Genomic DNA, 72,089 nt, shown 5'->3' on the forward strand with positions numbered 1-72,089 from the left:
TGACTCACTCCCAAATAAAATCCCCTAACAATGTAATATTATTTTTGATTGAAGGTAAAATGTATAAAACACTATATGATACATACTATATATTTTAATATTATTAATTATTATATTAGATTTATTATTCAAAATTCACTTTTTAGTCATTTGTTGAGGTTCAGATAAGCCTCCAGTGTGTAAAAACTAAAAACATAAATACTGTAAATGACCCAGTTAGTTGCTCGTCTTATTGTGACCTCATATAAGGTCCCCTCCCTGGCTTGTTGCTCAGCTCTGATGTTCCCTGGATGTTCCCTGGATGTTCCCTGGAGGGGCGTGGCTTAGCCACATTTGGATGAGGTGTGAAATAGAAGAAGTTTGAGGTATAAAAGGTGCATTATCTGAGGGGTATTAAAGCTGGAAAGTTAACATACGCTTTGGGGGAGTCCTGAGACCTGTGTTAACTTGTACAATATGGAACCTTTAAAAATGTTGACATTCATTAGAGCTGCTCGGTAAATGTATTAAACCCAATGTTAGACATAGTAAAATAACCAGAAAAATCTGACTGTGTTTTAAGAGTGTATAAATTACTGTGATCAATTTAATTCAGCAAAATAAAGCATTCTTACAGACAGCAGCTGCTTTAGAGATGTTTCCTATTTGGTGGTAGTTTGAAGCAAAAACAAACATTAAAATACTGTAATAAATAAATTATACACGTGGTTGTTTGTCCCTGCATCAGTTAACACATCTTTAAACAATCACACATACAGGATTTTAAAACTCTAAACTCATTTCTTAACCCTTGTCTGAAATGATAATCAACAACAATATATTCAGGCAATGCGCTTGAAAATCTCGGCATTTTTCTTTCGTATTAAATATAATGAATAAAAATATAATAAAAGAAGCTAATGCAGCATTTAAGGTTTACAGATGCATATTATCATAGTGCAGTTAGCGTAATACTGTTAAGCGAAAGGCAGCTTTCATTTTACAGATATTTTATTTGCCCTTCGGATTATTATTGAGAGACACATTTCTTTAGACTGGTCTCTCTTTGCAAATATCTACACATTGCGCCATTGCCCAAGTGCCTGATGAAACAGAATATTTTTTATTAATTCACACTTGTGTTTCAAAACAAAACACTTTTCTATCACTAGAAAGTGTAGGTCCAGATGTAGTTGAATGGAAAATCGTTGATTATTTTCCTTAATTACAGTGTATAGTGTCCACCTCCTCTTTCTTTATTCTACACAAAGATGGAGGAGTTTTAAGCCCAGTGCAGGCTGAAGCCTTTAGACAGCATGGCTGCCTCCAGGTCACTGTCCTCCTCTTTCTCCTTCAGTCTCTGCTCCTCCAGGAGAGCCACTAGGGAGTCCCTCTGTTCTACAACCTTCAGCATCTCACCCAGGATTCGCCTCTCCTCTGCCAGCTCTTCCTCGTCCTTCAGATGGTCTGATAGAGAGAGAGAGAGAGAGAGAGAGAGAGAGAGAGAGAGAAAAACCTACCTGGTTTAATTCTGCAAACAGGTGTGCATTATTTATCAAGTGTGATCATTTGAAAAATTAATGAGAATGCATAAAATTACATATAAGCAGACTGACTAATGTGAATCTGGGTTGTTTGAGGTAACTTAAATACAGTAGTATTGTTATCATTTATTTTTTTGTGGTTTTTTTTTTGCATTTTGCATTTTTTTTGCAAGATGAATCATAATTTAAGGTTAAGTGAGATTTAATGTCTATTCATTTCATATTTTACGTCATTTACATGTTTTTCTAAAAATATTTTTTCACAAGAACTCGCCTCCGGGAAACAGATTTAATTCGTATGTCGAGGTACCGCTGTAATGGATAGTTCAGAGAAGTATTTTATCTACCTGCTCCCTGGATGCCTTTTAAATGTCATTTAACTTTAAACAGAAATGTTTGTGTTTTATTTGGCTCTGACGACTGAAAAAGTTCCCCTCCCTTATCTAACAGTACAGTTTATGTGTTTTTCTATATTTGTGATTGTCTGCGTTTGTGCACTGACCGTCTACTGCCATGCGTTCCCTTAGCTTCTGCTGTAGATGACTCTGCCTGTCTTCCAGCTCCAGTTCTCGAGCACTATGAGCACAGGCACACATTCACCACACCAGAGGTCACAACCTCATTTCACATGCAATAAAGCACAACTAGAGCAATGCAAACCTCCCTGTGGAAACCATTCATTACACATATTTTTTGCAAAAAAATAAAAGTGTCTACAGCACTTATCCTCAACAGTGTACTAAAGCGCACTCACAATATCATGAGCTCAGATTCGTAGCGCACCAGTGCGTTCTTCTCCTGGACCAATTTAAACCACTGGTGCATTAGGCTGGGGTCCTCCTTCTTTCCCATTCCTGGTGGGACAGCGGAAAAGGGAGGCGTCAAAAATGAATAGAGGAGAACATGAGAGGAACATGCTACAGGACGGATGAGGAAAAGGTGATAAAAATATTTCCTAGATTGATATCAAGATCTAGGAAAGATTTGTGTCACCAAACTAATGGCTTGTTAGTGGGAGTTAATACAGAGAAGCATGCACACACTCTCACACATGCACACACACACACACACACACACAGAGCACTTCCTGTGTATATCAGAATAAGTCAGATATCATTCCACTAATTTACAGACCCGCATTATTCATCTGTACCATGCACATGCAACATGGTAAGAAAATAAAAACGAAAAAAAGGAAAAGAGAGAGAGAATGATATGAAGAAGGAAGTGAATGAGACGCACTTAGCTGGCGGAGTGGGGGCTCGTGGACTACGTAAAGGAAAAAGACCGTACAGACGTAAACAGAGTGGTCATGCTCCGTGCCTTTGGCTCTAGCTAATCACAACAGTTAAGCAAGAAATAGAGGGAAGAGGAAGAAAAGAGGTCTTTAGCCGGAATAGAATTCCACAGTGGTTCAAATGCCTCATTAAAGCTGCTGCTGTGTAAGATTTTTTTCATATTGAAAAGAAAAACAACAACAATCCTGCAATATGCCCTAGTGCTCAGATTACACTACTGCCATCATCATCATCATCATCATCATCATATTTCCTCATAGCCTGACATTACTGTACTTAGATAGCTATTTCATGTGAGCAAATAACAGATCATGTCATAAAAACTCAAACAGGAAGCAGCAGATATAAAACCCACACCCATTCCTCTACAACTCTAGCTTGTCTTTTATCCAGCTACTGTAGCTGATATTAGCCAGCTAGTTTGCTCGGTTAAAATCTCTGATAGAGCCTTTTGCCTCTGAGCCTCTGAGCCTTGTGCATTCTGTACACACATGTGACATACTGTAGGAAAGTGTCTGATATCTAATGTTCAAGATTAAATTCAAGATTCAAGAATTTGATTTGTTACGTACATGGCTGCAAAAGTACAACAGTAGTGAAATGCAACTGTGCCAAACTCCAGACTGTGCAGATTATCAAGAAATAAAATAAATAAATAAATGTACAAGATAAAATAAGAAAAAAAGAATAAGTATGTAATGTTTATGTTGCTAAGAAGATGATGCATTTATTTGTTACATGTACATATACAGCACAGTGAAATTGGTTTTGTTTGTTTATTTGTTTGTTCATTGTGCTGCACAATCAATTGTATTAAAATCTAAAATGCAATATGGACCATGTGATTATTTTAATTGCAGAGACAATGCTTAATAGTAATAATATACTGCGTAATAAAAGCACAAACTACTGTATTTTGTAAGTAGTAGGTCACTACATAGTGCCACTATATAGCGCAGTTACTGTTCCCTTGTCGATTGTTCACTCAGTGCTTAAACCATCAGCTACGTCATGCTGCAGGACACTGCACTTCTTTCTAACAGCAAGAGATGTATTATATCCCTCCTCATCCTACAGTACATCCAGCATCTTTTAATCTTCAAATACAGGATGTACCTGTCCTAGAAAGGTTTATACATACAGAAGTTAAAAGGAGGGAGGTTTAGTTACCTTCTTGGGAACAACAAGGACAGAGGGAGATGGGTCTCCTACTGGGGGAACTGAGAAAGGGCTCAACTAGCACCAGAGTGAGACAGAAAAAGAAAGACAGAAAAGAAAAAGGAGGGAAGTTTCAGGGACATCAGTAGGAGTACATAGGAAATAAGGAGGAGAATAAGATTGGGTGAAATGATTAGGAGATGAGATGAGATGAAGAGGGGCCGACGCAGCATTGACTGAACTGCTGAGAAAGATTTCAATGAACTTTTAGAAAAGACAAATACATAATTTTTTGACATAATCCCCTTGCTTTTCAATATACTTTGTCCATCTTTTAACAAGTTTTTATATTCCCTAATAAAAAAATGTTTTAGGCTGATCCGCGAGGTATGAATGCATCAATTTTTCAGCCGAAGGTTGACATTTGATTTTTTTCTTGGTCAGCGATTGAGGATGTTTTCGTTCTATATTTTGCTGTTTTTCCCCTTAAGCTCATAGTGATGAATCCATGTAACGTTACCAGTAAGGATTCTCTTTAAGAAACTTTCACCTTCCTTAGAGTATCGCTAAAAATTTGCAGATATCCAAACACTTCTGTTTAAGCTCTTTTATGAATTGTTTTGGCACCAGGTACACCCCAAGACCACGAAAAGAAAGCAATCTCTGCACGCTGCACACCTGCACCTGCACAACAGTGACGGAAAGTGCTGATGAAACAGTGCAGCTAACAGAAGTTTTAATTTAATAGTGCGGATAATTTTTGACCCACCATCATATGATTTACGTTAAAAAAAATAAATGTTTAAAAAAAAAACATTACACCAGTTGTAAATGTGCAATAATTCGGTGCATTTTTTTATTCTAGCCAAATTATATATGATGCAGTAAAATAATGAATCCAAACGAGTGGCTCAAATGATTCTTTGGCCCAGTCCTGTGACTCATACAGAACATCATGTACTGTGACCGTAGATTTATTTCATCCTGTCAAGTATACAAAGATTTTAAAGAGGCAAAAGCTTGTACAAAGCCTAGCATGTAACAAAAGTCATACTAATTAGTGTTTTATATGGCTCTCAAAGCATGTACATTTTGTCTACTTATCCGTTTCAGCAGGCCACGCCCACTAGATACAAAGTTATTGTTTACTACACGCTATGAGTGACAAGTCTGACTTGTTGCTTGCTAATTTGAAAGTATGATTAACTTCTGTCTAAGAATGACATGATGATCAAAGCTGTTATATATCTTCACAATACACACACACACACCACTCATCTTTGTGACTGAAAGCTAGCATAAGCGAATTATTTACAGTTAGCTATTTCAGATTAGCGAAAAAGCTAAGAAGCTGTTAAGAAATTCGAACTCTGACAGAGAACAAATAAGAGAAAAGAGCAAGATTTAAGCTGTATTAATTTATTTACTTATTTATTTAGTTTGAAAGATTGCCTTCTACATTTATTTCAGCACGAAACATTTCTCTGTAAGAAGGAAATCGTTTGGCTTGTTAGTTAGCATTGTTAGCCTGGTTCTGATTAGCTTCAGCTACATACCACCCAGGTGTATATCCAGGAGCTGTGAGGCACTAGAGTCCCCCCAGTAGTCTATAAAAAGGACACACTAATGAGCAATCAACCATTTAGGTGTATTCAAAAGCTTTCCTGAAACGTCACGTCATAATAAATAGCAATGCAGATGTCTTTTTTTTTTTTTTTTAAAGTGCGATGAAAAAAGATGTTTATGTAACTCATATTATTATGAAGAGACAAAGAAAGACAGAAGACTGTCCATACCTGCTTCTCCTCTAAGAGCCTTCTCTACAACAATGCCCTTCTCCTCCAACTGCCTCTGCTTCATCTCCACCTGCTCCAACTGCCGCTGGATTATCTATAAAAATACACATACTTTTAATACGCTTAAACGCTAAACTGTAATAAAAAGTGCGAATCAGTTACCGATTTGTAATTGTAGCCTAATAAAGGCTGCAATCTGACTGGCTCTTCACATTTCTATGTCTTAACTTTCAGCGGAAAAACCTTAGAATTTTGAGATATAATAAGTTGATTGTGTCACTGGATGAAAGAATTTTGTCTTCACGGTATTTTCGTTTCAACCCAATGATAACAGTGGGAAGTAAACAATAATCTAATTTGCTTCCCAGCATGCGGAGGCAAAATGTCTGTGGTTGTACATCTGCCATATCAGTCATATTACATCTTTCTGTTAACGTAGGTGGTTCTTGGCTATGTCACAGACTCTAGCAAAGCTGGCGCACATGTTGAATGGCAATTGTAGTGAGCAGGCTACACCGCCAGAACAAATGTTGACTGTTTGCAAAATTCTTTTCCCAGTTAAACTGAAAAATGGCAGAAACCTTCACTAATTTGAGTTCTGTGTCTGAACATAGGTAAAATATTCTCACATGCTCTTTTCCAAATAAAAAAGCTATCTATTTCAACAGAGTTGGCAGAATTTTGCTAGTTTATTAATATTCATACCATATCTATATTCAGACTACCAAAAATCTCTAACACACACAGACCTGTGCACGATGGAGCCTTTTCAGCTCTTCCTGCTTAGCTTGTCTGCGTGCCGCTCTTTGTATTTTGCGGGTCAGCTTGGCGTCAAGCTCCTCCTCGGTTACTGCTTTCTGAAAGAGTGTGGAAGATAAGCTTATACTCGAAGGGTCAGGAAACACCACCCACACCCCTACCACCTCGGTGGAACGTGATGATTTTGGGGTCACCACCTTTTCGGGCCTTTGTGACTTCTTGCAATGTGTCTGTTGGGTAACAGGATCAAAAGGCAGGCTAAATGTTACTTGCTGAAGTGTAACTTTCTTCAACAATTGAAATGTAAGCAGGCTGTGTAAAAGGCAATGTTGGCTCTACCTTAACGACGTAAGCTCTCTTGAATGCCAATGCATGAGGCACGTAAACAGACTTGGGAGAGAAAAATGTGGGAACTTAATTACTAATATTAGAAACAAACCACCCTGCTCAGAACTCCCAACACTTAACGCTAGAATTAAGTTTACAACTATCTACTAAACACAATGAGGGAAAGTATCTACCCTTCTACACTCATAAAAGGATTCACTTTAGACAGTTTTTAACTTCTTAAGGAGAATGAAGAGATAGGAACTTGGAAAAAAAAAAACTCTGCCGTACAGTTCTACAGTATACAGACACAACAGTACTCGCTATACAAAAGATCTAGCACATACCTCTAAAAAAACCTAATCTCCCCAACAATGTCAACAATCTGCTGACACAGTTGTATTTTATACCTTGTCTTGCTCCTCCACTCTATCTTCCTCCTCCTTGATTGTCTCTTTCGGAATATCCAACCTAATAAGGTCGGACACCTCCTGACTCAGCTGGAAATACGGTCACAAGGCAGTTCAGACCCCAGTGTAATAACATTCCCATTAGTTCTATCCTACTCCACCAGATGGAATGTAACCAATCAGGAGTTCCAACAAACACAAGTTAATTTCTTGTTATTTCTGGGCATTGTGCCTGCTTTCCTCAATCTAAAGTGCTTCAATGAACTTTAAATTAATAAAGCAATTTCCAAGGAATTTGAAAGGAAGGAAGGAAAGAAAGTACAAAGGTGAGACAAAGAAGTAAAGGAGAGACAAAAGAAAGGGTTTTTGTCCTGACCTGAGCTCTAAGTGGAGATCTGTCTAGCACAACACTGCAGCACAGGTCTGTTTCTTCAGAGAAACTCAGGTCCTTCATTGAGCTCAGGTCTGATAAAAAGAAATGATTGCAATTCACTCATTTTCTTCTCACTGTGTATGTTTTCAGTCTTTGAACCCTCTCCACCACCATGTTCACATTTGTGTTGCACAATGCAACAAGTGCAAATTTTTACCTGAGGTTCTTCTAAAAGCAGGAAATCTCTTCTTGCTTTCCATGCTGGTAGCGCTTGGCAGAGTCCTGGAATATCCTTCAACCTCTTTCCTCTTCTTCTCTTTCTTATACCCAGAGAAGACAGTCCTCCACAGGGATTTGTGTTTCCCCAGCTCCTGCTGTGTTTCCCCTGACAAGTTTGCACTTTTTCGGTTCTTCCTTGGTGAGAACAGCGAGCTCCGCTTCTTCACCTTCTCCTCCTCCAATGGCTCGATCTCTGACCTCCGTTGCCATGCCTCAGCCCTTCCTGCTTGCAAAGGGACTTCTGATAGTGCCCTCCTTCCCTCAAGTGCACTTTTATCCCTCATAGAGGTTCGGGTTGGGGCACTGGACATGGGAACTTCTGTGACACTGGTGTAGGAGGGAAGAGCCCGGCAAGGATGCAAGTCATCTGCGTCTCCCGCATATACAACCTTCACCTCAGTAGGAGGTAGACTCTGAGCCCTATTCAGGGAAGATTTTAGTTTATCATTCTCTGCAAGGTCCTGTCGAACAGGGACAGTGTTGGAAGTCAACAAGATTTCTTTGTTTAAAGTTGGATCCGAGCGATTCAAGTCAAGGTTCTGCCTAGCTACTACAGGACTCCTTGGAAGAGGCCAAAATCTAAGATCTGGGGCTGAAACTCTTTGGACTGCACCGGTGTTAGAGGACGAGATATTGGACAAGCCCCTTGTCTCTTCTGCTACCTGACCCTGCAAAGTAATGTCAAGACGATGAACAATTGAAGAATGGTCTACTACCTCCTCTGGTTCATTCCCTACCTTCAGAGACACATTCTCAATCCTTGTTCCTGGAGGGTATGAGCTGCTACATGATAATATACCATCTTGGAAATGTGCGTATGCACTTTGTAGGTCAGTCATTGAAGGTGTCTGTGTGTTGTGAGTACCAGCACTCTGAGTCAGTGTACCTGAGGTTTGGTTGATTAAGTCACTTTTATATGGAGTGTCTAAAGGCAAGTTGGAATCAGATGTTTGTAGAGTGTGTGTAGAGGCGTAAAATATATCTCCACTGCTCGAGGATTGGGTGGTTAGATCACAGGTCACTGAATGCCCCAAACTTTTCCTGATTTCTGCACTCTTCACCCAGAATTTCTCAATGACCCCAGATCTCTTGGTGACTGGGTCCTGTGGTGTCACAGGAGAGCTGGAGGTGGGTGTATAAGTGTGTGTAGGATCTACAACAAGTGTGTGTGGGGTTTGTGAAGCTTGTGAGGAAATGAGGTTCAATGGCTCAGAGACATTTGATTCAGTCTTTCTGTCTGGAAGTGGTTTCACCTCCTGATCTTTGGAGTGTTCCTCTTTAGACTCTGAAAAAAAGATTTGAAAAAAGATCAGAAATCTTTAAACAAACAATAATTTGATAGAGAAAGGAGCATAATGTAACACTGAAGCCAGGAAGCAGAAAAGAATGAAGTGTGGATGTGAACTCAAGCATGCTCTACTACCAAGGGTAAAATGTGCAAACAGTATCAAGCCTAAATCCATTCGAATATCAATTTCTTTAAGTTTCATTTAAGTCCAGTAATTATTTCAGGATGTTAACATGAGATGAGATGAGCTGCAGCATATAGTCATATAGTAATATAGTCAGAAACTGGCCAAAATTAAATAGTTACAGTATCTGTAGATTGTGCTTTTGATAGAATGGAAAATTGAGCCAAATAAATAAATAAAAAAAAAAAAAAAAAAAAATGAGATATGCAAGTATGTTCTCAATAGCATGCCCCAGAAATATTGCAAATATTACTAAAAATAAAAAAAATAAAATAATAAACTATGCTGCATTATCAGGCAACTCATACAACAAGATGCTGTGCAGGTACATGTCTGATCATGCATAGCATCTCCAGTTGCTGAGTGAGTGCGGGAAAAGAAATAACATAGGTGGTTCAGCATGATCATGGCGCAATGCTACCTTTAATACCACCTGCCTCCTCTTCCTTTAGCCACACCCCTAAATGCAACTCCTTTTCCCAAGGGCAGTATTCGCCCTCTATTCATACACACAAGACACACAAACACAACTGTATAAGAAACACACCTCCACATACACAATAATCACTGAAGAACCATGCAAAGAACACAACCATTCAGTTTTCAATGTGTGTAAAGTTCACAGACATACGGGACAATATCACGGCATTAAAAAGAGACAGAAATGAAAGATACAGTAAATAACTGTACTGTATTTAAACAATGGATCTCCATATTAGTATAAAACTTCAAAGGTACCACTTTCTGTGGAGGCCATAAACGTAATGACTTAGGAATCTATTTAAATTTTATGTAACCTTAATTATAATAAATATAACATTCATGAAAAAACAATATTATGCTTATTATAATTAAACATTATTACACTAGACGGAGTGCTGTTGTACTGAATAACAGCATGGCTGTGATGCGGTCATTGGAAGCTAAAACAGCAGTGCTGATATTCAGCATAACAGCACATTCTCTGTGGTGATATTGCTTTTATACAAATGTTTAAAAAAATGTATTTATTGTCAAACAGATTATGATTTGTTTGTTTATTTAACCAGTTATTTTTCTCTGCCAACACATATCCTCTGTGACTGGAAGTGACCTACAATTAGTGTAATTAACAGAGATTTTAAATAGGACTGGTAATAATAATGTGTTAACTCATGTGATTAATCTATAAATTGTTTTTGACACAAACTAATCATATGACCAAGTTTGACCTTAATAACCTTCCATAATCGTATCGTGGTAATTTAAAAAGTGTCTAGATGGAAATTTGGATAAAAATTAGGTTGTGTGCTTGAGCCACATTCAAGGGGAAATATTTTTACAAGAATTCATCAAATGTAAGCTGTGGAAGTGGTGGTTTAGGTGGCTAAGGCACTACAGTAGGTTGTTCGCTTTTGGATTTGAGGATCAGGGTTTGAGCCTAATGGACGATGGGTTGCCATATCCCCTGCTATCCAACCATGGCATGCAGTGCCAGTCCCATTTGATATTCCCATCCCCACAAGTGTTGTATCCTTTACTGAATGTTCATGATACGGATGTGTTCATTGTTCATATGATCTTTACAGAAACTGTTTCACTTTTCACATAAAAACAAAGGAAGTTTTAAAAGTTCACCAAAAGTTGCGAGAACTCCTACCATCACTAGAGTCTCCTTCCTCCTCTTCTTCTTCAGAAACAACTCTTTGTTCTCCTCCCTCTGTCTCATCCTTTCCTTTCTCTTCTTCCTTTCTTTGGTCTGTCCCCGCGTTTAACTCTGTCTCTCCATCTACCCTGTCTTGTGGCTCTGTCCCCCTCCTCCAAGGCTCCTCCTCTTCTTCCTCCAGCTCTGACTCTGAACTACTGCCAAGGGAAAAAGAGGGGGGAGAACATTGCAACATTACAAATGCCTGGGAAATGATAACAAGGTTTATGTTTATGGAAGTGAATGCGTTTAAGACAGCTAGAGTGTGTTTCAAGTATGTTTGACGGTGTGTGTGTTTGAGAGAGAGAGAACGATACCTGGACTGCTCCTCACTCCCTTTCTCCTTCAGGCTCTGACTAAGGTTGTGCTGAGCCAGTGTCTCCTCCGCTACCTCCTGCAATGAGCTGTCCTCCTCCTGTAAGCCTGGCCTGTAGTTTTCCAGTGCGATGCGCTCCGGAGTTTCACACAGCTGCTTAACCAGTCTGCTGAGAGCGTCGGGAGGAGTGCTGGAGGAAACGCTTTCAGGGGGAGGGATCAGGTCTACTGATCCAGAGGAGGGATAAGGAGGAGGAGAAGGAGGTGCCTGTACGGTGGTACAGAGTGTCTGTGAGATCGCCATAAACAGAGATTCCCATAAATAGGGAGTATGTTGTGATACGATGCAAACTGAAGTGCAGGCAGCGTTTAGCGATTACAACAACATGATCTGAACCATGCTCATATTTTTAACTCTTTTAATAATTATTTTAAACTTTTTACAATTTTACATGCATTCTGTATGGTAAGGGTATAAAATACATTATTGTGTATTATACATTGATCAGTTTAAACATTAAAACCACTATTTGGCATTGATTATCTCACTACAGAGTCACCTGTCAAGAAGTGGGATACATTAGGGATCATTTAAACAGTCTGGTGAGTCGAGCTGATGTGTTAAAAGCAGAAAAAAATGGGCAAGTGTAAGGATCTGAGTGACTTGGTCAAGGGCCAAATTGTGATGGCTAGACAACGGGGTCAGAGCAACTCCAAAACAGCAGGTGTTGTAGGGTGCAGGGGTTAATACCTACCAAAAGTTGTCCTGGAAAGGACAACCAGTGATCTAGCAACAGTGTCATGGGTGGCTAAGGCACAATAATATGGCTAAACAGCGGATCCATTCCCACAGAAGACCTACTGTAGCCCAAATTGCTGTAAAGTTAATGCTGGCTCTAATAGAAAGGTTAGCTGTGTATGTGGTTGCATAGCTGCAGACGAGTCAGGTTGCCCATGCTGACCCATGTACATCTTTAAAAGCATCAACAAAGGGCACATTAGCATCAGAACTGGACCATGAAGATGATCTAACAAATGTTCTGATGAATCATGTTTTCTTTGACATTATGTTTAGTACATCCTATAACCTGGGGAAGAGGTAGCACCAGGATGAACTATAGGAAGAAGGCAAGCCGACGGAGGCAGTGTGAGGGTCTGGGCAATGTTCTGCGGGGAAATCTTGTGTTCTGGCATTTACATGGATGTTACTTTACCACCTTCCTAAATATTGTTGCAGACCACTGTTGGAGGTGTCCTCTTTCAGCAGGATAATGCACCCTGACCCACTGAAAAAACATTGTCCAGGAATGGTTTAAAAACCGTGACAAAGAGTTCAAGGTGTTGACTTTCCTTTCAAATTCCTCAGATTTCAATCTGAGTGAGCGCCTCTGGGATGTACTGAATAAACAAGTCTGATCCACTGAGGCCCCACCTCATGACTTACTGGACTTAAAGGATCAAAAATACTAAATTAAGAAATGCGGCATTGTCCATGACTGTAGTGAGAGATGTATGAGAGACAGCAGTACCTGTGTAGACTGAGGAGGAGCTGTGATCGGAGGTGGTCTCTTCCTCTGAGCCGCTCCCACCAGCCTGTGTCCGTAGTGCTGTTTGCAATAAAACCTCCCTAGAAAAACAGAAAAAATATATACGAAACGAAATTAAGATTAAGCGACAGATTTAATGAACTTTTTTTATTATATTGTTGTCATGTGACTGAGAAGAATCCAATAGTTGAACGGTTTTATGATATTCCGAGTTTAATTTTCATAGATACACAAACCAGGGTTTTAACCAAAGGCTCTGTTTCTACAGTACTAATGTGGTTTTGATATAAATCATATTATTGTCATTTGTTCTGTGACTTTAACTCTTAAACTGCTAACCATAACTTAACAGTGGACCATTCCCAAATATTTAAAGGGTTCCCCTTTGTTTTTGCTGGATCACATACACACCTTGGTGATCATCGTAGGCGTAGTTGGACAGGCGTAGTGTAGAGCTGCAGTGGGAACACTGGAAGCAGCTCCTGTGGAAGAACTTGCCCTCGGCACTCAGTCTCTCCATCACGTAGACGCGCCGGGAGCAGAAGTAACACACGTCGCTTCCGCCGACATTCGCTGGGAACTCTTTCCTCTGAGAAGCCTGCACGTCAGGGAGTAAACAGCAGTCACTTCAGGGTTTCGACAACTTTTAATGTGCCTCAGAGTAAAGAGCACTGGTTGAAATCGGCATGTGTTAATTGAATATTTCCCCTTTTTCGTGTTAAAGATGAAAGATTAGGAGCATGATGAGGTTTAAAGGAAGTATATCTACTGTGGATATAATATATTCTAATTTAGCAATGAAGGACTAGAGATTATAATTAATTTCTTTTTTTTCTTTACTTAATTTATTCAGTTTTAGTGCAAAAGTTTGCAACACCCTGTTGGTTTGGTTTCCAGTTGGAAAAAAAAAATCTTTACATCTATTTTACAGTATTTCTACAAACAGAATTTCAATGTTGAAATTATTGTTAGTTTATACTAATATGTTTAATTAGACATCTACAGTAAGTTTACATGTATCACAAATAAAAAAAAAAAAAAAAACATACATGTAAAACACATGAAAGAAACATACATACATCTAATTTTTTTTTTTGCCAAATCAGATTAAGTTTTATGCCGCATACCTGTCCTGTCACAGACTGCCACTGCATGAGGTGGCTGGGTTGTATGGGGTCATATTTCACATTTTATAATAAAGAAGCGATATCTACATTCACTACAGATTGTTTAAATAAAGGGTGTGCGACTTTTGCACTTAACTGTAAACTAAAATGCACAACATTGTTCTCTATATACACAACTACAATAGAATAACTGGTCACAAACCACACACACACACACACACACAGTCTGGAGCACAATCTGAAAAGGTGTTGGTTACTGGTCCTGACAGATGGACTAGACATATTAGATAAGGATTAGTTGAATTATAAAACCAGCTCTACAGGGAAGAGCTTACCAGCTCCTTTTTGTCAAGAAGTGGTTTGGGTTCATGTTGGTGACTCTGTAGCTGATTGGCTATCTGCTCAGCCAATGAGCTCACTCCCCCTGTGTACATCTTAATGTACTTCTACCGGTGACAGACACACAGAGGGAAAATTGAGATGAAAATAAAACAAGATTAAATAATTCTCAAAATAAAATTATTCTCAATTCATGCAAAAAAAGGTAAAAAAGGGATGTACAATGGATACGATTCTGAACAGAACAACACAGACGGTTAAGAGGCAATTACAAAATGTACTTTAAGATAATTAACATTATTAGGTTTTTCTTTTCTTTTCTTTCGTTTTGTTTTGCAGAAAGTGCTTCCCTGATTGTCTCTGCTTTGGCAGGTAGCTGCTCTCTCCTCCTTCCAGTACTGCAGAGTGATAAATAATTAAACATCACAGTGCAGTTGTGCTCTATTATCACCACTCATGGATCATGATGTATGTAAAACATTCAGAATTCACAGTACAGTAAGGAGTATTTAGCTGTTTTCTCCATACAGGATAACAGTCTGTGGCATTCACACATACAGTTCGCTTACAGAGGTGTTAGACAGATATTTGTTTAGAAAACACTGACGTATTCTTCAACATATTTATTATAACCCAGGAATCACGGTCTGTGATATTTATAACAATTTATACAGTATGAAACGATATAAACGCACACACATACACACATACGCACAACATGCCTGTTCATAAACCAAGGTGCAAGACCACACAAATAGAATCTACTGTCAGTTTAACAGTGCTACAACACTACAGCACTAGTGTCATCACCTGATCACTCTTCCCAGTGTGCACTCTGATCATCTCTTTATAACGGAAACTCATCAGCTCCTGCTGCTGCGTGCGTTTTTTCTACACAGAGCACACACAATTAAAAAAGAAAGCAGACCCTATAGCAGGGTTATGGCCTGAACCAGTATCCTGGAGTCAACTATTTTACTGGAGTTATTAAATTGGCAAACCATTCACACACACACATACAAAAAAGCCACATTAATGTAGCTATGCTAGGCTCTCCTTCTTATCAGTGATCTAACAGATTAAAAATGCACTAACTGACAATGTTTTGCAGGGGGAGGCGATTACCCACAATTCCACAGCGCAAGAGAGAGAAAAACCATTGGCTCAGTTGTGATCACGTGATGCTCAGCTTCAAAAAAGCAAGAAGCGCATGCGTGATATATGATACTCAGTACTCATAAACCAGGACTTGTTTGTTTTTCAAGTTAAAATTTCTTACAAATCTCTGCTCATCTTGCGGAACGCTCGCAAACCGTGTTACTCGCAATCCGAGGTTTCACTGTATTTTTATTAGTGAACACGTTTTACTTGTACTCCATTACATCCTACAACAAATAAATGTAACATGTACTTCATTATACCACATGCTCACTATTATGCATAATTGCATTTTCTTACTATGTATTATTTATCTAGTACCATCCCCATTCAAATCAGAATGCTTTCAATTTCTCTAAGTAAATTTGAAGGTGAGTACTTTCTATTTTTTTCTCAAATACAATTATAAATAAATGATTTTTACTTTTAATTACTTTTACTTAACGTAAAACTTTATCTGCGGTATCTCTCCTTTTACTCAAGTCAAGGATTTGTGTACTTTGCCCACCTCTGGCAGTAACATCGAATCAACATAAGAAAATGGTAAGACGCATTGCTTGGGTAAATTATTAAAAATATTGCTGGATTAACCCATTCTTTCATGCTTGATATTCAATTTGTTCAAATTGTAAGAGCCATTTGTCTAACATTTATTCGCTGGTTGCATAGTTTGTAGAATAGTTTTATACGAAACCTGTTCGAAACATAACACAGGTGAATGCTTTAACATGGCTAACATCATCTAGGTAAATATCAGTGTTAGCAGGTTCAAAATTAATGTCAAGCCTATCAGTGTTAGATTGCGGGAAGGTATTTTTCAGGCAACACTGCTACCATATAGTAATCATTTATAAGAACATTTCCCATTTCTAAGGAGCTTATAATCACAGCACTGATTTTCACTAGCTATGGTCTAGTTACAGTGTGGTCCACAATTCTGGTGATGAAGAGGTAGAGTCCACTAGTACACTCTGCCAGACTCATTTCTTCCACGACCAGAATTGGGGAACCCCAGTCTTCAGCGTGTACCTGTCTCCATGCAGGAACAGAAGCTGTGGTTTGCTCCAGATTGGGCATGGAGCCACTCTGACATCAACAAACCAAATAGACAAAAATACAAGGATATGAGCTACAGAGTTAAGCATAACATTAATGTGTGTGTATGTGTATTATTTGTCGGTTGGCAATAGGCTCCAGTCTTGTCAGGACAGCCTCTAAATCCATGCTTATACTGACCAGGATAAAACACTTACTGAAGATGAAGGATCGATGGCTTATGAATTATTAATGCATTTATTTGAAGCCCCCTATATTCAGCATCTATTCTCCATACATTCCTGATGAGGTGCCAGCCTTTTCAGACATGTTTCATTTTTCTTGGCAGTAACATTTGTTTTTTAATAAAGATTAAAATAACATGATTCCTGGCAGTCCACAGTATCACCATGGGTTTTTCCCCTGTACCTCTAGTTTTCTTTGCACTACAGACAATCCCTACATCTTCTCAATCAATATTTCCTTCCACATTTATATCTTATACGAGCCAGGGGTAGCTCAGTGGTTAAGGCATTGGACTACAGTTCGGAAGATCCCAGGTTCAAACCCCACAACCACCAAGTTGCCACTGTTGGGCCCTTGAGCAAGGCCCTTAACCCTCAACTGCTCAGATGTGTAATAGGATAAAAAAAAAAAAAAAATGTAAGTCGCTCTGGATAAGAGCGTCTGCCAAATGCCTAAATGTTATACCTTATAGCTCCTTGACATCCAGCTTTTGTTGGACTAGTTCATCAGAATCAGTTCATAAGTCTCAGATCCTCCCTTTTGTCCATATTTTACCCTAAAATAGCTAGATCTGCTTGTCCAAAAAGCAAGAATATCATAGCCACAGAGCACACACACGCACACACACACACACACACACACACACACACACCTGTCTCCGTATCGCAGTGGCTGAAGGTGGACAGGCATTTTCTTCAAATTTAGCCAACAGCCGGGACGCCATTGATTTGACTCGGCTTTGGTTGCCACCAGCTACCGTCGGCGTGCTCGATTCCAATCCGTTGCTCTCCACTGTGACGTGGTCTTCATGCTGATCTGGTGAAACCTCCTCCTGTTGTAATGACATGTTTTAATTCACCATCAAAACAACAACAAGCTATTAATGCAGAAACGGTGCAATAATAAAAGAGCGCACGTCTTCTGACTGTCCAGCTTGACTTGTCCTTCTTCTCTTTCCAACTCCATCAGCAGCCTGCTCTTTCTTCTCCTGAATGATATGTACATTTGGGTTAAATGGGTTTTTGCTCATTAGTTGGTCCGCGTGTGTATTTACTGTATGCGTGTGTGTGTATAATCAACCTTAGGGCTACGTTTGCGGGACAGACTCTGTCCAAGCCTGTTGAGTAAAGACAGTGGAGACTTGGTGTTCGACATCAAAGCTGCTCTCTCCTCATCGCTCAGACTCTCTGGAAACAGTTTATAGACATGAACCATGATTTCACATATAAAAATCTAAATATGAGGCACGATGACTCAATTGTTCCATTTAAAGAATTGCCAAAAGACATAAATTCATAAATATTGGCACCCTTTATGCAAAACTTAATTTCGAACATGCTCAAGTTCTGAGCCTCTTCGAAATTAAGTTTTGCATAAAGGGTGCCAATATTTATGAATTTAGCTTCACAGGTTAATTTTTCTGTTATCTTTTTAAGGACGACTGAAGGACAAGCATACTACTATGTTTTGTCCCTCTGACTAGTCAGTGTAGTGTTGATTCTCCTCACCACTGGGGGGCACTGCGTCTTTGAGGAGATCGTGAAGTTGGCTGAGGTACATGACCATGCAGAGCGAGTCGCTCTCCTCTAACACACTCATCTCCAGGCCAGTCATGATGGGGAAGATCCCAAGCTCCCGCTCGGCTAGGTCCAGGGCCAACTGGTTGTTCAGCTCAGCCTCGCTCTCATCCAGAGACTCGAAATCACTAGAAGAGCCAAACCAAAGCCATCTCAATCTGGAAGTCCAACACGCTATAGAAAGGTTTCTCGACATGAACATAAGGACCAACCCACATGAGGTCAGGTCTGTATCTGTGTAGGAGAGCGCAGAGTGCCAGGCCGCTCCTCCAGGACGTGGTGAGGTCCGTCACGCTCACACTCCTGTAGCCTTGTGTCTGCTCTTGGCACCAAGTTAGCAGCTTATTCGAACGAGCTGTGGAGTCTGTGTGAACATCAGGGGTGTTAAAAAACAGGTCAAGCTAAAAACAACACGTCCTGTAAAAGAGTCAAATTCTAATTTTATTTGTCACATACACAGTCATACACAGTACGATATGCAGTGAAATGCTTAGACAACTGCTCGTGACCTAAGAATAAAAGAATAAAAGAATAGGAATTGGAATAGGAAATAAATATGAAAATTAAAATAAAGGGTAAGTTTAACTAGGGAAGAATAAAATAAAAATATACAAATAAAAGTTATTTACACAATACACAATATAGAAAATATATGGAGAATATATGAAAAAATGTAAAACAATAAGAGCAGCCGAATAAATGGTAATAAAAGAACAGTAATGTCCAGGGTTGTGCAATCCACATATTAAAAGTGACTTATGCAGTGCAAATATGCTTAAAGTGATTTATTTAAAGTGACTTGTGATAGAGTGATTTGATGTGATTTGATGACCACGAAGTGTAGTTGTGATAATCTCAACAGCTACACTTCGTGGTAGTCAAATCACATCAAATCACTCCATCACAATTTCATCAAAAATTACCTCTTACACCAAAGCAATTTGACAATAATTATATCTTTTATCTAATAATGAATGGTACAGCATTATCTTCATGGGATTAGCATTTTATTATGTCTATTTTACTATACTGTAAGATAAAAACAAACAAACGAATATTAATAATAAATGTTACAGAAAATTCTGATTTCCCTATGATGTAAAACTCTTACAATGGACTGACGCTGGAGTCTCCTTCCAGAAAAAATTAAATAAATATTTCCCCATGGAAAACATCACTATATCAACGATTACGCATTATTATATAAGTCCTTCTCAATATCTCTGCTGTTACTATAGAAACTGTTATGTATTCAAAGGTGCATTAATATTAATCTGTGATTTGTCTCCTAAAGAGAAAGGCAAACAGCGCTGCACACACTCACTTACTCATCATCCACACCGATTTATCCTGTACACAGGATCGCAGCCTGCCTGGAGCCTATCCCAGGAGACTTAGGGCACGTGGCGGGTACACCCTATAGAGTGCCAATCCATCTCAGGGCACACAAACATATACACTCACACGCTCATTCACACATGGGCAGTTTGGGAACGCCAATCAGCCTAATCTGCACGTCTTTGGACTGTGGGAGGAAACCGGAGAACCTGAAGGAAACCCACCAAGCACGGGGAGAACAGGCAAACTCCATGCAGACAGACCCGAGGCGGGAATCGAGCCCGGACCATGGAGGTGCAAGGAGATGATGTTAGCGACTAAGCCTTGCAATTATAAAAAAATAATCAAAACTGTCTGACAGTTTAGTCCGGTAGGTCCCGGTATCACTATGGTCCCGGATATACTAAAATTTTGATGATGAAAAAGATGAAAAGAGAATGAGGCTTGTAACATACAAACCACAGATGCAAAGTAAAAAAGGAAAATAATGCAAAAAAAATCTATATACACAGACATGTATTTAAAAAAAAAACATATTTGTGTGTGTGTCTATTGCGCACCTTGGTGTGTAAGTCTTGATGTCGGAGAAGGTCCCATGACGACTCCCAAAAGTGGCCCTTCATCCGTGTCCATGAGGTGGCAAACCTACATAATGGCATCATCATCATCATCATCATCATATGAACAGCACCATCAAAGACAACCTTTTCATGTCCCTGTTCACACTGTACAAGAATCGACTCAAAATGTCCTCTGATTTCACCCCATGCATGTGTGTGCAGTAAAACAACATCCTGTCTCACATCCAGGTCTCATCTTGCTCTCCAGTCTCTCCGCTGACATCGTGGGCAGAAAAAGTCATACTCTCATGTTACACAAAAGAAGAAAATCTATAATGTTTGAAATCAATACATGCCCCTTTATTATAAAGGGCGGATATTTTAGACTGCGGTTTTCTTGCTATTTTTACACGTCATTAATTATATAACGAGATGAAAAAACATGAGCATTAGAGAGGCAGGAAATAACAGATGGTCTAAATCAGGAGAATAGATAAACAACCCATACAGTCCACGCCTCAAAGAATTCAAACCGGCAGAAAAGCTCAGCGAGGAACAACAATGCACTAATTGTGATTTTGTTGTTGTTTTTGTAACAGATTTATTTCTTGACCTTGATCTGGGGAAAAACATGCAATTAATTAAAACTTTTAAATGTGATTATCTTGAGATATATTCCATGCAGCCAGAATTTTCAGCTACTAAATAAAATTTTGGACAGAGGATATAAAACTCCAATGTTTACCATGTTGATTTTAAAACAGACCACCAGAGGGCGCCCTCAGTCTTTCCCCCCTTGCTTTGTGGCTAAGCATTAAAACTGTTGAATCTGCAGTTTTTGTTTTCATGTTCAATGTCTCTTGCTTTACCTTGCTCTAATCTAGGGCGTTATTTATGTTCTTTTTTTTTGTTTGTTTATTCATGTTCTTTTTTTTATTATACATCACCCCTAGAGAAGACAGGGTTAAGAGCCTTGCTCAAGGGCCCAACAGCGGAAACCTGGCTGAGCTGGGGCTCGAACCTCCGACCTTCCGATCAGTAACTCAGAGCCTTTAACACACTTTATCACCACCATCAGTCACCACCATCCCCAAGCTGCAACTAGTGTGGGTGGATGTATTTGTAAGTGCTAGTGTGTGTATTTGCACATGTGCATACAGTATAAATGCATGTGTGCATGTGTGTGTAACCCACCTGAGATGCATTAATAACCTGTGTGTTCAGGTTTGGGTAGCGTGTACTGGGGTCCAGACTGTACTGACTGTAGTTCTTACTGACGTTCTCCGGCGTGGTCTGTGGAAGCAGGCGATACACACTCTCCCTAACAGAGCAAACAGAAAAGTCATAAGTAATTACACTGCCTACTGTATATACTGTATACAGTACATCTGAGCAAAAGTCAGATTCAAGTAGATTCAAAACCTCTCAGCCAGGACGTCTAAAGGGTCAAGCCTCAGTCCCCAACTCCGAACCATCCACGCTGTGTCCATAGCAGCGAGGAAACCACGGGCAATGCCAGTCCCCATTGGCCAGAACGGCTGCACGCAGATAAAACAGGATACGCTTACAGGATATACTTTAAAAATGCAGAAAATTGGTAAATATTTGTAACATATTAAAACATTTCATCATTTGGAACTACTTCATAACTTTTAACATCTTAAGTGAGATACAAAGAAAAAATTGCCTTCCATTGGCGATAAAAAAGAAAAAACATCCTTTGTCATCCACATGCCTTATCATTAAGTATATTAGGCATGATTTATTTGTACCTTGCCTACTGTAGGTACGATTGAGTGGAGTGTTTGCTCCTGTTACCTCCAGCAGACTGTCTCCAACCAGCGCCACCATCAGGCGATGTCCCCTTCTCTGCCGTAAGAGGGCTGCGTTTTCCGTCGCATACATGCATGTGAAGTCGAACATAGCCACATCCGGCTGCCCGTAGTGGTTCATGGCAAAGTCAAGAGTCGGCAGCTGGTGATTGGTCGAGAAGTCCGCTGCCTCCCGGGCGTACTCCAGCAGGGCATTCTGATCTACATTGTCCCTGGAGAGCAAAACCTCGGTGTCTGTATAATCCTGAAGGTAAATAAATAAATAGCACAGGTGTAGACACTCCTGACTGCACTCCCACAAACACTCCCACAATTAGATGAGAACTCACACGCAGGATGACTCCTTTCTCCAGCAGACTCTGCTTCTTAGCCGTCATGACAAAATAATGCGTGTCATCCTTATAGTAGACGATGTTCTCCAGGTCAATACCTGTGAGAGAAACATAACTAACCTTTAGGAACACACGGCACAGATTATAATTATAGGAAAAAAGGTTCAAAAACAGTCCTGTGTAGCTAAAACTGAAAAAAACTAAACTCTTAGACCAAGGGTTCATCATATAGCACAGTATGTCCAAGCTCTGTGCTTTCTGAAAGGGCTTAGCTTCTTAAGAAAGACATCGGTTTTAGGGTCCTACATAGCTATTGAGTGGGTTTCTCCAGAGGAAAACAAGGGGTTTATATGGGAGTTTATTCATTCATTCATCTGTCTTCTATACCCCTGAGGCGGGAAATGTACTGTACGCTTGACCCTTAAGTTGCCAGGCCACAGTGCTAACCAATGTGTCACAGTCCTATGGTTTTCTACGTTTTAAAGAATATACTTTCAGACAAAACGTTTAATCACAAGGTCTCAGTCTCAGCACGGTTAAGGATTCTTGGCTTCTTTGGCTACGGTCCGGTACTACTGCACATAGTGCTGAAAGATTCAGTGGTGGGCCGCAGTAATGGAAAGTGAAGAGAGCAGCTGCCTGCCAAAACCCGCATTCAAAACCAGTCTCAGAAGCAATTCCAGCAAGAAAGACACATCTTAAACGACACCTTCTCTCATTAGTAATTGGTTCAAAGTCATTCCTTATCGCCTCTGACCTGTCCATGTTGTGTTTTGAACATTACTAGTTAATGCGACTGTGGATAAGTCAGACGCTCGTTCTAAAAACATGGTCAGCTAGCCGTAATGAGTGAAGCTTTTACATGGGTAATAGCGCCAAAACTGGACAAAAAGACCTTCCAGGAGCAACACAAAATGATTCAGTTTAACTTAGACTCAGGTTTCCGCCAACACTTTCGCTTCCAAATAAAAGGTGTAGCGGAACTTTACTTTTGTGTAAAATGTGTACAAGAAATTTACTTCTTTCTTTATGAATTCCCACAAAGAGCAGATAAGATTAATCTTTCAAATAAAAATGTTTTTTACTCACTCATTCACTCACTTTACTATACCGCTTTATCCTGTCACAGGGGCCTGGAGCCTATCCCAGGAGACTTGGGCATGAGGCTGGGTACACCCTGGATGGGGTGCCAATCCATCGCAGGGCACACACACATGCTCATTCACACACTACGGGCAATTTGGGAAACGCCACTTATGCACACAGACCCAAGGTGGGAATTGAACCCAGACCCTGGAGTATTAACCACTTAACCACCATGCTGCCTAAAATGTTTTCTAAACAAGTTTATTTGCTCTGTAACATGCCCTGCCAAGGAATTCCTTTATTTTAAGGTTCTACATACATTGGAGTTTTAGGGTTTACGGGTTGGTTCCAGAAAGTGACAAACTAAAGAATGTCAGTAAATAGCAGAAACATCAGACCTAGAGTTTATAAGTTAGGGGTTCTAAACTTCCTACAATAATTCAACTTGCGATTAATTCTGATAGGAAACCCTTTCTCATTAAGCTATAGGTATATCCTTTAATTGTTCCTTAAAAAATGGAAGACCAAAAAACTATGCCAAGATTCTACGAGCATATTTTAGATTAACAATTCTTCTTTGCTTTCTAACGGGATTTTATTTGTAACCAACTCTACTATAGTAAGGTTTTCCAAAGCATTATAAGAGGTTTGATAGAAACACAAATTAGAACCTTAAAGGTTCTAGGTGTATGCTTGTCTACTCTTTAATCACGTTCTGTTCACCATTATACAGTACTGGATGTAAGTAAATGTTTAAATCTTACACTTTTCTTACACAATATCTTAAATATTCTGACACAAATAACCCTTAGCTGAGAAGACTATTTTGCTTAATATTATGTTAAATATGTTATGTTGCATTACCGGTGGCATTGCGCAGCTCCTGGAAGAACCTCTGGTTGAAAATAAAGGCTACGCCGCTGATCTCCTCCACCTTGGCCTCTGCTGTGGTGTTACGGTTGATGAAGTTTGCAGTAATGGCGATGGCCAGCTTTCCCCGGAACTCCTTCCTGCGAAATCCTGATAGACAAACAGCAAGACGGAGCTTTTCCTTCACCAAATAAACAAGAGACAAAACTAAATACCGAATGCCACCCAAAAGATCAGTATGATTTTTTTTTTTACGATCTTCTGTTTAATAGAACAGCAGAATAAAAAGAAGTCAGAATTGAGGAACTGTAATTTCAACCTTGGATTGTGAAATGCAGCTGAATGTGCGAAAAACATATTTCGTCATAGAGTCACGGCTTAGCGATGCCACAGATGTGACAAAGTTGAAACCTTATGACGCTTGTTAGGTACATGTAGGCCTTTGTACACATCAGCGTGACCAGAAAAAATTCCATCTTCATGTCATGTTGATACGTGGTAAAAGATTTTGGTGATCCTGTTTTAAAGACTTAGTTATATTTTGGTATATTTTGGTATTTACCAAAAAAACAAAACAAAAAAAAACATGCTACTGCCATTTACTTATCTCACAGGTATAAGATTGTACTTATACAACTGTAGACCCTCACTCTCTCATCGTCAAACCTGGCCAGGAATCAAACCCGGACTTTGGAGATGCAAAGCGACCGTGCTAACCACTAAGCCACTGTGCCAAGCCAACTGTGGACCACTATGGACTAAAGGTACTTTGCTGTACTAAGAAGCGTTATGGAGGTTGTTTATACCTGCAGCCATTAGGCTCTTTCATGAGTCCCTGCAGGGCTGAGGTATTGTCGACCTCCTTGTTGCTGATGAGGCGTGAATTGCCCATGTATACATGTTTATTCTTAAAGGCTATTAGGCAATCTTACACACAGTATGTGCAATATTTGTACAGATGTCTTTTTAACTACCTTTTTTTCCCATGAGGACTTGTGGATGTTTTACGTAGGCTGTGTTTTAGTCTGTGTTGCTGAAGATGTATGTGTTCCCCTGGGATTAATGAAGATCGTATTTTATCTTATCTTATCTTATCTTATCTTATTTTATCTTATCTTATCTTATCTTATCATATATAAAGCAGAATTTTAGAGGGAGGGACATAAACAATGGTCTTAGAAAAGAAATTGTTGTTCATATACGAACAAAGGTCAATGCAAGGTATCACCTGGTAAGGTGTTCCTCCTGCCATCCGCTCCAACAACCACATTAAACTGCAGCTCATTCACTGTATGTGCAGGGGGATGAACTTCAGCACTCCAGCCAATACCTGTATGAAACACAAACACAACATCCTGTCAGTTAGGGAATGAGCTTATTATACGAAATTTAATTCCAATCGAGTAATCTGATTGGTAGAGAGGCATTCCATAAGTGGGGATATAGAGCATAGCAGCACTGGGATGTGTAACTCCAGTATAAGTAGATCTGTACGGTCCACAGTACTGGAGGAGAGAGCAACTGCCTGCCAAAACCCACATTTAAATCCAATCATGGCAGGTCTTCGAACAAACAAAACCAACAACAAAAAAAAAAAAAACACCTAATAACGTTGTCATCTTAAACAACACTTTATCTCCTTAGCAACTGCTTGTTCTGAATTGCCGTCTGTGTTGTTGTGGTCATGGCTAATACAGTAGGAGCTACCAAGATATCCAACTTCTAACACAAGACTGAATCCCAAGTGAACAAGGGCACAATTTGATGTGTAAAACAAGCGATTGTACACCACTATTTGGCTACACACTATAGTGCCAGTAGGAAATTAAAACTACTTTTACCGCAGTTGATTACACTGACTGTCGGTCGCTAGCTCAACGCTAGTTCTCCCAGTCGTTAAAGGATATGTGTTGAATATGAGCAAAATAACTGGTTAAATAAACAAACAAATCATAACCCATTGTTAATAAATGGTGTTTGTGGGCCTGTTGTATAATCAGTACTACAGCACTCCCTCGTGTGTACAACCTCTTTTCCAGGACTCTTCAAAAAGGGTCCTATTATTCGCTGGAGAGTTCCAGGGATGCGCTGGTTTATCCCTCTGGAGGGTTTTAAATAGAATCTTTCAACAGCGCTTTGTTAAGAAAATCAGTCTGTTAACTCTTTTATGGTCGAATGGTTGCCACATCATGCCTGTACAGACTTAAAGTAAATGATTAATGCTTCTTTTTCCAAACGTGTTTGTGCTAAATGAGGACTAGGAAGTGTCTAAGAAAAGCCACAATGACAAGCGTAAGTCATACAGAGAGTCAGTGACGTCAATCTGGTCCAATGCTTGTGAAAACTGCGCAGTCGTTCAAGCCTTAGCTTCCTTTTTTCCCCGCGAGCACTTTTTAAGGATTTGAAGCACATGTTGAGGAAATGCAGCTTCAGTTCCATTTATGGTTGCATTACTTTATAGCATTGCCATGCAGAAGACATAAAACACAGTTCACTGCATTGCTGGACAGCTCTGATGTACTACTTCTGATATGTTACTGCGTTACAGCACAACTTCAGCAAGTGGAACGCAGTGCTACAACATGAATTAGATTAATTTTTTAACATAAATCAGTCATTTTGCAGACACTCCAGAACAGATTCAAAGTCACTGCTTTCTGTCACAGACACAACCTGATGATCATCAGGTGATCTCTGGGCAGGGTGTCTGAGACTGAGAATAACGCCCAAGCTAAGAGTGTGTAAAAAAAAAGAGGAAGGAAAAGGCACTGGGTGATGTAAATGCAAAATGGGATGAAACTTAACATTAGTTTTGTTGCATTAAGTAGTGGTTAAGTAACTGAGCTGCGGAGGCCATAGCGCACACAGCTGCTGTGATAAACTGTATGGAAGTGGAGTTGCACAGTTAATGTAGCGTTCCAAGCACGAGAAAACCATCTATGCACAAAATCTATGCACATAGAGGCAGGATTAGAACCTGGCCAGGAATCGAACCCGTACCCTAGAGATGCAAGGCGACACTGCTAACCACTAAGTCAATGTGCCGCCATCTCAATACACAACATAGTGAATTTTTCCTCCAACCTGGTGAGTATGTCTTGTTTAGAGTAAATGTGCACTCTACAATAAAAACAAGTCCAAAACATTATTTATGATCTTGGATCATAAATCCGATCTTACTTTGGTTCTCTTGGTTCTCCGGAGGCTCCCTCAGACTCCTGAACTCCACATTCACATGAACCTCCACACCTAGGAGCAGAGCCACTTTCAGGAGGATCAGCTGCAGTTGACGAATACCTTCACACATAAACTGTATTCAGGCTTGTGCAGAGCAACACAGGCAAAAGTATAGTATACACGAGGAGTGTTCGAGTCAATCCGGGACTTTTGATTGCGCAGAGGAACTGAAATAAAAACTCTGTTTATTTTTCTATATAACTACACTAAGGCATTTATCAATGTGTTTGCCAGTAAGAGTCTTATCATTGTACTTTCTTTACGCCTTCATTCACATGGCCACGGTTTGAGATGAATGCCCTGTATACTTGTTTCTTCTGAACCTTTTACTCATCTTTTTTAAAAGAAAGATGGCTATATTTACTATAACACAATATCACAAAACATTGTGAAAAAAATGTTAAGAGAGAGAGTGTTCCTTGTGTTGCTTTCTCTACCATTAAACTCTGTAGCTTTATAGACTTACAGTATACCATGATCTGCATGTTTTATAAGAAATACGTGATTTTGTTATACTTACAAAAAAAAAAAAATGTAAGTGATTTTCTGTGATAGACTGCCCTTACTTTCAGGCTGTATTAGATCTCAGTTTTTAAACAAATATTGAATGTTTGAGTTTTATATATTTCTTAGTTCATGCTTTAATGCCTCCTTTATTGGCAGATTATTTTGCTTTAATTAAGCATTTATTGATTGAAAGAAATACATTTTCAGTTTATAGGTTAAGAAGTTTCAGCCTGAAATATACTGCATACATTTATCTAGAACTAGGCTTATATTTATTCTATAATATATCTAAAATACTTTATATAACAGTTATACTTTATTTAAAGTACTGTTTCTTGCTCTTACATCAAGACGAGATCTACTTTCTTTTGCGTAGTGGATGATCCCCTCCAGTTGGTTTGAATACCTGATATTTAAACATTTTTTTAGTAACCTTGAAATCTACTGCTATAAAAACCCCAAATGTTCTTACATAAATCTGGGGTTTATTGATCCAGTTTATACTGAGACAGCAAGGTATTAGATGGCAAAAAAATATAGATCTTGGCAAGTCAGTGTGTCTTGAATGTTAAGCAGGTTTGTCTATTTTCTTGTATAAAGGGACAGATAAGGTTTACTTCTATATCTTGTTATTAATTCCAGCCTACTTAACAGCAGATGAATTTGCGTCTTTTTAGAGCTATGTAAATCCTTGAAATTAGCAAAAGCATCAGCTAATAGAAACTGATTAGAAAATGTCATGAGTAATGCAATGAACCTCTAACGACCTCATATGTGCAGAGTTTATTAAAACTTTTATTGTAAAGATTGATTCAAAAACAATCATTAATAAAATAATAACAAAATAATACAATTATGAATGACAAAATGTATCAACAAACCAAACATAAGATTATTGAGCTTATCTTTAATAAAATTAGAATTTATAAAATTTTAAGAAAAAAAATATTGTTCTATTGCCAAAGAATTTGCTGATTTTAGCAATTTATTTCTTGAAAAAAGCAAAAATATTAAAATTTATTGTTCTCTTACTTTTGAAGTTACATTTGATAAGAAATAAGCTTTAATTTGGTTTGTTGTAAACTTATATTAAGAAATTACAAACAGGTTTGGCTAGATATAATATAAAGCATTTCATTTGATCAAACGTGTCCAAATGCATCCTCGAGCTATTTGATGTGAAGAGCCATTACAAATACACCTTTGCCTTGCTTTTTAGGCGTAGGACATTTCCTTTGTAAATGTACTCATTTGGCATCATTACCAATTTGGGTATTTTGAAAAACTAGGCTATATATAAAACAGCAACAGATCTAACAATAGATCTGTTGCTGTTTTAACTCAATCCATGTCAGGAAATGAATCAGGAAATCTTCAAACACAGTAATGGTACTAACCATCAGAACACTGATGGCCTGAAGGGTAGGGAAAAACACGAGACGACCATTTGATCTGCAGATTTGGAAATATGTGGCCAATACAGCCGCTTTGTATTGGTGTCTATGGTAAGGGTTACAAATACAGATACAGTGTCTTCTGTTGGAAGAACGCGGTACTGCCGTGATCTACTGTGGTATTTAAAATGTGAAGAAACCTGTTAAAAATGTCAATAGTAAAAATATTTGTACAAGGGGTGTTCAAATCAAAACAGGACTTTTGATTGTGCAGAACCAGAACACAGTTATGAGAGGAAAAACTCTCTTTATTTCTCTATATAATCCCCTGCTACACTAATGCACTCATCCCAGTGAAAAGTTTTCTCAGTACACCAGAGCCATCATCAGACTGCCTGCTTCACGTCTGAAACACTGGCCTCCCAGGAACTCCTTTAATGGCCTGAACATGTGGAAATGGCTTGGAGTGGGGTATAGGGGACTGTATAGGGGATGTAGTAAGAACTCCCAGCTGAGCTCCTGTAAAGTGCAAGTGGTGTTGATGAATGATTGGTGTACAGTTCCCACAGACAGATGCATGTCTTCCCTACGTCGGCAACAAGTTATCTGTTGATTTTCAAGTATCAGCAAGTGAAACAACGACTACAGCGGGCTCCGAGCCACCCCGGCCAGGTCATCAATGAACATACGGCCTTCTCTAAAACTTTGCACAATTCAAATGTTTTACTAAGAGCCTCATCACCGTACTTGATGATTGATGTCTTCTATAAATATCAATCAGTTTAATGCCTTCCATCACAAGAGATTTTATTACAAGTCCCGGTTTGACTTGAACATCCCTTGTATTTTCACACAAGTGGAATGATCTTAGCCTTGCTTTGAAATACTTCCTGTTTACTTAAGTAAGTAATCTGGATTTGATCTCACAATGAAACATACGAGAATAATCGTAAACACACACAAGGCAAAAATGAAGCGGCAAATAGTGTTAGCTTTACTCACTAATGTGATCGATGGCTCCGGCGCAGAACTTTCCGTAAAACTTCTTGGCCCCGAGGCCACGCAGATCCTGAATGGTGAAAGGCCACAGATGGAGGACGTTGTTCCGGGAGAACGTGTCCCTCTTTTCCACCAGCACCACCCTCGCGCCCAGAAAACTAAGCTCGATAGCTGTGCGGAGCCCACATGGTCCTGCACCTATTATCAGACACTGACAATCACAGAAAACATGCATCTTAATGATTTGGCTTAAATTTTTGTTTGTTTGTTTTTTAGCATTTTGTCCAATCCTGGATGTGCGTGTGTCATTATTTACGGTTGTGTTGGAACAAGCATGGCCTCTCTGGTACTCCTTCAGGCTAGCTCGCTTGTCTAGTTTGGCCCACAGAGCTTTGGCTTTCCAGTAGTTGAGTCTGGACCTCAGGGTCTTGTAGAACAGTGGATTGTCTCCTGGCCGCAGGTTGAGCTCAGTGCAGAGCTCCTGAAACGCCCGCAGCGTCTCCCTGCACGTCGACGCCTGCACAAAACTGTCAAAGAGGGCGTAGGGGCGGCACCCCTCCGCCACCACCTGTCCATCACCCATCTCATCTCAACGTGATCCCAACACACCTGAGGGAGAGAGAGAAAGACAGAGGGGAAGGATGGAGGAAGTGAGAGAGGCGTGGAGATGTCTACATTGGGAGAAACTGATTCATCAGGACGGAATGGACGGGTAAGGAGGAGATTTTTAACTCTGTAATAAAGCCAAAAAGGAACAAAACACTTCAAGGTATTCGGTCATAGGAAAATAATCAGCGATGTGGTGGTGAGGTTTTGTTACAAATCTGATTACTTTCATGTACAGTAAGATCAAAGCCAAATGTGTACTTTTATTAAATGTCACAGCAATTTGTCTTTATAACAAATTTAACTATTACAAAAGAACAGTGCAACATATTTTGTGTTTTTATATTTACAATTAATGATAAAAAATTGTATAAATATTTGTTCTTTAAATAACATATTTAAGCAGAATAAAAATTCTGCCCTTAATATAGCTATGAATCATTTTTCTTTTTTTGGGTGCAGTTATAATTTAGTTCGGGTTTTCTGATGTCAGCACAGAGTCACAATTATACGAGGGGCGTTCAAGGCAAACCGGGACCTCTGATGAAATTTATGGTGAATGAAGGAGTAAAACCAATTCCTGGTCATTCACATGAACATTCTGAATGTTCCAAAAGTTTTAAAGGAGGCATTACGTCTGTGAATAATAATCCTGGTCATTCAAATGAACATTCAGCCAAGTGGAACGCCTGATCCTTCAAAATTGATAGATCATTTGTCACCAACTTACAGAAAAGACACATCTGTCTGTGGGAACTGTACACCAAACTTTCACCAACACCACTGGCTGGGAGTTATTGCCACATCCCCATACAGTCCTGAACTCACTCCAAGCCATTTCCATATGTTTGGGGTCATTAATGGAGTTCCTTGGAGGCCAGCGTTTCAGAGGTGATGCAGGGAGTCTGATTATGGCTCAGGCGAACTGAAAAAACTTTCTAACTTGATGGTAATCAAGCACTAGTCAAAACTGGGCTAAGTACATTACTGTAGAAGGGAAATACATAAAGAAATAAGGTAGTTTTTATTATCATAACTGCGTCCTGTCATTCTGCACAATCAAAAGTCCCGGTTTGACTTGAACATCATCTTGAACATATTGAAATTCCCCAAAAGTCACTTTACTTGCCAAGCCCAATTAAATGCATCTTAAATCCTGTTAATGATGACAACTAATTGATGAATAATTTATGAACTAATTGATGAATAATTAATGAACTAATTGATGAGCTGATAACCCTATTTGTGCCAAAACAATGTGTTTGACAGCACACAATAGATTGACAACCCGAAAGCACAATGGGGAAGTCCAAGGAGCTCTGTGTCGATTTCAGAAAGAGGATGTTAGATGTACACATTTAGTTTTTTTGCCGGTCCTCGCGGAAGCTTGCGGACCTTGCAGAACTTTGCGGAACGTAGCTCACCTGCTATGAACTGGAAGCTTCTGGAAAGCTAGTGTGACTTCCTACAGTCAAGTGAGTTTTACATCACCGTGGACTCAATGGCTGTAAAACAAAGAAAGAACCCCTGCTCCAACATCAACACCTTCATGCTCAACTAAAGTTTGCAGCTGATAACATGGTAAAAGAAATAAACATTCTGGAGGAAAGTTTGGACCAGAGGTGTATTAGGAGGAGTGAAGGTGAGGCATTCATCCCTGTGACCACTGGCAGCTGTTCAGCATGGTGGTGGTAGCATCACAACCACCATGTGGCTGAACTATGATGTGGAACTGGTGCGTTGTACAAAGTGGATGAAATTATGAAGAAGGAGGTCTACCTGAGAATTATTTAGCATAAGCTTCTGGTGAAACTTCAATTAAAATAAAATCGGGTATATATGTTTTACCACCACAAACACAGATCAGAGCTGGTTGTTGAATGGATAAAGCAGGATAACGTTAAGATTTTAGTTCCTCAACCCAACCAAACATTTGTGGACTGTGTTAATAAATTGTGTGTGTTCCAGGAAACCAATTAATTTAATGAACTATATAAATTCTGCCAGGAGAAGTGGCCAAATATCCAACCAGAACTTCAGCCAGAAGCTTGATGATGTGACTAAAAACATCTGCTGAAGGTGAAACTTGCTAGGGGACGTAAAACCTAATATCAGAGCACTTTTGCCATTCTTTTATTTTTTTTGGAACAACCAAAAAGGTCAAACTTTCTTCAGAAAATAAGAGCTTGTGATTTGTTTTCATAGCCTAGCCTGTTAGCTTCCTGCATGATAAGCTTTCCTCAGATTAAAGGGTTTTAAATGCACACTTTCTGTAATATCTTTAAGTTTCAGACTGTACAGTACATTGGAGCACTCAAAACCAGTTTCAGAAAAATTTCTGTCTGATTGTCTGTGTGTCTGTCCAGCCAAATGTATGCTTTGTGCCAGATTACAATCCACTTTGATTTAATCGTCTTAAACCAACCGCTGGACAGAATTCAATGAAACTTTAGCAGTCCTTAGATATCTGCCTGAAGTTTAACCTGCACCATAAGTGAAATCAAACTGTTAAGTAACAGCGATGTTATGAACAGCCGGATTTAATAATCTACTTTAAAATAATACTAATGCGCTACTTGCTTAATGTAAACACACACCTGCACCAATAGATATTAATTAGAAAAGCTAAACTGAATATTTTGGCTAGGACTATGGTTCATATTTTCACTTTCGCTGAAATAACCGAGCTGAAGTGGTAAAAGGGAATTTTAACGCGCTGGAGTCGTTTTAAGATAAAAAATAATCATCTTTATCTGATCTACATCTGTGATTCACTCTCTGATTACAGAACAGAAAGTGTATTTGGCTGACGACAAAAGCATATACAGTACAAGGTGTGACATAGTCAACCTTACAAAATTATATTTCTTTGTATTAATAAGTTAGATGGAGAGTTACAGTTCTGGGTTACAGACAGACGGACAGACATGCTAACATAACATGCATGCTAGTTACTGCGTCCATGCTATGACGTAATGCTCTACGAAACTAGAAGTCTAACATAGATCAGTTCTATCTGACTCACGTGTGTACACCTTCACGAAGAGTGTGTGCACTGCCCTCGAACCCTAACCGTCATAGCAGATCATACAGTGCAAAAGTATTTACGTACAGTAAATGTACTTTATTGGGATTTTATGTGACAGATCAACACAAGGCAGCACATGCAGTAGTTGTGAAGTGGAAAGAACATGATATAAATGGTTAAAAATATTTTTTTTTTGTTCTAACAAATAGAGAAACACAGAGAAACACACAACAACAGTACAACCAGGCATTAATATACAACTACACACACACACACAGGAACACACACACACACACACACGTAGACAGACATACAGATGCAGATACATAGTCACACACACGTATAGAGGTATGCACAGACTCAGATACACACAAACAGACACAGGAAAACACAGAGACAGGTGCACACACACACACACACACACACACACACACACATGGGATTACCTGAACAGACCTGAGCAGAGGTTAAAGCTACAGAGTGTCTGAGCTAAAAATACTGCAGTGTGAGTTAAAGTGCAGATCAACAGCGAAGTCAGGAAAGATTCATAACCAGAATCTGTCACTCCACTCGTCCTCTGTCCTTTAAGTGTGTGTGTGTGTGTGTGTGTGTGTGTGTGTGTGTGTGTGTGGGAGAGAGAGAGAGAGAGAGAGTGACAGCATGCTGGGTTTAAAGCAGTGCTGCAGAACAGATCAATCACTGACTTGGCAGATATCTCCATGGACTGGATACTACTCAAAGGATGAGCTCAACCACACACACACACACACACACACACACACACACACACACACACACAGCTCATGTTATTACAGAATGTACGGATGCTCACAGACTCAAAAATCACATCATTCCCTATCAACCTTTTATACAGAATCTACGTGTGTGTGTGTGTGTGTGTGTGTGTGTGTGTGTGTGTGTGTGTGTGTGTACATTCCCATCGAGGACAGATTTAAAACCGAGCTATTTCCAGATTTATCACAGAACCATAAAGAACCTTGTTTAAAACACTTCAGTGAAACAGAACAACTCACACACACACACACACACACACACACAGTTCAGTACATATATGACACACATACACTGTATGCCCGCCTTAAAGCAGAGATGACTGGATCAGAATAGAAAGAATACTCACAGTGCCGGGTCACTGCAGCATACACACACACACACACATGCCCACACACACTCCCACACACACACTCACACACTCACACACACTCCTGACATCCGATCTCGCTTTGAATTTGCTTTACTTCTGTCTCACTGCTTCCTTTCTGTCTTACTCCCTCTGGCGCCGAGCCAGAACCCTTCACTCTGCTCACACTGCTGTTGCAGCTTCATTTCCATCAGGACGGAGCTGCAGTGCAGAAACTGGGACTGCTCTGTTACTGCCTCACTCACGTGCACTCACACACACACACACACACACACACACACACACACACACACACACACACAGAGCAGCTCTGTCCTCTTTCTCTCTCACTGGCAAGGTCAGGAGAAGGATCTGCCAGGCACTTACTGACTCCTACAGCAGCCAGCACCTGCTGACATCAGCGTCACACACACACACACACACACACAATTACAGTATTAATGCAGCTATTTAATGATATTCCTAAATTTTACTCTAACCTTAATCTCAGTAAAAAAAAAAAAAAAAAAAGGAAATCTTTTGACTTATTACATTTGATATAAAATCTATTCTTTTATCATCTAACACATATTTCGGATTTCCTTAATATTAATTCTGACTTTATTAATAACACCATACGATGACTGTGTGTTGTGTTGTGTTGTGGGATGGTGTTGTGTGAAAGTGGGTTAGACGTAGACTTGGTGTACAGTAGATCCTAATCCCCTCATTACACCTGCAGTGAGACTGCGTAATACAGTGTAATAAGATTAAAAGTGTGTGTGTGTGTGTGTGTGTGTGTGTGAGAGAGTAAGAGAGAGCAGATTTGCAAGTTAAGAGGCGCGCTGGTGTTTACAAAAAGCAGTGTGATGTCTCCATCTAGTGTCAACTGATTCAACTAGACACGAGCTGGCAAAACTCATTACTATTTCTTCATTACTTTTCTCATCATTAAAATATTCTAATTCTAGTAGTAGAATATGGGTGGCCTGGTTTGATTCGAACGCCCGTCAAAGTATAAACTTTACTTTCTTCGATATTCAAAACATGACCGCACAATATTTTAGCGAGCTCTACAGTAACTTACCGCTCTTTGATGTGAAACAGTTTGTGAAAAGAAGTTGGGTATATAGATATATATTTTAAGTACTATAACACAACATTGATTTAAAGCCAAATATTTGCATTTGACATAACTAATACAATTGTATCATATTTAAGTATAGTACACACATTCCTTAGTATATTTACAGCATGATTACTTACTAATACTTACTTTTATATTTATGAATTAAGTAACATATTGATGCAAAGTCAGACATTTATATAAGAAATTTGTGTCAGAAGTAATTAATACTTATTTATAATTGTTTATCGTAATTTATAAAAATATCAATATGTTGATCTATGTGGATCTATGCACATTTAATTTTCTACTAATGTACCTTATAAAGTGTTGGGATAAATTATTTATTTAAATATTTATTTTTAAAGAAAGACATAATTGTACACAATGACTTTGTGATTCAAGTTTAATCAATTTACAAAAAAAAAAAAAAATCCATAGTTACAAAAATAATTTTTCTTTTCTTCATGTATAACTCTAAATCCATCTGTGTTGTTCTGTACAGGGTTGCAGGAGGACTGGAGCCTGTCCCCGGGGACTCTGGGCACTACACACACAGCCTGAACAGGGGGCCAGTCCATCGCACACCCCACACTATGGGCAATTTAGAAACACCAATTAGCTTACTCTGCATGTCTTTGGGAGGAAACCGGAGTCCTCGGAGGAAACCCACAGAGCACGGGGAGAACATGTAAACTCCACACACAGAGACCTAAACCGGGAATCGAGCCCTCGACCCTGGAGGTGCGATTCCACAGTGGTAACAAATACGCCACAGTGCCGCCTGTAGATTATTCATTTTGCTGTAAATAAAAAAAATTAAAAGATTAAGACATTTTATTGAAGTTTACATACTTGAACATGACATTTTAAATCACTGACAATATCTGTAAAATTAAATAGTCTAAATATACAATATGTGATATACAGATATGATAGTAGATAAGTAGATAGATAGATGCTACAATACATGGATACTACAAATACTATAGATTTATAATATCCACTATAGACACTATAGACATAGGATTATATAGACATAAGATGAATAATATATAATAAAATATATATATTTCATATATATAATTTATCTAAGTTAAATAGCTGGTTACTTTCTGGTAAACTTCTGGTCATTTCAATAACATTAACTAAGATAGCTAGCCAGCTACTATAACCATGTGCAAATAACAATATATTGTAGAAGAATGCAGGAGAATCCAAACCACACACTATGATAAAACTACTAAAGCTTTAAAACATTACCAGTAACGCCCGTCCTCTGGTCTCGATGGGTAACAGGGCGGTCCCGATCGCGCACAGAGAGCACACCAGAGCAAACGGAGACAGCGCTAACAGCACAGACCTAGACATCAACACCTAAGACACACAACACACAATCACACCTCCTAAAGCAAACCTGAAATAAACAACACAGGGGCTGGGACAAAAAAAGACACTTTAAAAGAAGTTTGATAAAAGTAAAAAATGTCTGTTTCTTCAGAAAGAAGCACAATAAGCTTTAATGTGCGTTAGAGCCTGGAGAAGTCTGTCACATGATTTGATATATATTGTATAAACAGCTCAGAATTTGTTTACTTTCTCAACATCAAGTGAAAATAAAAGGGGCGTTCAAGTCTTACTGGGACTTGTGATGCAATTTCTGGTGAATGAAGGCGATAGACTTCAAGCACAGTACAGTAATGAGACTCTTAGTCGCTGTAAAGCATTTGAATGGTACAAACATTTTAAAGGAGGCTGAACATCCGTGAATGATGATCCTGGCTGTGGTGGGTCAGACCCTGTTACCGTCGGTTCCTTGAATATAAAGCGAATGTCAATGGATACCTTATCCAACTTGTTTAGCAGACGCCCTTATCCAAAGCGACTTAAATTTGTATCTTATTTTTTACATCTTAGCAATTGATCAAAGGCCCAACCCGGGCAACTTAATGGTGCTGGGGTTTGAACCTGGGACATTCCAATCAGTAGACCAACACTTAACCAATGAGCTATCGCTGACACCTACCTGTCTCAACTGGTGGAAGAGATTCGTCTGTTTGTGGTAACTTTACCCACAGTAATTAAAAACCACACCATTACAGGAATAGACTATATTGCGACATTCCCCATACAGTCCAGACCTCACTCCAAGCCACTTCCACATGTTTGGGCCATTAAAGGAGTTCCTGGGAGGCCAAAGTTTCAGACAGGGAGCAGGTAGTCTAATTATTGTGTACTGAGAAAATATTCTACCTCGATGGTATTCGAGCACTAGTGAAACACTGGGATAAGTGCATTAGTGTAGCAGGGGATTATATGAAAAAATAAGGGGAGTTTTTACTCTCATAACTGTGTTCTGTAATTCTGTACCATAAAAAAAATCCAGTTTAACTTTAACCAAATGTCAAAAGAGAGAGAAACTGCATTCTGCTCTAAACTCAGCCACAGTGACATTTAATGTTTTTTTCCAAACCACAACACAGATATAAATAAATATTAATCAGCATAAACACACACACACTTAAGCTTACCTGTGCTATAAAGGGAGCGATCATTCCTCCTATTCGACTGAATGAAGTACAGAAGCCCATTCCTATAGAGCGCACTGCTGTAGGGTAAACCTACGGGAACATACCATTACTTCAGTATACTCTAATTACATCTCAGTCAATTTATTCTTCATATTACTGTAACTTTATTCATACAAATAAAAACAACGGTTCCCAGACTCACGGCTGATGTACTGTAAAAGAATCTCACCTCTGCAGTATAAATATAAACCACATTAAAATTCATCGAGACCAGTGAGCGCAGCAGGAAGAGCAACACCGTGAATCCAAACCTGCAGGGGGGAAAGACATCACCATCACCCTCTAACTATTACTCTGATTAGTTTCCACCTGGCTTGTGCTGTAATATGATTATCATGATCTTACTCTGCCATAGTGAATCCAGTGATGCTAATGGCTGATTTTATTTTATTATTAGACCTCTCATTCTTTATGCTAGTACGAGTTACCACACACAGAATTAGGCAGACATAGTGATCTTTTATGCTGCCCAGGCGAACAGCAGGCAGTCAAATCATCATGTCATTGAATCTTTATACTAATGCTACTGTATATTAGCCAATGCATCCAGGAAGCCCATCCCCATTTAATGTTTGGCAAGTATATATTTAACACCCGTAACCTATATTTAATTAGTACTGAAAAATATGAACAAAAAAATTGGACAAAGACAAAAACATTAATTTAGATATACAACAAAGCTAACATGTTCAGGTGAAATACAGTCACATAACTAGTGAAATAATAAAAATGTTTTTTTCTTTGGCTTGTAAAATATATTGTATAATAAATATATTGTAATATATTAAAATGGAAAAATCATGTTCAGGGAATAATCCATTATCACACAAGGATAGTGTGCACTGGGGGCTAACCTTTCTGTCTAAGTTAATACTGAATCAATATATATTATCTTATTATATTATTGTATTTACATTATTAGAAAAAAAGAAAGAAAGAAAGAAAGAAAGAAAGAAAGAAAGAATAATAAAAAATCAATAGAGGCTAAAGAAAGAAAGAATAACATATATAAAGGTTTAAAGTAAAAGAAAGAAAAAAAGAAAGGTAGGTTAAAAAGGAAGAATGAAAGAAATGGACAAATGAAGGAAAGAAAAAAATAAAGAAAAAAGGTTGTAAAGAAAGAAAGAACAAATAAAAAATAAATGAATAAATAAAGGAAGATTTAAAAAATAATGAAGATGTTAATTAAAGAAAGAAAGAAAGAAAGAAAGAAAGAAAGAAAGAAAGAAAGAAAGAAAGAAAAAAATAAAGGAAAGAAATTATAAAAATAAATTAAGGTTAAAGAAAGAAAGAAAGAAAGAAAGTAAGAAAGAAAGAAAGAAAAAAAAGAAAGAAAGAAAGACAGAAACAAACAAATAAAAAAAATGATAGAAGAAAAATAGAAAGGGAAAAAAAGGAAGAGAGAAAGAAAAAGACAAATAAAGGAAAGAAATAAAAATAAAGAAAGAAAGGTTAAAAAGAAAGAAAGAATAAATAATAAATGTAATAAGAATAAAAATAAATAAACAAATGAAAAAAGAAATAAAAAGAAAAAAAGAAAAAGATTTTAGTTTAAAAGAGAAAAAAAAGAAAGAAAGCAAGAAAGAAAGAATAAAAAGAAATGAACAAATGAAGGAAAGTAAGAAAAAAAGAATATACACATGCACTGTAGATGTTGGCAAATTGCTAGATTATAACAATAATAAATGAATGAATCTCCTGACCAATCAGAGCTGAGATTCAGCAGTGCTGTGGTGTAAACTACTGTATAAACACTCTATTATAATTGAATTCATATTAAAGGTTAAATTATTCCAGCTGTGGTGTTGTGCAGTGGGACGTGAGAGGGGAACTCACATGGTGGTGCAGACGTTGATCAGCATGAAGAAGACGGCTGAGAGGAGCTGCAGGATGATCATGCTGCACTTTCGCCCCACGACATGCAATAAACCGATGTTCAGAGGGATCACTGCGAACAAAACCAGCCGTCATGACTGCTCATCATCTACACACACATTCCACAAACTTCACGGTGTAGGAGTCACGTAAGAAACTCACGTGCCACTTCGCCCAGGCAGCTGATCAGGAGGGTCTGGTAGTCGGCCATGTTGAAGGGGATGCAGTAACACAAGGCCTCTTCCTGGTTGTGTTTGATGTCGTGCTCGGCATCGGCGTCGGTCACACACAGCAGGTTCTTCTCCAGAAGCTCGGAGCTGCTGAGCACAGAGCCGTAGTACGAGAAGGACGCCACAAACCTGCAGGCACCACGCCAGACATGTGTATAAGTAGAGTCTGCTCACAGACTTGTAGCTCTAAACAATACTCACAAATGAAATGAGTGTATAAAATACATTACCATGAATACCACAGCAGTAGAGATGTTCTCAAAAACGCCCGACTAACCAGAGTAGCAGCATTTCCTCTCTCCGTCTGTAAGTACACAACACAACCATGCGCCTGTGTGTAATTGTGTGTGAGCACATGTGTGTGTGTTTATGTGAGAGAGAAAGAGTAACACACCAGTATGGGTTCCCGTAGTTCCCCCTCAGGCAGACTGGCTCCATTCATCTTAGCGATCCATTTTAAAGTTGCCACAGCTCCGTCTATGTTCCCTGCGGAGACCTGGAACCTCGCAGACTCGGGGATAAACTGGAGGAACCAAAGGAAGTAAAAGAGGAAAAGTTCAGTGAAGTTGTATATATGTTATGAATATAACAAAAATGAATCAACATGCACAATGTAAATAAAAGTAAAATACAATTAAAGATTGACCCAGACCATACATGCTTCTCAAAATGTATATTACATGTTAAAATTAAGAGAAATAAAAACTAAAAAAAGTCACTAAAGCAAACACAATGTGTTGTTTAAACATTTTAATAATTTAACACAGGCAAGGCTGATCCTTGGTACACGCCCATCTCTGGTAGACACTGATGAATATTAATGAGTATGCAAATGATCTAGTCACATAAGAAGGTGTTAAAACAAACAAGTGAAGTAATTTTTCTTGGCAGATTTCGTAAATCTTCTTGTATAGTCTAAATCAATCTTTAAAGAAAGACAGGGACAAACATCAAGGTCAAATAAACAAATAAAACATTAAATTGTAAATAATCCATTACATTTAAACAAACAACTAAACAAAAGATAAAACAAAAAATAAAAAATAGGAGCAAAATGAATAAACATAAATAAATAAAAAACAAATACAGGGGAAATGATAGGTAAAATAAACAGGTATATGGTAAATAAATACATTGCAAATAAATACAAACAAAAACAAAAGAGAAAAAAACTTAATGAAAAAAAGGAAGAAAGAAAAGAGGAAAGAAAGGAAAAAAACATACAACCAAATTAATAAACAAGCAGGTCAAATAAATGTATAAAGACATTAATTTAAAAAGTAAAAAAAAAGACAAAACAAAAACAAAATAACAAACAAAAGAAAAAAAGACATATACTGTATAAATAAATAAAAAATAAAACAGTTGTAAAATCAGTTGTAAAAATAAAAAAAGAGGGTAAAATGAATTGGGTTAATTATAAATAAACTAATACATATAAACAATCTAAAGAAAAACAATAAAGAAAGAAAGAAAGAAAGAAAGAAAGAAAGAAAGATGAATAAAGGAAGGATAAATAAATAAATGAATGAATAAATAAATGTGTATATATATGCAAAAACAAAAAAAATTTAAGTACTAAAAAGTGTTTTAGTAATTAAAAGTACATTTCTTCAATTGCAAATAACATTTTCAAATAATAAAACAAGAAAAAAAAAAACAGAAAAACAGGAAAAATAATAAATTAACATTAAAAAAAGAAAAAAAAAATAATAATATATATATATATATATATATATATATATATATATATATATATGTATACCCTGTGAGGATCCTGAGGCATCCAAATAAGGACCAGCTCCAGCTGGATTCTACCTTATTATGATTGGAGCTACACATCCTGCTCCTGTGCTCCCAGTGATCCAGACCCCATCTGCCCTCTGCACCTACTGACTCATCCCTATGCTGAACTGGACTTCATGTTAATTTAAAGAATTTCTGTTATATTGTACTTTCAGCTGCATTACACACATGGTGTTATATCATCTCTATCTGTTATTACCCAGATGAGGATGGGTTCCCTGTTGAGACTGGTTCCTCTCAAGGTTTCTTCCTATTGCCATCTCAGGGAGTTTTTCCTTGGCACTGTCGCTGTCACCCTTGGCTTGCTTATCAGAGACATTTCATTCATTCATCTCATTATTATCTAGACATATTTTTCTCACACATACACTATTATTATTATTTTTAAAAATATATTTTTTATTATATATATATATATATATACAGTATATATATATATATATATATATATATATATATATATATATATATATATATATATTATTTATTAATGAATTTCTTTCATTTTTGTGAAGCTGCTTTTGACCATTGTTAAAAGCGCTATACTGTATAAATAAAATTGAATTGAATTGAATATAGAGAGACAGAGGTGAGTGATCAGTGTCTGTGTATTGTGTGAGACGTGGCCCTGAGTTTCACCTGGAACAGGATGATGAGGAGAACACCGGGGATGACGGAAAAGCGGATCATCCAGCGCCAGCCCATCGTGGGCACCACCGTCATGCCCAGAATAATGATCAGCAAAGACCCCAACATCCAGAAGATCTGACAACACGGGAACATGGGACATCATCAAAAGAACATCATCATCAACATCAATATTATTATTATCATCATTAATGCAAGTGTCTTACAGAGGCCAGGGGCAGCAGAGAGCCTCGATATTTAGCAGGAATGAACTCCGTCTTCAGGACAAACCTTTAACAGAAAGACTGATGAGTCACAGCGGACTGTCAACATCAATGACACACAGGCTTAATATGTTGACTAAAAGTGTGTGTGTGTTTGTGTGTGAGCGTGCGTGTGTACCCTTGTGACGTGGCTGCTACTCCACAGCCCACCATGCTGCGCAGGAAAATAAACCAGCCATAAGACGGTGCAAATGACGTGAGCATGGAGAAATAAGCCGCCCACATGAAGCCCCCAAACACCACCTGCATGTGATAACACACACACACACACACACACACACACAGAAATCAGACACCATCATCAGGCTGTAAAGTAAACATCATGATGTTTTTTTATGTAACTGATGTTAACTGACCTTCCACCGGCCATATTTATCCGCCAAATATCCACACAGAACCCCGCATACCATGAAGCCCAGGAACACCATCTGTACACACACACAGAACAGAGCTCCTGGTTAAGGTTATTGAACACAGTGATGATTTCTGATTGTTTAGAAGATATTGCCTCGTTGTTTGTAATGTTCTTGTTATAATCAATTCGATAAAAAGAACTTAAGGTAGAGATTATAAATGTGCAGAATAGCCGACATGATAAAGTACCTGTTAAGAGATGGTTATTTAGCATTTTTTTAAAACATTAATTTTACATAAACAAGTCCAACAATGTCAACAAACAATCACAACATAAAAAAGAAAGAAAGAAAGTAGAAAGAAAGAAAAACAAACACATAATTGAATAAATATATACAATATTGTGCAAATGTCTTGACACCCCCCCCCCATTTTTTTTTATTTTAAATTAAATTATGTAGCTTAAAATAAAGAAATGAGAACAAATGTTTTACTGTAAAACGCTGTGAAATGCCTAAAGATACGGTTTAAAAATTGGTTGTTTATGTAACAACCTCAGCAGCAGCCTCATTTCCCCTCTTGTCTGTTCCAACCACTCAGCATTCAGCATCACCAGTATACTAATCACCGGTCTGATCTGTCAATATCTGCACTTGTTTCTTACTTATGCATGCCTTTAGTTAGATGTATTTTAAATCTTGAATGGTTTATGGGTCACAGTGTGGCTTAAAAAACAAAAAACATTCCTCAAGATGTCAAGATTTTTGCACAGTACTGTAAATTATATAAATGTAATAAATATGCATTTTTTATTCCAACATTGAACATTTATAATACAAATAGTATCTTTAAATTGTGATTAATTGCCTAATACTGTGATTAACTAGATTGAATATTTTAATCAATTGACAGCACTACTAAAAAAACCTCACCGTGGAGACCAGGGCCACCTGCCAATCCTGTAGATGCCACTCACAACGGATCTCAGGAGACACGACAGCCAACAGCATGATCTCCATCGCCTCTACGATCTACAGCACACCCCATGGAGAGACACAGAATTACTGACACCGTACAGACACGGATCAGATACAGAAGTGTGTCATTGAGAAACGCACAAAGCTCTTACATTGGCGCTGCCCATAATAATGAAGAGCATGATGTGAAAGCGCCCGAAGCCGATGCCTTCCACAGCCTCCTCCACGCTGTAATATTTCTGATCTGTGAGAGCAAACACAGGGATGAGCAGGTCAGAGAGCTAAACCAGGAAGAATAAAAAAATTACATCAGGATCAATACAACAATCATCCTTTAGAAGAAAAATAATTTAAGGTGAAATCTGGAGAAGAATAAAAACAAAGAAACAATAACAGATGATATCGCTATTAGATAATAAACCTTTTTTTATTTTTCTTAGCAATCCTAAATTAAATAGATTTCCTAATCCAAAACAGTGTCTGTTCATGTGGTGTGTACAAAAGAAATAATAAGAAGAAAAACAAGAAGAATTAATTAAAAGCACCAATCTACCTTAGTGAGTGATTTGATGATATAGAGGAATAAACTCCCTTCATTTCTCTATATAATCCCCTGCTACACTAATGCACTTATCCCAGTGTTTCACTAGTGCTTGGATACCATCAAGGTAGAAAGTTTCCTCAGTACGCTGGAGCCCCGATCGGACTGCCTGCTTCATGTCTGAAACTCTGACTTCACAGGAACTCCTTCAGTTGTCCAAAAATACGGAAATGTCTTAGAGCGAGGTCAGGACTGTACCGTGGATGTGGCAATAATTCCCAGGAATGTGTGTACAGTTTCCACTGACATGATGCATCTGTTCCGCAAGTTGGCAACAAATTATTCTTTAATTTCTAAAGATCAGACATTCCACTTAAAGAATGTTCACAGGAACGACTGCAGTGGGCTCTGAGACAAATTGGCTGGAATCGTCATTCACAGATGTACAATCTTCTTTAAAACGTTAGCAACATTTAGATGTTTCAGCTGCATCAAGTCTTCTATAAAGGCAATTGGATTTATGCTTTCAATAATGACAAATTTCCACATTGTGAAATCCCTGTTTGACTTGAACGCACCTTATATTTTAGAATTATGCACAAAAAGTTCTATCTTGATCTCATCAGACCATGCACACATTGCCTTGTAGTTTAGGGTAATTTAGGTGTCCTGAGTAGTTTTTTCAGGTCTAGCCACGTTATCACACACATGAAGCGACCGGTACTCGTCCTATGTATCTACAGCTCTTAATGCTGCCATAGGGCTTAACTTAACAATTCATCTTGTGCTTTTGTTTATTGTGGAGTTACATTCTTTAGAATTTATATAGTGTCTTATTACAGAATAAGCTTGTGCAACCAAGTTGTTGTAAGTTTTACCACCAAAAAAATTACATTGGTTTATATCACAAGAACCTGAAATTTTAACAGGGATAGGTAGACTCTTTATTTCCACTGTACTAAAGTTTTGAATGTAAGGTTATAATTCTCAGTGTGAGATATAGATGGCAACAATCATAAGCACAACAGACATTTCAAATAAGAAAAATGCCTTGGGAATGTGTAACACTGTGAATGAATTTGTAAACAGTGGAAATTAAATCCAGCTAAACATGAAATTTTGGTTATGTCATGCCATCTGATCACTGCAGGCATCAATTCTCCAGATACTTGCATATTACATATGGTAGGCACTAAGCAGGCCATTTTTTTTTATTTGTGCTACAGTTGCTCTTCTGTGCTAGTGCTCCCCACCTGTCTCCGGTTCACTGGTTTTCCTTCAATCACAGGTCCTGCTTCCTAAACATCAACTTTGAGAACTGCCTGTTCAGTTTCTGCCTCCTATACATAACCTGTCACAAGGTCTCTACATTGTAAAACAATACTGAAGGCGACCAAAATATGCAATGATCTCATTTGAACAGTTGATTTCTGAGGCTGGTACTGTAACTCGAAATGAACAAAATTCAAACTTTTTTTTTATTGGTACTGTATTTTATCTAGTGTATATTGTGCATATTGTAATGGGATAATTAATGTTAATCAATTCACCTAGTCGTTAATTTTAATGTTATGGCTGATCAGGGTATAATGTGAAACATTAAATTTTCTGTTCAAAGAAGAAAATGTATAATATTCAACTATTAAAATCCCTAAAACTCGAGCGGCACACATCTGTGCCAGCAACGCAGCATTGGTTAATAAACTTTTTTTTTTTAAATACCTGCTTTACTGAGTTTATTGCTTTACTACAGAGGTTCCTAGATGGATAGAGAGAGACCCCTAAACCCACACTGTACACTGATCAGCTATAACATTATGACCACCTGCGTAATATTGAGTAAGTTCCCCCCTTTGCCACCAAAAAAGTAATGAAGTATGTGTTTTGACACCTTTCTATTAGAACATTCTATTAAAGTTTTTCCTCAGTATCAGCTACAGTAACTCTTGTATTGGATCAGACTACACAGGCCAGCCCTCCATGTTCACTTCCTACTGTATGTACATCACTGAGCCTTGTCTACCCATGGCGTTGTTGCCAGTTCACCAGTTTACCTCCCTAGGACAAGCTTTGGTATGTCCTAAACACTGCATCCGGGGACATTCCTAAGAAGACCCACAGTTTTGGAGTCGCAAGAAAACAAAGTTGTCATACTGTACGTTGTGGTTGTTCCTAACACGCAAGCTGAGAGATGTCTAGCCATCACAATTTGGCCCTTGATTTGAAAATTTTTAATATCTCTTTACAATGGCAGGTGGAAGTGGGCAGGATATATTAGGCAGCAAATGAACCTTTTTTTCCTGAAGTTGATGTGTTGGAAGCATAAGGATTTCAGTGACTTTGACAAGAGTCAAATTGTGATGTCTAAAGGACTGGGTCTTTTGTGGGATGTTCCCAAGCTATAATGCTTAGTAATGCTCTTTATGCCTATAAATTATAATAATAAATAAACATATGTGTTTATATTTGTATATTGTTATAATAAACAAAAACAAGTTTGGGAACCTCTTGGCTGACAGGTTATTCTTATTATAATGACAATTCTTTTAGAATGAGATTACCCTTGACTTCCTCAACTGGTTTAGCTGCAGGTTTGGCAGCAGCCTCGCGCGCCTGTTCCTCGCGCTCCGCCTCGCGCGCCGCCTCCTCCTCCTCCTCCATCTCCTGCAGCTGTATCGCGCTCACCAGCTGCGTCTTCATGGGGCTCGCGCTCATCCTCTTCTTCCAACACAAAGCTATAATAATAATAATAATGATAATAAAAAAATATATAATAATACAATTACACAATAAAGCCACCGGAAATTTTAAATAAGTGACACTTTTTTTTAAAAACATAAAGCAAGAAAACAAAGTTGTCATACGTTGTGGTTGTTCCTGATAGTCAAGCTGAGAGACCAGGAAATATGAAAACCAGCAACACAAACGAGGAATTCCTGACTGAGCACCCGGATAATGAAATAATGTCTTATAATATACAGTATAAATAATTACTGTACAAATTCGAGGCTACAGTGTTTTCCGCTGCCGTGTTGTTCATTAAAGTGTACATTTAGCCAGTCTCAGGTGTAGTAGAGATTTAAAACCACAATTCTCACATCGACCAAACTGAAAAACATGAAATAAATGGCACAGAATCGCCAGAATGTATACTCTACCTTTTTCTCCTTGTAAAATCCCAACGCTTAAGTACTAAACAATCCGACTTCTCATTATTGTTCTTCCCAAAAGCTGTTTCTGTCCAGTAACTACCTGCCGACAGGTAAACTGAGTCCCTGAGGAACTAATGAGCAGCAGGAGGCAGGACCTGGACTTTAAAGGGCCATGCAGGGTATTTATCGAAATCACCCGATAACGTCATACTGTAAATTCCGTTGAGTATTTGCATATCAAAATATGTTACATGAACATTGATGACTTTATAAAAACAAACAAATAAATAAATAAATACAAGCATTAATTAATGCTAAGACAAAATCTTTGGCAATGGCACCACAAACTATGTTGTTGTTAGTCTTTCTGCTGCTCCTGCACCACAACAACTTTATGCCGAAAGACCTTCCTGACATAACCCTCCCTTTTTATGTGGCCTTGGGACCAGCACTGTATCCAGTGGCTGGAAATCAAACCCAAGCTGTCTGTATGGCAGGGAAGAAATCGGCATGGGTATTACTGTATCCTTGCACCTCCAGGGACGGGGTTCTCTGGTCTGTGTGCATGGAGTTTGCATGTTCTCCCCATGCTTGGTGGGTTTCCTCCAGGTACTCTGGTTTCCTCCTGGTATTGGCGTTTTAGAATTGCGCGTAGTGTGGGAATGACAATCAGTCGTCAAGCTGGCAACCCGATCCCTTAAGTAACTGCTAGAGAAAGGACGGATATACAGTATGTCCAGGGTGGGGAGGATCCATCGCCTGATATGCCGGATGGCATATGGACAAACAAAAATACCACAAAGAAGTTGAAAGAATTTGGAATTGGTTACAAACAGAAAAGGACATTGCTTGTATCTTAGCACAAAAACGTTACAAGTCATTTAAGTAGAAGTATGCTTATAACAGCTTAATCTTGACTGAACGCAAAATAGATAGGTGAAGTAAGTCAAAATATTTGTAAAAGTATTTAAATATATTAAAACATTATGTGATGTTGATTAGAAGAAGCATGACCATGAAGCACTATAAAAACAACAAACGTTACTCACACTTAGAGCCAAAATACATGCTTTGTGGTTAACCACAGTACAGACTAGTCTGGGAATCTGGCAGAGAGTTACACCTAAAAGTCCAGCACAAGCAAACACAAATGCAAATATGTGTCTGCCTGGCAAACACATATTTGTAAAATATAGTTTAAACAAATTTTAAAGCTCTGATATTGTTAACAGGTCTCCCACTTGCAAATCTGTAAATACGAGCTGCATTCAAGTCAAACCGGGACATTTTCCATGAATAAAGGAGTAAAACAGATTTACATTTACAGTAACGGGTGGAAAAACACATCTGTCTGTGGGAACTGTGCACAAAATCATTCACCAACTTCACCCTACACATTAAAGCAACTCATTTTCACATGTTTGGGCCATTAAAGGAATTCTTAGGAAGCAGTCAGTGAAACAGACAGACTGATCATGACTCCAATGTACTAAGAAAACTTTTGTAACCAAGCGCTAGTGAAATGTTGGGTTAAGTGCATTAGTGTGGTAGGGGATTATAGAGAGAAATGCAGGACGTTTTTACTCTTATAACTGTGTTCTGTTATTCTGCACAATAAAATCGTTTTATTTGTACAAAAAGCCACAAAGGTAAAGAGTCGGGTGAGTGCAGAGGCTAAAGATCATATGACATCCATCACATACTGTAAAAGAAAACTAAATCCAACCTCTTTTCAATTCAATTCAATTTTATTTGTATAGCGCTTTTAACTATTTACATTGTCACAAAGCAGCTTTACACAATCAAAAGAATTAAGTTTGTATTCTTTTGAATGCTTATGAATTTTCCCTAAGATTATGTTTTATTTAATGTAACTAATGAAATTGTATATCATTTCACTAGAGACGGCAATCACAAGGAACCTCCTGATATGATATTATCATGACACCCAAGGAGCTGGCTTCAATTTTACATTTTAGTTTTTTTTATTACAATTCTAAACAAACATCGCAAATCATTTTCTCCTACCACACTGGATGCTGTAATGGGTGAATTGTTTAGAGTACACGATTTATGTACAGGATTATAGAGGAAGAGGAACTTAACCAAGTAAAATGCAAAATTATATACATTTAAGTTGTTTTTTAAACTCTAATTTGGAGTACGTTAATTGCCACACAAAAGAATTGTAATAGGTAACTGAATCTATTTCTTTTCTCCTATCTCTATTTTTTACAGTCCATTAAGCTCAGTTCCATGGGGTACACTATTTTGTTCATGTTGGTCTAGTCATGTTTAGCTTCTACAGCACGCTCTAAAGTGACCACATGCTTAAATGACCCTTATTTTGTATTATGTGTGGAAAGATCCACATTAAAATGTTGAAAAGGAAAACATCTATCATGCTTGATTAAAGAACACCAACAAATGAATTACACAGTATTTCCCATACAACAATAAAACAGTACCATTCCTTGTACAGAGTAAACCGATAACTACTTTATTTCAGCAGTTATTGCTTTGATGTGTTTTTTTTACGTGTTTCATCATTTCATTCAGAAACTTGATTTCTTACAAGTAATGTTACTTCTTGTAAAGATGAAAGGTTTAGCCTTATAAAAACAAACAAACAAACAAAAACCTTAATGTACGATTGTTTAAAAATAATAAGAAACCAAGTAAAAGACAATAGTTACATAATATGTTTTTAAATGCTAAATGTTAATCCCTGTAATCTCTTTACCAGTGCTTGATTTAAAATGTACACCTTGTATAAAAAGTAAAATGGTAGTGAAGCAACATTACAGAAACACAAAGGAGGGTTTATTTCTTTATGTATTTGAAGGATACGTTTTCTGCTTCTTGTCTCTTGTTTCATCTATCTCACATGTGTAAAGGTTTTTTTTTCACATTAGGTCTGTGAATTGAAAAACGATATTTCAGGACATTATTACAAGCTTTAAAACACGATCATACTATCACAGAGTGAGCTGGATAATAATCGCTATCCACGTTGTGTATTACAGAAGCTGCGTGTCAGGTTTTATGTGTGACGTTTTACTGAAACTTGATGAAATCAGATGGCTTTGTTGTTAGGCGGACTTATCCTACCTGTTTGACGCTACATTGTTTGTTTCAGGAGTGTGTAAAAAGCCTGATTATGCAGGAAAGCAGGAATGAATCCAATTATGAGGGCTGGGCTGGGCTGGGCTGTGATGCAGAGTTGTAGAACAGGTTTTCTATATGCACCGGTCACCTTGTGTTCACTCCTACTGTGGTAACCTGAGAATCTGGCTAATGCTACAGGTTTATGTGTGTTGTGCATACAAAAAGGTGGTTGTGGTATGAAGCAGCTATTCACATAACGTTACAGGATCAAGAAAAAACACACGGAGATGGATAAGGTCGTGTGGCTAATCTGAAGATTAGACTACGTGGCTACAGCAGGTGTACTGTATACCTGGGCTTGTTTTTTTTCTGTTGAAATAGGTGCAGTCAGTCAACAAAAAGTGTGATCATCATATTTACATCCTGCCTTATGCACTCAGAAGGTGCATACAGCTCTTTTTCTAACACTGCACAGAAAGAAAGAAAAAAACATCTTACAGTAGGTGTAGTTTTTAATGCACATGATTTTAATATCCCTTGTTAACTTTGCACAACAATCTAGAGACAGTACATGTTAAATACAGGGATGCAGTTTGCAGAGACCAAGGGAGTGAGATGGAATAACGACACAAAAGGAACAAATTCCCAGGTGCTGAGAAGGAACAGAGATATGTCATGTGACCCCATTTACACTCTGGATTAAATGCGAAGAAAGATATTACACATGAATTGGTGCATTTAATTTATGTTTTCAAGTGTTAATAATGCTTACCTAGAGATAATCTTGTTACTCAAATTGCAAACTAAAAAAAAAAAAAAAAAAAACATTAAATAACACATCAGTGTTAAACCTGGATAGGGATTCTCAGCATGAAATTTAAAAGTATAAACGCGTCTATTTTGGTTTATAAGGGATTTTAATTCATTCTGCTTGAGATCTACCAGATGTTGTATTAGTATAAATGCATTTATCCAGATTATTTTACATAATCTAAGTTGGTTCTTTTTTTACGAAAAACTAAAATTATGTTAAGTTTTTGTGATTTTTTTAAAAATTATTTTATCACAGCTGTTACACCTGCCATGAAAAACTAGAAACAACACAGTCGGATATCGGGAGCTGATTTGCATTTTGATGCAACGTGGCTAACGTTTCACTACTAGTGTAGTAAATGAATGTGGGTGAAATATGATCAGAATACAATCCACACACAAGATGCTTGAATCTTGTATAATCAGGTGAAAATGGGGTCTTTGGAAGTGCTAAACTAAAAACGACCATTTTTTACTATAGTTCAGGAATATTCCAGCATTCTTTAAACTTACAGCAGCTTCTCTCAGAAACAAACTGAATCTAGATTTAGATTTAAATAATAAGGACAATTTGCCCAGTACCCATACCAGTTATATATCTGCTGCTCCATACACTCTGTATTTAATACTGCAGTTTGTATTGTGAATGCTAGCGATTAGCTTGCAGCTTTTAGCCTTCTTACAGTAGCATGCTAGCTAGCATTCGAAAAATGAGTAATAGAGCTGTTGGTTCAGTAGCTATGCCTAGCTAATTTTGTTGTTACCAATTTGTATCATTAGGCATTTTTAAGCCTCTCACAGTAAAACATTTAATCTATATCATTTAATTTATTTTAATATGACGAAATGGGGAAGGGGCCTCATGATTTTGCATGCTACTGTATATGTAATATCTATTTATTGTAGGAGCTACTGATACTTTTACCACCATAATCAACTCCCTGTTCTTTTCTTCGTAAGGAAAAAAAAGACCAGATTCTTGCCTATAGTAATCGCTCATTTGCTAGAAATATAGTTTATAGACATAAGGTTGTAAAAATGCTGGAATATTCCTTTAATTTTCCAATACCCACCAGTATGGCACTTATACATGAACAAAGTTAGTCATTTTTCTTACTCAGTAACTCACACCCACATAAACCCAGAGCTATTCATCACAAACTCACTTACAGTATCTCTGAAGAAAGTGTGAATTAGTTCATTAGCAAAGAAAATACACAGTTTGTCATAGGGTTATTGGGTCTGTTCTGGGTTAACACTGTTGCACACACACACACACACACACACACAAACACACACATATTCAAGCGTACACACACACACATATTCAAGCGTACACACACACACGCACACACACACACGCGTACACACACACGCGCGCGCACACACACTGAATAGCACCATATTGGTCAGGTGGCTGGAACATGCTATAATAATGTAAATACTTAATCAAGCACTTAATAGTGTAATCTTCACTCGTGATTTCCTGACTGCGGAGCGGCTGAGGTGACAAGGCGCTGTTCTTTTTTTTTTACTCAGTGTTGTACAAGTTTCATATACTGAGGCTATACTTCTTACGTTGTAATTCACGTTCATGACTAAATAAACCCATGGCAACTGTTTAGTTTTAAAATGAGTTATGATTGAGAAATACATTGTAGCTATCATAGAGATAACTTCTAATATTGCACTTTCATATTTGACACTTTATTTACTAGAGGTACTGGTGATGTGACATAGTAGAGCTGTAACACAGTGTCATTATCTGTATCTGTTTAGTATCTCAGTGTCTCAGTATCTAAGTACTGTCCTGTAGTTTGGCCCTAATTATAATTTTTCTATAGAACCTCAAAGCGGTCACGTTTTTTATTTATAAATTAGCTGTCTAATATTGTGTAGGTCTCTGATTCACCAAGGTGTTAGTAACAGATCCCTTTAGTCCTGAAGGCTGCTGCGAGGTGGGGCCTCTGTGGATCAGACCGGTTAGTCCAGCACATGCCACATATTCTCAGTCACATAGAGATCTGTGGAATTTGCAGTACGATTGTTGTTGTTGTATTAAAATTGTATGCAAATACTATTTTGCTCATTTCATTAAACTGTGTGCACAATTGAGTAAAACATTTACTGGTTATAACTAAATCATGCACTCGATTTTGTAAAACAAGCAGATCATTTAGAAAAAAATGAAATGTGTTTTTCTAGCTCAATGCATGTTTTATTCAATCATGCAGGCAATTAAGTACAAGTGAACAAATTAGGAACAAAATCTGATGCGACTGAATTTCTAATTTCGTTTGTTTGCTTGTTTACTAAATTGCATGCACAATTTAGTAAAACTTTGCTTTTATCCACCCTATTTATGCCCCCTTTTTGCAGAGAGCGACTTACGTTTTTTTTTTATTTTTATCTCATTATATTTCATTATACTTAGCAGTCAAAGGCCCAACAGTGGCGCTGAGATTTGAACCTGGGACCTTCCAATCAATCATCCAACAGCATAACCACTGAGCTACCCTTGTCCTTCAGGTCCCCATCCCTGCAACCTGGGGAAACCATTTCCTGCTAAATAATTAAACACCATGTATTGTGCACAAACCTTTATAACATATTAACCCAAGATCAAAATTACAATTTATAAATGTCCTTAAACACCCTTTCCTTATATTAAATTCTGATCACACTCTATTAAAAAATAGCCACCATGTCACCTGAGCAGCTCCGTACACGACTGACTGGTGTAATACCTGGGAAAAAAAAAAAGAAAAAAAAACCCGACTCATTTCCCCAGTTGGTCTTTGCACAAGTCTGCTTTAGAGAATGACATTTAAACCATCACACGTTTTCTTTTTTTTTCTCACGTGGTCCATATACACATTATATCTCTCTGCATTTTATATTTGAATCAGAAATACTGACTTTTCATTGGTTTCAAAAAATATTACTCAGGTATATAAATTGCAAAATATCAAAGCTTTTTTTCCCCCCTTGTCATGATCAAGGTGATTCATCTGTGCTTTGACTGTTCATGTTTAGTCTCCTACACCAGTACACCAGTACACCAGTACACAGTTTTCACTCATGTTCAACAGAATCTATCTATCAAGCTTGCTTTAGGATTTCACACCATTTGTAAGCGTTTCTTTTTTAAAGCATATATATTAGCATGCCCATCAAGACATTAACACGTTAAAATTATAATAATAATAATTTAAAAAAGCATTAATTAACATGCAAATTGACTTAAGGCCTGTTAGGGTGAGTACTGTATATGCTCTGTTTTACAGTAACTGTCCGAGAAATTATTATTATTTTTTAAATGGCATGGTGTACAACACAATACAGAAACAGGTCCATCTTGTCACATAATCTTTACAGCCACCATGACAAAAAAATAAATAAAATAAAATAAAAACCAAAAAAAAAAAAGAAAATAAATAAACAAAACGTAGCCCACATTCACACGATTGCTTACACGGAAATACAGATTGCCTACTGGATTACTGAGCTAAACCATCTATATGCCTTAACAGTGATCTGGTCTTTTTTTTTTCTTTTTGGATATCTCATATCTCACACCAGCACTTTATCCAACATTAAAATGACTTTTTTTATATTTATTTATAGTGATAAATAAAATAAATCAAATCTAATATACTTTAGACGTACATTCATATTGTGCTTATTAGGAATACATCAATATGAAATTAGGATACATATTTATTATAATATAAATCTGTATATATAGTATATATGTATATATAGATACTGTATATTTTTATCTCATTTCCAGATCCCCTTATATAATTTTTAGCATTGCACTGCCACTATGAAAACATTGTGCAAAGATGAAATAATGTGCAAAACAAACAGCTGTAAACTGCGAACTATCCACACAAAGGGAGGAAAGCGCAAAGCGTGCCCTATTCTAAATGAAGACACCGACTCACGGCACAGCCAAACTCTCACGATCCACAGGCAAAAATTAGCTGAAAAAAAAAAATTCATTAATCGTCCCAGCATTCTGAATAGACAGTGACATGGTGGAGTCATGCTGCTGAGCAAGACCTTTCCTCCAGTTTGGGTCTCGTGACTGAATCCTTCTCTCAAATTAATGAAGTGAAAGGTTTGATTCACTGTACGGGAATGGAGAAGAAGCAGACTGACTACTTTATTATTTTTCCTGGTTGTGATGATGATGCTCAAGTCGACCAGCCCCGAATGTTCACACATGAGCAACACAGGGTCCTCTTGGTTTCCAGTTTGGACACAAGACATTGGTCATGGGCAGAACTCTGTAAAGCAGTGGTCACCAAGTCTGTTCCTGAAAATCTAACACTGATGCAGTTCAATTTATCCACATCTTACCAAAAGAAAAGGTTTAAAGGGAGAACTCTATCCATGGTTTGATACTCCAAACTCAAGCAGAACATCATATATCTACTCCTTCCTGAAATATCAAGTACAATAGATGAGAATATAATAAATACATTTAAATGAGGTTGTTTTAATACTTTACAGTTTCTCGGTACTACTTTAAACAGAGATGTTTATGTTAGATAATCCACATGAATGCATGTGTGGAAATGTTATGCAAGATGAAAGGAGTCTCCAGTTTCAGTACCTCATAACAGAGGTAAAGCTCTAGCTTTATGATTTCTGACACAGGAAACCAAGAAGGAATTTTTAGTTGGCAAAATGTTACAGTGACGTTAATTTGGGACGCCATTAGTATTGAGATATTTTTGAAAATGATTTTACTTTAACTAAATGACGTTGGACCAAACTTAGACCACATGACAATCGGATAACATTAAATGAATGAATGACCCCAACATAATGCTACAAATACAACTTCAAAACAATATTTATTTCTAGCACTTATTTTTATCTCTCAATTGAAAAACATGTACAGTATGTGATGCTCATCATTCTCATGCTCATGAAAGAAGGTTTTTTTCTCTCTGCAACTATGACCTGAGCAGGACTCAAACATGTGTGCAGTGCATGCTCACCAATGGACCGCTAGGGCACATGCTGAGGATAGTAAAAGCAGACATATTGCTATGTCAATACCTCCTTTGTGTCAAAAAATACCAGACGACTACAATTTACCATCGCAAAATCAAAGAAAACACATAACATACTGTATGAGATCTGTTCTGTGAAACTGGACGTGATGCAGTAATTATTGATCAGAATTCTGAGCGCCGTTAGAACAGGGACCACAGATGTCACTGAATGTTATGCAAATGAACATTAAGAGACATAAATGCTACAATTAAGGGTTGAAATTCCATTGTTTTAAGGTTGTATCTGCGAAGTTGTGTTGGGGTCATTCATTCATTCATGTATTCAATGTCAGATCAACATTAGTTTAGCAAAGACATTCTAAAACAAAGTCATCCCAGTGCACCTCCATTACACCTACAAGGGGCATTCGGTCTAACCCGGACTTGCCGTCTCATGAGCACAAGAACCAAAGCGTAAAACCAAGTAACATTTACAGAAGACTTCGAGCACAGTACAGTGATGAGACTTTTAGTCACAGTTAAACTTTTGAACAGCAAATTTGTAAAGAACGCTGTACATTCGTGAATGATGATCTCGACCGAGGTGTCTCGGAGCCTGCTGCGAGTGGAATGCCTGGTTCTTGAAAATCGACAGACAACTTGTTGACGACATGCGGAAGAGACACATCTGTCATACCAACACAATTTGCACATTACAGTAACTCGGGTGGGAGTTATTGCCACATCCTCCAAACAGTCATGACCACGCTCCAAGACATTTCAGTTAATCCCTTATTTGTCACATATACATTGCAGCACAGTGAAATTCCTTCTTTACATATCCCAGTGTAACTGGGGTCAGAGCACAGGGTCAGCCATGATACAGCGCCCCTGGAGCAGATAGGGTTAAGGGCCTTGCTCAAGGGCCAAACAGTGGCAACCTGGTGGAGTTGGGGATCGAACCGCTGATCTTCCGATCAGTAACTCAGTGCCTTAGCCCCTCTGAGCCACCACTGCCCCTATGGGTATTTGGACCAAAAATTGTAGCATTAAAGGAGTTTCTGAGAGGCCGGCGTTTCAGACGTGAAGCAGGAAGTCTGCTCATGGCTTCAGTGTACTGAGAAAGCTCATTTCCTTGATGGTATCCAAGCACTCGTGAAACACTGGGATATGCGCATTCCTGTAGCTGGGGATTATATAGAGAAATACAGGAAGTGTTTACTCTTATAATTGTGTGTGTTGTATTATTCTGCAGAATAAAAGTCCTGGTTTGACTCGAACACCCCTTATACACAAAGACGGTCATCCAATGTTAGGGAATCTGGTGGAAAGTCTTCAGGACAAAGAAAAATTCCATTTGTTTGCAGTTTCTTGATAACACGACAAGAAACGTGAGGTTCGTGTGTTGTTGTTTTTTTTTTTAAATCAAGGCTGGGGAGAGAACAATTCTTAAAATAGTTGTTATAATGTGAGTGATAACAGGAACTGATTAGTTTCAGGGACTTTCTGTGATAGAATTAGAATAAAACGTAGGAGGTGCTGCTACAGGGAGGGTGATAAGAGTAACTCTACTTGTCCCCCAAATCCACAGATTGTTTTTCCTATAACAGTAACCCTCTGAAGCGTTGTATTTTATATAAATTAACCTCAGAACCAATTCCCACCCAGGAAAGTATTTTCATAATCACACACTGCAAAAAATCACATCTTTGCAAGTGACATATTCTTGAATCCAGTTAAACTATCAATTTTTCTTAAAACAAGAATACAACAAAACCAAATATAAAATTATTTAGCTTATTTCTAGTCTATAATAAAATAAAGTTGGTATAAAAATTTAAAGTGAAAAATGTCTCGTTCTATCAGCAGATCATGTTTGCTATAGTAGGAATGTTTGTCTTGGATAAAGGAAATTGATCTGCTAATAGAACAAGACTTTTTTCATTTGTAATTTTAATAACCTTTGACTAGAAATAACTAGAATTAATCTTATTTTAAGAAATTCTAGCTAGATTTGGCTAGATTTAAAAATATTTCACTTGCTAAGATGTTATTTTTTTGCATGTTCCTCAACTGTTCATTTGTGATCAGCTATTTAAAGTATACCGCCGCAGTAACACACCTGAAATCGACTTTTAATCATGGTCTACCGGTCCAATTAACGGTTTCAGAACTAATTCTCTGAAGCTGAAAAAGACTAAGTGTAAGATTATAGCAGCTTAAATTGTTGGAATAAAGTGTCCGTGAGTTATTTCACGAATAGATCTCCTGTACCTCTCGCTCTTTGTCTGCTGTTAGATCCAAATATAGTGCGCTTTGTTCACAGCCACCATTCTCCAGTTGTTCTGTTTGATGTCATGCCATCAGCCTGGCTCACATCCTTTCAAAACCCTCTTCCCCAAAAACACAATGGCTGACATCCTTTTTTTGTGTCGAGTATACAGAACTATTTCTTTCCCCTTTTTGAAGCGTACAGACATGATAGCAGGCTTAATCAAGACGTGATCTTTTTATTCTGCACAAAGATGTACTGTAGATTTAAAGGAAGAGCCGCTTGTGACCACTGCTTGACTGCTGGGGTGGGGTCGGTGGCAAAGAGGAATGAGATTTAGCACCAGAGGAAGTCGAGGGGTTGGACGATGACCCTTCTGAAGGAAGCACTTTGACGGACATGTAGAAATGGCACTGAGGAGAGGATAGGGATTTCACGCTGGATTTAAAAAAAAAAATAAAAATAACTAAAATAAAAACACAAACAAGTCTTAGTTTTCTGTTTCACTATTTGAAATAGCATGCATTTTAGGAGAGAAGAGTTTCTATTGGATATTCGTGGGCGAGGTGACTTGTTGTATTTTAAGTTAGTGATGTTTTGCTGGGTTTTTTTCCCCCCTCAGGTTAATCCAAATGGTCCATGTACTTTACCTTAGCAGTTGGATTTCTCTTCTCGTGTATCTGTTCAGTCCAGCCTGCTGTATATGGATAGAAATAGGGTTCGAACAAACCTTGGCTCTGGTGTGTGTATATTCACTGAGGGATTAGGTAGCATGTTTAAAACCAGCTAGTTGGGTTCGGTACGGTGTTTCTCAGCTGTGGTAGACGGCCATAGCTGGTTGTTTCTGGGAGAGTCTTTGCAGCTCCTCCCTGATGGCCTTTATCAGCGAGGCCGAGGACTGCACGGGTGGAGAGGCTTCCTCCGGGCCGCTGTAGCCTGCTGTGGGCGTGGGAGGATCTCTCAGGGACGACCTGGGCATCTGGAACACGGGAGATGATGAGTACTCAGGGAACAACAGGATCTGCTGCAAAAGAGTAAAAGAGCAACATAGGTAGTATTTTGTGAAAGGGCAAAGTGTAACATTCTCGGTTAACATGTAGCAAAGGATTCTCTGGATTGATAAGGGCAAAACCTGACTTTTTTCTAAAGTTTGCAGAAAAAACAAACACTGCTCATCTCAGTAAAGCATGGTAGTGGTAGCATCATGTTGAGCGTAAACCTTGGCCTTATTGTAACTTGTCTAATTAATTTCCTACATAATCAACTTGATTGGCACCCTGCCCGGGGTGTACCTCGCCTTGTACCCTAAACATCTCCTGGAATAGGCTCCAGGCCCCCGCAATCCCGCAGAGGATAAGCGATATAGAAGATGATGATGCTGCTTTGTTGGTTCTTTAGTGTTTTGCAATATATTTTCCAAAATATGTCTTTTTGGACATGAAGTTGAAGTTGCTTGCTTAGACTTAAACTCTTCCGCAAGCATGTATATTTAAATCAAGTCAACTCAATTTAACTAATTATTTGACTTCTCAACAAAGGGGTACTTTATAGCGTCACTGTTATGGGGTATTTGGTGTACAGTTATGACACATAAGTCATAAGTCATTCCATATTCAGATATTAACGCTATACAATTTCGAAAGGCTCCAAAAAACACTGGAAAAGAAAGCTTTACTACACTACATATCTGACTCACAGCATCTCGATTGTTTCCAGGTCTGGAGACCTCTTCCTCTGACCGGTACTGGGCCCAGCTGGATCCCGAGGGTCCGGATACACTGCGTCCCACTCCAGGATACATAGCGATTCGACTGGACAAGCCTACCTGTGTTAGCTGATGTAACTGTGCACCTACACACACAGATTAAATCAACACACACACATGCTACAGTACATCAACTGTGACAGGCAGAACAGACACCAATAGCGATATCTACCTGTGCTGCCCCCTACAGGTCGTGGCCGGGAGGATGATGGGATATCGTCTCCGTACTGCCCCCTGTTTGAGTAACCTGGATCGGACTGTAGCTCTCCTGACGCCAGATATCCAGATCCCAGCGTTTGCCTATCAAGCAATATTTGGACAACATTTAGAAGTTGAGTCGAGTGAATATCCTGCTAGCAAAAGTGATACTGTTTGAGTATATAAGCAGTTAAAGTATTGATGGGAGTAGGTACCTGTGCAGTAAGTTTTGCACAGATGTAGGGGACATTCCTAATTCAGCATACCTCTACAAACACACAAATAAGACAACACAATGACACAAAACTCAAATTTATGAAAAACTGTTTTTAAATGATATGAATAAAGCAAAAAGAAGCTCCAAATACCACTACTGTCTGGTTCTGACAGATTCTCAACCTCAGCTGCATCACTGTAGTTAATAATTTGTCTCAACAGTTATTATTTTACTTTGTAACCTAATATTCTCATCGACTCACTGCTGAGAAGGGACTGTGCGCAGGGGCAGCTGGGTAGGACGATGAGCCCCACTGGCGGACAGAACGCGGGGGCGGACTGGAGGGCGGACCAGGACTGACCCCTTCCACTCCAGGAATCGCCGTAACCCCGGGGTGGTTTAATGGGGCAGAGCTACTCTGTGAGGAGGGTGAGACCAGCGCAAATGCATCATCTAGCAGGGAGTGCATTTGCTGACGTGCCTCTTCAATGGTCGGCTGAGGTGGAATATAAGTGGGTGGAACAGGGGCGGGACCAGGAGGCGGAGACCCGGGGTCAACAAATACCTCATCGGTCGGAGACGGGCTGCCGACATCGGGAAGCTGATCTGCATCCGACTGGATGTGGAAAGAGAAGGTGGCATAGCATAAGTGCCTGAAATTCCACTCAAGGTGTTAATAAAAAATGTGTGATTTTACCAGGTAGGCCACATTGTTGACTCCGGGGTACTTCCTGTACGTGGCATCGCCCTCGGTTATCAGACGGTCTTTATCAGTCAGGCTGCTGTTTGTACTCAAATTCTGCTTCTGACGCTGTCTAGGAGATCGTCTGCCTCGGCAGCTGCACACATAAAGATAGATTTAGTAAAAATGATTGCTTTAAGCAAGTAAAAATGGTTCTAATCAACGAGTTATCCAAATCCGAATGAGACCTAGTGACTGAGATTAAGGACATGAGTTGAATGGTTTTGGAGACGGTGACTTAGCCGCCTTGCATCTTCAGGTCCTGGGTTCGATTCCCGCAACTGGTCTGTGAGCTTGGTTTAGTCTAGTTTGTCTAGGTTCTCCCCGTGCTTGGTGCGTTGGATGGATGGAGTTGAGATCTGTCTGTCTAAATGGTCTGTTTTTTTGACAATTGTTAGCATTACTTCTTCTCCTCAAGGCCAGTGATAAATATTCTTTATGAAATACATAAATAAATATGAATATATTATTAATTTTATACCCCCTGTGAGGTTCCCCATTTGGCGAAGGCGTTTGTGTATCAGGATGCAGAATCTTGTGTATTTGCTCCTGGGCTTGCTGGTACACCCGCTGCTGCTCCGAGCTGTCCCCAAACACCGCTATAATGTCCTCCATGGACGGAAACTCGTAGTGTCCTTTTCTCTTGGCCCGCAGTCGTATCTTATTGCGGTGGTGCTCGATCTCAGACTTGTGCCTGAGAGCAACTTGAATCTGAACACATACAGAGTCATACACGTCAGAAAAACCTGCTGTTCTCCCAAAGTGCACATCTGGACACGGGTTTCTCACCTCCGAGCTAACCTTGCCTCCATCCGCCATCCTCTCACTGAGGGCGGGGCTTAGGGCTTGGTTATGCGGATGAGTGGGCGGGCTCGGGACCGGCTGCATGGCGATTAACTGGACTTTATTGGAGACGCGGCGTGTTCCGTCAGACGAACCTCGAGACAGACGATCCACATGGTCAAATATGGACGAGGAAGATAACTGTTCATCAGCTCCGCTACCTGATGTCGCACCTGGCACACACAGGGTCAGGGGTCAAAGGGGGTTTTAAAGAGACTAAGAAGCTGAGTGCAAAAGGAAGCAGCTTACCGAGTTTGTTCTTCGCTGTCGACCCAAAGTGAAAACATATATGAAAAGACAAAAAAAGAAAAAAAGAAAAAAATTTATATAAGGAATAATCGAGGAACACCTAACCAAAAGTTATTTTCACATTTTTTATCCACTTGTTACCATGCTTGCTCTTGCGATGATGAGGTTTGCTGTCGCTGGGTGTGACTGCAGGTCTGGTGCTCTCCTCGGCTGATTCTCGGCCACTGGACGCCTCGCTAGCCAACGAATCACCATCAGATGGAGACAACCTACCGCACACGCAACATCACAAATGCTGTTTTATATACCTCAAGAACATACAGATGGACACATGTACTGTACACCCACACATTCATTCATTACCGGCTCCTCCTCCGAGCCGCACGTGACACTTTGGTGGATGAGCTTTTGGATTTGGGCGTGTTCAGTTCTCCGCCTTCGGAGGGCGTGGCTTCTTTAACAGACGGTGGAAGAGGGGAGGGTTCTTGGATCACCATGATGTCATCTTTACTTTGTTGTCCAAGGTGGAGCTTGGCAAAGTCAAAGCCTTTCACACTTGGAGCCTGAAGCTGAACACACACACAGATACATATGCACATACACATAGTACAAACACACACAAGACATGGAAAAAAAATCATTTTACCACCCAAATAGTATTACAGTCAGATCAGCATTCAAGCAAGTTAGTCCACTTAGCTTAAACTACACACTTAACTGGGTGGATAGAATGGAGAGTCAAGCACCTACTCTACATGTAATGTGGATGAGTGATCCACTTGTGTAACAAACACACACACACACACACACACACAAGAACACACACACACAATTGTACATACACTGTGAAATGGTTCGACCCAGACCTTCTGTCTCTGTTGGATGGTGCTCATGGCGTCTGGTTGGAACTCCAGTTTCTCAGAACGGCACAGTTTCCAGTAGAGGATGATGATGATGATAAGGACCACCACCCCGGGAACCACCACCCCAATGATCAGCCACACATTACTGGGCTGTGTCTCAGAGGGGGCCAGGGATAACTTCTCCACCGCTGATATATATGTATATATACATAACACATTATATGAGATGAGTTCTGTGAGATAACATTGTTCTTCATGTCAGATTATATGATAAAGACTAATGAGAGACTAATATGATTAGCACAAACATTCGAATGATGTAATGAGCTTGAGGTAATAAGAATATTATTCCTGTCTACCGTATATATATAAATATAATACAGTGTATAATATATAAATAGATTAAATCATCGATATTAGCAAAAAAATGGTTAATAATAAATAATAAATACTATAATGTCTGATCCTTCAACAGAGTTGAGAAAGATTTAATCCCACACATTGTGTTAAAGCATTTTAAATGAACATTATCCAAGCTGGTTACTCCAGATGTGAACATGCATTTTTGAAGTTGGTAAAGTTCATTTTAGAGGTAACTGGGGAATCCCTTTATCAAGTGAAAATGAGTCTTCTCTTATTCTTACTTATGGTATCAGAATAGAGGTGAGTGAACCAGGAATCTGAAGACATGCTCAAATCCCCTAAAATGCAACCTAATCTCATTTGATGTGATGGGTCATAAATAAGAAAATGTATTTTTCCTTTTTCTCTTCTTAAGGTACATTTGATAGATATTGGTTTGCTGAGATGTCTTGTTTTTCCCCCATGTGATTTTAGACGTTTGGGTGTCCCTCTTGTTTGCATAACGATTTGCCTGGAAGCTCTTGCTATCACATGACAGCTACTAACAAGGAAGGGCAAAGGCTATCCTATGCTTCCTCCAAGGCAGTTCTTTTTAAACTGCTGCTTCCGCAGGGTCCGGGGGCGGCATAACACACTTGGATGGAAGTACTAGCTCACAGATGGCCATCATAGGCTAATGTCGTTGTTATTTATATGGAAAGGCAAGTATTCCAGCGCTCTCTCTCTAAGAACATGGACAATTTAGCTCCCCTGGATTCCTGGCCACAGACGACTGCGAAGTGTAAAACTTATTGCATCACTTAGGGTCAACTGGATTTAGATCAGGTGGATGTGAAGCCCAGGTCATCTGATGCAGCACTCCATTATTCTCCTCCTGGACAAACAGCTCTTACATGACCTAGAGGTGTGTTTAGAGTCATTGTCATGTTGGAAGAACAAATGTTGGTCCAAAACGCATGTGATGACACGTTGCTGCAAAATGCTGTGGTAGCCATGCTGGCCAAATGTGTCATCGATTTTGACACCAAAAGTCAGCAACAGTGTCACCAGCAAAGCACCCCCACAGACGTGTTCACCCTCGCTACGTCAAATGAAGACATGGGGGTTAGAACCATAAATCCCACATTCGTACTCATCAGACACAAGAACAACTTTCCACTGATATATTTTACAGTACTGTCCATTCCTTGTGTTTCTTGGCCTGAGCAAGTCTCTTCTGCTTGTTGGTCTTCCCCAAGTAATGGTTTCTTTGCTGCAATTCGACCATGAAGGGCTGACTCATGTACTGTAGTCTCCTCTTACTGGTGGATGTTAAAATGTATCTTGAACCCTGAAAAAAGCTTTCATGTGGGTTCTAATCTAAAGTGCTGTAAACCAGTGTGTTTTTTTAAGACTGGTCATTCAAATAAACTTATCCTCTGCAGCAGAGATAGCTCTTGGTCTTTTTTCCTGGGACAGGGTCACATCACAGAGTTAGACGGTTTTGGAGAAAACGCACTTAGGGATACATTCTTTCAAGTTCTTGAAATTTTTTGGAATGGGCCTCCGAGTGGCGCAGTGGTAAAGTGCTCGCCCTATCATCCGGAAATCGCGGGTTCGATTCCCGGGTGATGATGTAACCTCTCGCAGCCGGAGGTCTAGAGAGAGATGATTGGCCGAGCTCTCTCACAGGGGAGGAATGAGAGGTAGTTAATGATCCCACATTAATCACGGCTCTACAGACAATCAGGGGAGTCTGTGAGCTCACGCAAGCGGAAGGAGCGGATAGCGCTGTTACCTAGTAGTAGCCTTAATGTGGGAGCCCCCTAGTTACGGGAAGGAATTGGACACGACTAAATTAAGGAGAAAATTAGGATAAAAAATCCACAAAAAATAAAAAGATTTTGGAATAAGTGACCTTTATTTCCATCTTACTGATGGATTGTCTTTTCTCCTTTCTTTACAGAGTGTTTCTTGCCATAATATGGATTTGTACAGTAGTTGTGGTAGCAACAAAAAAAGGCTAATCAACTCATGTCATCAAATTATGTCACTAATTTAACTCTTGAGGACACACGCCTGGAACTGAAAACCATTCCAAGGGACTACTTCATGAATCTGATGAGAGAACCCCATGAGTGTGCTAGGCTGTCATCAAAGCACACTCAACATATAAAAATATAAAACATATTCTGAGTTGTTTAGTACTTTTTATTTACTACATAATTCCATACGTGCTCTTATAGGGTGGATGTCTTAATATGAAGCACTAACGTACAACGTCGAAACTACTAAAAATAAAGAAAAAACACTGAAGGAGAAGGTGTGCCCAATTTTTTTGACAGGTTTTGTGTGTGCGTGTGTGTGTGTGTGTGTTTAGCTTACGTGTAGCCAGAATTCCATGCACACGGTAGCCCAACACAATGGCTGCCCTCTGCAGGTTAAGTCTGTTCAGCATGGCAGCAGTGGTCTGAGCCGAGAGCCTCTCTCCTGACCCCGCCTCCACAAAATACACAAGCTCTAGAGGGTTATCTGCCCCGTCAAGGCGTGACGCACGCACAATCTGTCACACAAGGACACGCAAATAAACGAGTCCCATTTATGTCCACATAAAAGTGAGAGAGAGAGAGAGAGAGAGAGTGGATTGGGTGTATGCCAGAACTGAGGACAGATTTCTGTGTGTGTGTGTGTGCGTGTGTGTATGCATGGCCTTTCTGTTTTTCCATAGTCACCTGCACGCTGCTGTTGCCCACAATTGTGGCCCGTCTCCAGCGTCGCCCACCACCGAGCCCGAGCACCTCCCCCACCAGCACGGCCAATCGTCTCTCCATTTTAGCCTGGAACGTCCTCTCACTTACACGCTGATCTAACACACCCAGTAACACTGCGTCACACATACACACAGACAGACAGACAGACAGAATTAGAATTATATCACTACATCTCACATTAAATAAGAAGCGTTTGGATGATAAAGAAACCCCCGAAGCGCACAATAACACTTCACAATGCCAGTGCAGCCAAATAGACTTAATGAAGCGGCATTCCTACCTGTCTTCACCCAGGACGATCGCAAATGATGGGATACATTCAGCTCTGGATAATGAAAAGCTGAAGAAGGGAGGGAAAAAAAAGAGAAGAGAAAAAAAAGGATGAAAGAAGAAACAGAGAAGATGGAAAAACAAGAAGATAAAGGAAGAAGAGAACAGATTAGATGAAAGGAGATCAAATGAGTTAAAATGTTGCTTTTTTTTTGCTAGCATTGCTATAAAACACACACGTTGCCGGTGCTGACTGATGTTAGCGAGCGCCCTGTGACTGCGCAGATGCAAAAAGTCACATGAATTCGGATATCTGCCCATCCTTATTCACGTATGTATCCGATGTACGACTCAGATCCGATTTAGAAAACATCAGATTTGTGCGTTCACACAGCCATATTTTAAATCTACGTCACATTAGAGAAAAACAATTAGAATTAAATCTTTTTAGGTTGGTAATGTGAACATCGCCCCATGTGGTAATATGTACACGTTTGATTGTGTGTGTGTGTGTGTGTGTGTGTGTGTATCCTCACGCTCTGCGATCTGCACTGCAGGAAAGCCCAGGTAGAAGCTGAACTCCACCACATGCAGCTGTCTCAGGTGAGCGCTGATCTCTGAGCCCCTGAGATAGCCATGAGAATCACGAATAGCGAACGTGATGTCCACCGGAGTTTTCTGCTGCTTCTGTCCTTTCGTTAAACTGATGGTGATGTTCAAAATCTGCAACAGAAGACACACAACACCATCAGTAGTGAGATATCTGAGACTGACCTGGACACTATGTAGAGCTTGCTGGATATAAAGCATTATACACACATGTACAGTGAAGTTTCCATTTTCCTGCAGGCGCCTGCGCACTTCTGTGTAGGCCAAGAAGAGTCCCCGCTCCACACGCTCACTGAAGCTGCACACGCGCACGTCTACGTGGCTCGGGACAAACTGCAAAACTGGACGCAAAGGAATACGTAAATGCAGCAACTAGACAAGAAGAAAATCAAACCCGGAATTATTGGCACCCTTAAAATTTAAGGGTGAAACGGCACTTATTATAAAATAAGTAGAAATTAATATGTAGAATAAACAGCATGTGCAATTTTTATTTAGAACTTAAACATACAGAGACATGGTTTGATTTAAATACAATATTTTTTTAAACTTAATTTTACAGATTTTATTACAATTTCTGCACCCCTACTCGAGCAGCGAAGATATGCATCATGCAATTTATTTTTATATTACCTTACATGCACATTTGCCTTCTTGGTTCTAAAAGAAGCTTTTTTTCCCTCTACAACCAGAAATGGTTAACAATTTCTAGAGTTTTCAAAGAATAAGAGCAGTTTTTTTTTTTTTTTTACAGATTACATTTGCAAATGGTTGTAATACTTTTTTTTGTAATACTAATACTTTTGCCATATTGTTAAAACTATGCAAGGAATTTTTAAAGAGAATTGTGGTATTGATTTTATCTGATAATTTTTGCTTATATTTTCATGGAGTGAAATATACAGTACAGGATTGTACCTTTCTTGTACAAGTCCCTTTCAGATCACTGATAAGATGACTACAGCGTATAGCCTTATGGCACATGGCATTCACCCAACATTTCTCCTACACACTGTGTCGCTGCACGTCTCTGCTTCATAGCTGCGTTGTATCCGTCGGTCTGGGTACGCCATGGCACCTGCTAAAGCACAAATAGATACCTTTTTTTTTTTATCCTGGAAAATGCGGTACTTACTTGAGTGGACCTGATTGATGTGCTCAGGTACGGGATAAATAGGTGTAACAGTAAGGATAGTAGAGGACGAGGTGCTGTGTGCTGACTGGCGGAGAGCGTTGATGATTGACACAGCAGTGTATATGAGTGGGCCTGACACAGCCCGGAAAACAAAATTGGGGGGAGCTTTAAGGACCTGAAAAACAGTGACAGAATTCATTAATCTAAGTGTAAAAGCTCAATTTACTTCATATTACACTTTGGAGAAAAAATATATATTTAAAAAAATTATATTTTTAATACTATACTATTATTTTGAAATTTGGAATGCAAACTACAGAGCTAAAAAAGAACGCATCCAGAACATTCATTAATGTATTCATGGGGTTCTTAGAAGTCTCTAACTGACATTCTTTTTTTTCTTCCAGATTTTCTCCCTAATTTAGACGTGTCCAATTCCTCCCCGTCACTAGGGGGCGCTTTCACATTAAGGCTACTACTGCCACTCAGTTTGGAGGGCCGTAAACTATCACGTGATTCCTCCGAACCACGTAATGCCAGCCGACAGCATCTTTTCGAACTGCTCGCTCATGCACCGTTGGGAGCGGCGTAACACACTCGGAGGACAGCGCTATCCACTCCTTCCGCATGCGTTAGTTCACAGACGCCCCTGATTGTCTGTAGAGCCGTGATCAATGTGGGAGCACGAAGTACCTCTCATTCCTCCCCTCTTAGAAAGTTTGACCAATCAGCTCTCTCTAGACCTCCGGCTGCGAGAGGTTACAGCATTACCCGGGAACTGAATCAGCGATTTCCGAATGATAGGGCGAGCATATTACCACTGCGCCACTTTTATTCAAATTTTAGCCAAAACCGCTGTCACACAAAACCAATTTTCAATTACTTGAACGCAGTAGGAGCTTGGCAGGAATGCAGTAGCAACCGGTAAAGATGTGGAGCTGCTACGCTTCTTTTGGACATGTTCAAGCCTGGTGAATATATGGTCGAAGAAAGATGCCGGAAGATCTTAATAAGAATGTATTAGCGATGGCATTGACCGTCTAAGGACATAACTGTCACCTCTTAGGGACTTAGGTACTACTGTACAAGCATGACAGAAAAGATCGGATGGCGTTCTGATAGAGGCGTCATTGGGATGTCACTGCACTGTCGCAACATCAATCGATGTTCAACTTCTTCAGACTTGTGCTATGATCATGGCAGGTCCAGGCTACGTTGTCGAAGTCCGCATTAAGTTCATATTATGTTCTTCTAGCGCTTACCACAATTTATGGTACACATGCAGCAGATTATCAGCATGAATTCTGCATCCAATTCCTCTCACCATTTTCCTCTCTACTTTTTTTTTTTAATGCTTATGTTTGTGCAAGAAATTTCTATTAGTCTTGTTAAACTTTTGTTATATCCCATACATGTAAAGAAATTAAAAACAACAACAACAACAACAAAGCAGCAACAAAAAAAAGTAAAAGTATATTTAAGTACAGTAAACATACAAGTTTAATAGTCAAAGTGAATTGGACCCACCTGCAGCTCTACCGTCCGGTTGAACTCTCGTCTCAAAATCTCCTTCACATGAGCCTTTGCGAACGCCACAGAGGTAGAACTTGGCATGCCTGCAGTTTCAGGGATCAATAAGAGGCTAAAATTCCTGCAATCACTTCAGCTGACTAGACAGAATTATTAGCGTTAAAGCTGCTATAAACAACGTTGGCAGTCTTTCTAACTTCCAACAGGAAGTTTTGTTCTAAACAAACAGCTATGACTAATTTCTGTCCAAGGAAATGAGCAATGCCTCCTCTGAGTGGATTTGTAAAATTAGCTTGAAGTGGATCAAACGTCTGTGTCTATGAGAGCTTTTGTAAACTGAACATCAATCAAAGCTAAACACAAGAAGATTAGAAAGTTTTAGCAGGGAGAACATTTTTATTGCAATAAAACATTGCTCAATTGGTGTGAAACCT

At 38.8% G+C, this 72,089-nt stretch overlaps 3 protein-coding genes across 8 annotated transcripts in view; all 3 read right to left on the reverse strand.

Moving 5' to 3' along the window:
- Window positions 1-551: 551 nt before the first annotated feature.
- Window positions 552-35,560, reverse strand: mical3b (microtubule associated monooxygenase, calponin and LIM domain containing 3b). Of its 6 annotated transcripts, XM_053508301.1 has the most exons (34): window positions 32,609-33,331; window positions 30,895-31,187; window positions 30,582-30,789; window positions 27,622-27,738; window positions 25,670-25,771; window positions 24,436-24,591; window positions 22,483-22,583; window positions 22,140-22,397; window positions 21,744-21,859; window positions 21,516-21,642; window positions 20,322-20,406; window positions 18,640-18,787; window positions 18,355-18,551; window positions 17,927-18,033; window positions 17,763-17,834; window positions 17,499-17,678; window positions 14,404-14,514; window positions 13,353-13,539; window positions 12,924-13,021; window positions 11,397-11,662; window positions 11,035-11,237; window positions 9,817-9,894; window positions 7,862-9,208; window positions 7,648-7,736; window positions 7,272-7,361; window positions 6,874-6,924; window positions 6,732-6,764; window positions 6,525-6,632; window positions 5,776-5,869; window positions 3,992-4,057; window positions 2,766-2,858; window positions 2,278-2,377; window positions 2,026-2,099; window positions 552-1,446 (listed from the first exon to the last, which is right to left on the reverse strand). In XM_053508301.1, the coding sequence occupies exons 2-34, from the start codon at window positions 31,159-31,161 to the stop codon at window positions 1,262-1,264; spliced, it is 5,514 nt and encodes a 1,837-aa protein (XP_053364276.1). In that variant the 5' UTR covers window positions 31,162-31,187; window positions 32,609-33,331; the 3' UTR covers window positions 552-1,261. The 6 variants fall into 6 exon arrangements, with proteins under 6 accessions (XP_053364276.1, XP_053364272.1, XP_053364273.1 ...); XM_053508297.1 differs by lacking the exons at window positions 6,732-6,764; window positions 6,874-6,924; window positions 7,272-7,361 and adding an exon at window positions 35,354-35,560 and having other exon boundaries at window positions 11,397-11,683; window positions 32,609-32,689; XM_053508298.1 differs by lacking the exons at window positions 6,732-6,764; window positions 6,874-6,924; window positions 7,272-7,361 and adding an exon at window positions 35,354-35,559 and having other exon boundaries at window positions 2,766-2,792; window positions 11,397-11,683; window positions 32,609-32,689.
- A 1,410-nt stretch (window positions 35,561-36,970) lies between these two features.
- svopl (SVOP-like) lies at window positions 36,971-49,030 on the reverse strand. Its single transcript, XM_053508838.1, has 16 exons — window positions 48,923-49,030; window positions 48,326-48,499; window positions 45,376-45,467; window positions 45,179-45,277; window positions 44,249-44,320; window positions 44,011-44,135; window positions 43,836-43,899; window positions 43,621-43,746; window positions 41,570-41,698; window positions 41,406-41,479; window positions 41,108-41,304; window positions 40,907-41,018; window positions 39,240-39,321; window positions 39,011-39,100; window positions 37,743-37,856; window positions 36,971-37,282 (listed from the first exon to the last, which is right to left on the reverse strand). Exons 2-16 carry the CDS (start codon window positions 48,477-48,479, stop codon window positions 37,271-37,273), a joined length of 1,542 nt encoding a protein of 513 aa, XP_053364813.1. The 5' UTR covers window positions 48,480-48,499; window positions 48,923-49,030; the 3' UTR covers window positions 36,971-37,270.
- A 10,831-nt stretch (window positions 49,031-59,861) lies between these two features.
- The window catches only part of si:dkeyp-27e10.3 (UPF0606 protein KIAA1549), a 26,987-nt gene continuing 14,759 nt past the window's right edge, over window positions 59,862-72,089 (reverse strand). The window contains exons 4-22 of the mRNA XM_053508791.1: window positions 71,653-71,741; window positions 70,126-70,300; window positions 69,201-69,331; window positions 68,918-69,104; window positions 68,392-68,451; window positions 68,073-68,224; window positions 67,726-67,903; window positions 64,978-65,186; window positions 64,499-64,704; window positions 64,277-64,404; window positions 64,136-64,150; window positions 63,833-64,059; window positions 63,525-63,754; window positions 62,999-63,140; window positions 62,564-62,917; window positions 62,300-62,352; window positions 62,059-62,186; window positions 61,818-61,972; window positions 59,862-61,145 (exon numbers count right to left, since the gene is read on the reverse strand). Of these exons, the coding sequence (XP_053364766.1) occupies window positions 60,933-61,145; window positions 61,818-61,972; window positions 62,059-62,186; window positions 62,300-62,352; window positions 62,564-62,917; window positions 62,999-63,140; window positions 63,525-63,754; window positions 63,833-64,059; window positions 64,136-64,150; window positions 64,277-64,404; window positions 64,499-64,704; window positions 64,978-65,186; window positions 67,726-67,903; window positions 68,073-68,224; window positions 68,392-68,451; window positions 68,918-69,104; window positions 69,201-69,331; window positions 70,126-70,300; window positions 71,653-71,741 (3,032 nt within the window). The 3' untranslated portion in view covers window positions 59,862-60,932. The remainder of the gene's footprint in view (window positions 61,146-61,817; window positions 61,973-62,058; window positions 62,187-62,299; window positions 62,353-62,563; window positions 62,918-62,998; window positions 63,141-63,524; window positions 63,755-63,832; window positions 64,060-64,135; window positions 64,151-64,276; window positions 64,405-64,498; window positions 64,705-64,977; window positions 65,187-67,725; window positions 67,904-68,072; window positions 68,225-68,391; window positions 68,452-68,917; window positions 69,105-69,200; window positions 69,332-70,125; window positions 70,301-71,652; window positions 71,742-72,089) is intronic.

This window comes from Clarias gariepinus, chromosome 12 (assembly GCF_024256425.1).
Source record: "Clarias gariepinus isolate MV-2021 ecotype Netherlands chromosome 12, CGAR_prim_01v2, whole genome shotgun sequence".
Classification (NCBI taxonomy): Eukaryota; Metazoa; Chordata; class Actinopteri; order Siluriformes; family Clariidae; genus Clarias; species Clarias gariepinus.

Coding starts and splice junctions, on each gene's coding strand:
- svopl (XM_053508838.1), bottom strand. CDS start 48,479: ATGAGCGCGAGCCCCATGAAGACGCAGCTGGTGAGCGCGATACAGCTG. Junction 45,278..45,375: donor TTATTATGGGCAGCGCCAAT/GTAAGAGCTTTG, acceptor GGTGTGCTGTAG/ATCGTAGAGGCGATGGAGAT. Junction 41,305..41,405: donor CTACTGCTGTGGTATTCATG/GTAATGTATTTT, acceptor TGGTGCCTGCAG/GTTTGTGGCGTCCTTCTCGT.
- mical3b (XM_053508301.1), bottom strand. CDS start 31,161: ATGGGTGATGGACAGGTGGTGGCGGAGGGGTGCCGCCCCTACGCCCTC. Junction 21,643..21,743: donor TTAGACGTCCTGGCTGAGAG/GTTTTGAATCTA, acceptor TTGCTCTGTTAG/GGAGAGTGTGTATCGCCTGC. Junction 2,100..2,277: donor GAATCTGAGCTCATGATATT/GTGAGTGCGCTT, acceptor CTGTGCTCATAG/TGCTCGAGAACTGGAGCTGG.